Below are 72,089 nucleotides of genomic sequence, written 5' to 3'. Positions count from 1 at the left end.
GACTGCCGAGGGTACTTATTTTGTTTGTTACGACCGCGCATATACATGGCTGCCTCGTGACTTCTCAGGCACATGTTATATTGCGAATTTGTTGCCGCCGACCTTTACTGTTGGGTCGGATTATCACAAGACCAGAGTTGTGAGAGGGTTAATTAGCGAAGAGGACACTGCCGGTCAAGAGGCAGGAGACTTCTTTAAGGGTTTCTTGCCGTTTTGGGGGACGTATGATCAATAGCAGGAACCTGAGACAGTTGACTCGAGTGGTGGAATCGACCGCTAATATCATTGCGAGCGCCCTTGGCAATATCACAGCAGAGCTTCAGGCGGACAGGCTTATGACGTTACAAAATCGTATGGTTTTAGATGTTGTCCTTGCAGATAGAGGTGGAGTATGTAAGGTGATCCATTCGAGTTGCTGCATTTTCATTCCTGACAACGCTCCAACTGTCTATCAAGCCATATCGAAGTTGCATAAGATCTCCGAGTCCATACACGTGGACGTAGGGGATTGGACGCTACTAGGGTGGTTTTGGGGCTTGCTGTCGACATGGGGTTGGAAGATTCTGATGATCATTGGGGTTGTTGTAGCATTTCTGTTCACGTGTTGTCTTTGTGTGCAGTGTGGTCCTGCCTTATGTGGCCTCTGTGCTACGACCTGTATAAGACGGCCACCTGTTACCAAGGAAGCACTGATGGATAGAATAATGTTGCAGCAACATCTGGATGGTCTGATGAATATTGAGATCGATTCTGATTCTGACTAGTGCTTGCCTACATGAGGGCAAAAGGAGCGTCTGAGGTTCCGTGACAATTGTAAGTGGTGTTTTCGACTCGCCCGAATATGGTCGAGTCTGGTATCTACGAACCGCAAATGACGAGTTTAGTGGGTGTACGCGTTTTCGCTGTGCTAGCCTAAACCGTTCGTTTGTTTCGTGGGTTTCTTCATCTGAACCCACGGGTTCCATTTTAGATATGGCATCCATTTTGTTTCTTGCCCTCAAGTAGCCAGCGTACGGACACTGTCCGATTCGTGACCCTGGGATTCCCAAACTCTTGCGGAAGACACGTGTTCCTTTGAGGGTGTCTCTATGATGAGGGGGATGACACTGTAAGGCAGATGGCCCCGCTCGAGGCTCATCTTGCCGTGCTGGTCTATTGTCTCAGTTGCGCATTCATTAGGCACGTCTCCTTTGATCCCTGCAATCGTGTTTCCTGGTACCACCCCCTTTACACTCTTTTCGATCTGTTTGCTATCTTCGTCTTCCTCTGCACCTGTTTCTGACTCTTCCTTGATTCGTTTACAGCCGAACGGAATGCACTAATGGTGAGAAGATGTACTTTTACAGTTGGGAACCGACAAATGCTACTGTAATTATGTTCCGGGCCCTGAATACATGAAAGCGACCCCCTATGAAATTTACTGTGGGAACCGGGTTGTAACCTTTTGTCTGTCATGTTATCATATGTCGAAAAACTGTATAAAAGGAGCGATCCACAGATACAAGTCGAAGCAGTCTCCGTGAACCTACATGTTATGTACTTCTCATGACTTCTGTGTTCCCTGCAGTAAATAAACCTCGAATATTTGACGCCGAAGGAAGTGTCCCGTGTCTCTGTCATTTGTACGCCGGAACAGGTAACCCACGAAGGTTTCAGGTGTTGTCCCCTGGCACCGCTGGGTCTTAGAATAGCCCAGTCCTTCACTAGCACTATCGTGCCCAGTGTGTGCGCAAAGGGATTATGTTTTTTTGTGGCCACTAGATAGGGCGGGTGTAGTGGAGACTGAGCAAGAGCTTTCTTTAATAAGGCCAGAGTCGGGGTGGCAAAGGTGCTTGGTATCACGGTGAAGTCCTGCAGACGACGTTCTGGGTGAACCGACAGGGGTAGAGAGGAGGGGGGTGGGTGGGAAATAGGAATATTTTGTGGTAATAAGGCAAAGAGTGACGAGAATTGTCATCAAAGATGGTGAGGTGATGGTCTGCCACATGAATTATTATGTTCCCCGTTCTGAATATAGATATGCAGATCTCCCCTCTGAAGTTTTGGGAGGGGATAGTGGTGAGTTTAGTTCCATTGGGAATCTTGATTGTTTTTGTGACTTGCTGGTGGAGAAGGAAGATTTTTCTGAATTTTGCCAGGCGTTTTGTGTAGAAAATTAAGTCAATTTTCGTGTTGCCATTGCACATGCTGTAGTAGGTATCGACTATTAGTATTTCCGGTTGTTGTTTATGTTTTTTTAATGCTTTGTTTTTGCATTATGTGAGAGATGTTTGGGAAATTGTGTTCTATGAGTTGGGGCTGCATCTCTCTAGTGATAGGCTTTAGGGTAGAGGCAGGTCATCACGGTTGTTCCTTGCAAATGAGTCTCTGTTTGGAAGTGGCAGAGCGCAGTGTATTATATGTAAATGATTGTGTTAAGGTTTAGCGTTCTGGATGTCCTGGGTAAGCGGGTTAAGAGCAAATCAGTCGATGATTGTCCAGTTGGTAGTTTATATCTGGGGAGACTTATTTGTTTCCATTATCCATCCCAGGTTTTGTTTGGAGTGGGGCAGGATCAAGTTGTGTAGATTACAGCTGCTTGTTGGCAGTGTTGTCATCTGGATGTGATTGTGATAGTTAGCCAGTTAGAAAGAGTATAAAATCCTACCTAGGGAGAACAAACAGTTGACCCATGTAGACCCTCATGATCCTACGTTGGTTGCTATTATTGTAAGGTGGGAACCTTCACAATAAGATGGCTGCCCCTTGATTAGTCCTATTTTTATTTCACTCTGAATTTGATGTGTTAGCCTACAAGGTAGTCCTCTTTTTCTGTCAACGTATGCAAGTCCTCTTTTGTTCTCTAATCCTTAGCGTAGGAAGGGGGAAGTGCAAATCTCGATGTTTCAACATGTCTCCTGAGCCAAGATCTTGTCATTTCATTAATGTTCAGGGGGCTTCATCCTTAATTCTCAAAGTACTGTAGTGAAAGAGCGATCACCTGTCTCTCAGTCTCCATGGGTATAAAACCACATACAGGGGACTGGGACTGAGTGTTTGAGGGGTTCTGGGAAAGTGCTCTGTTGGAGGAGAGGGCTTTCACATTCAGACCCCAAGTGGTTATGCAGTGCTGCAGTTGTGCTCCTGTGCTCTAGTAGGGCTACCACTTTCGGGGACTGGGATTACAATGCAGCGCTGGAGAAGCTCTGTGAATTGCTGTATGGGGCAATTCGGGTGCCTCGCAGCCATTGACAAGGTCTAAGTATCTCTCTTCACTAGGCGGCCTTGGGTGCTTGGGACGGCATTGGCTGGAGTAGACAACAGCTGTTTCAACGCAGTGGCGTAACGAAACTTGAGGGGGGCCCCCACTCCACCGGTGGTCTGGTCCACCACCTACTACTTTGCCCTACCACCCAGAAATAATCTAGAATATTTTGATTTGAAGTCCCTGCACCATTTAATATAAAGAGCAGAGCCTCATAGGCTTTATATAGCGCCTACTTGACCCAAGAGGGTATCAGAGCGCTTTATATTTAGGATTGTTGCATTAAAAGTTACATCAGTTACAAGAGCATAGGAAGGTACAGTACACAAAAACAATGTTGCAAGAATTCGTAGGAGGGAGGGGAGGAAGGAGTCATAGCGGGGGACGAGGAAGAACTGTGCCCAATGTCTGGCTGGGTAGGTGACTGTCGTGTGTCCAGAAGAGGGTCTATGATATCCAGGTAAACACTACATAATCTATCCATGAGATCATGCAATGCAAAAACTTTATGGAAGGGAAGCAACTCATTTGAAACAATTTTAAACAGAAGCCAATTTCAGCTGTATTATCGATTCAAGTATCATCAAAAACCTGGGGATCTACTTAAACTACTATATGCTCTACTAAAAGTAAAAGGCTTGAACATGGATCAAGCCCCTCTGTATGCCAAGACATGTTGTTCTCCTCGCTGTTCCCATAGACATGATCACCAGTTTTGTTCCAGTGAGCTTGAGATTGTTTGCTGCCTTCCTTTGGGCAATTCCTTTATTTCTAGTTGGGGACACTTTGTCTTCACTTTAGTGACTGTAGCTTCAGCTTAAAAACTATTCACATCCTTTTAGTATAAATATACAACAATGTGCCAGAGCTAATCAATTCAAGCAAGGATAGCAGATATAGAGAACAAAATAATTGTATTGATTACTCTAGGGCCCAAAATTGAAAGGCAACACAGCAGGAGGTGAATAGAGGCATTCACGTCAGACTGACTCCATTTTACAAACACTGCTGAGTTTCAGGACACATGCTGCAGAGTACCAGATGTAAAAATCCAACCATGTCAGGGTAAAAGACATTGGGTGTCACATTCAAGGAACACACCTGTTTGCCTATAGAATACGGGTTTACAGAGACCATTGCTAAGGCAGTGGAGTGTCTGTCATATTTAACAATGTGTCACTGCTAAGGACACTTCACGTTTGAAACTTGGCCAGGACAGTCTATACTGGGTATCGTGTTTAACCCCTTCACTGCGGCGGCTATTCCGCCGCAGTGCTAAGGGGGCGGGGTACGCGCGGCGGGCGCATGCTGGTGATGGAACTGCTCCGTCACCAGCCGCAGTTGCGTTGTGCTCATGATGGAGCGGTTCCGTCACGGCCCCGCCCGCTCAATGGAACGTTCAGTGCAGGCGCGGAATCCGCGCCGCGCAGGCGTTCCGAGCGGACCGTGACGGAACCGCTCCGCCATCAGCACAGCGCGAGCGCGGCTGATGACGGAGTGGTTCCGTCATCAGCAGGGGAGGGGTTAAAGAAGCATTTATGTCAGAGAAAAGGATACTTACTGGCTGTCACATATCTACGTGGCTACTGTTTAATGTCGTGCTTGACGACCAGAGTTGTGAACTCAGTGTTTGTTGCTACACCTAGGAGAGAAGTTGCAAAAGAGGTGTGAGGGTAGGGATATGAATTTGAACAGGACTATTGATGGGGACAGTTAGTGAGAAAGAGAGCATATACGCGCAGGCTGTGGCTTGCGTGGTGTTTTTGCCACATGTGTGCATGGCAAAGAAAGCTCAACCTGTGTGGCCACTAGCGTGGAGCTGCGCATACACAATGTTTGAGAAACGTGTGACAATAGGCACAGTCACGCAACCCTAGTCAGGACGTATGATACTAACACATTAACCCTCTGCCAGTACAGAAATTTCAGATGTCACGTTTAGACGGCTAGTAGTGTTCAAAGCAATGGGTGTTTAACAGAGTTTTTATATAGCGCAAACTTGACCCGGTATAGGGTATCAGAGCTCTTTACATAGCACCAGTTGCGTTATATGAGGACATATTCATTTTTGTTAGACACGGGGAAATTAAGTGATTTGCCCAGAATCACAGGATGTTCAGCTTCATTGCTGAGACTCCAACCCGGTTCCCCAGATTCTACAACGTTAATGATAGTGCCAGCAAACAGGGCAATGACAAAGTGCATGGTGACTGGATCTCTGTTTCAAGCAATCTGAGAGCATTTGAGGAGGTTTTATTAGGGGTCCACACACAATCTAGGAACACTTTCCGCCCAGCATCCACCAAAGCAGTGCAAATGTGAAAGGCATACAAATGTCGCAACTGGAGCTGTTGCCAATCCACAGCGCTGAGATACGGGTAGCTCACTGTAGTTGTGTATGCCACGTTCCAGGTCCAGTGGCGTTAAACAAAATGATGGGGACCCCCTGCTGAATGTGATAAGTGACGCCTGAGTCACCCATATCTCACAGATATGCATTTGTCTTAGCTCAATTGGTGCGCCAAAATATGATTCCAAATGTGAGTGCAGAAATAGAAGGGCCATAAGATAATGGATTAAATAAATATGTATATCAGAAGAAATTTTAATTTCTCATCAGTAGCACACAGTGAACGACTTCCACCGCACTCAAGTCAAGTCACGTCAAGTCAGAATTTATATAGCGCACTACATACCCAGAGGGTCTCAAGGCACTTGAGGAAGGGGGGGAAGGTTTACTTATCGAATATCCAGGTTTTAAGCTGTTTTCTGAAGGCTAGGTGGTTTTGAGTAAGGTGGAGGTGGATGGGAAGGGAATTCCAGGTTTTGGCCGCTAAGTAGGAGAAGGATCTTCCCCCCATGGAGGCTTTGTGGATGCGCGGAACAGCGGCGAGGGCTTGGTTGGACGAACGCAGCTGGCGGGTGGGGGTGTAGAAGGATAGGCGTGTGTTGAGATAATCAGGTCCAAGTTCGTATAGGGCTTTGTGTGCGTGGGTGAGGAGGCGGAACGTTATCCTCTTGTTGACGGGGAGCCAGTGAAAGTCTTTCAGGTGAACGGAAATGTGGTCTGTGCGGGGGATGTCTAGTATGAGTCTGGCTGAAGCATTTTGGATGCGTCGGAGTTTTTTCTGCAGTTTTGCGGTGGTACCGGCGTAAAGGGTGTTTCCGTAGTCCAGACGGCTTGTAACCAGTGCGTGGGTGACCGTTTTTCTTGTGTCGGTGGGGATCCAGCGAAATGTTTTTTTGAGCATGCGTAGGATGTTGAAGCATGATGAAGAGACGGCTTTGACTTGTCTGGTCATCGAGAGTGAGGAGTCCAGGATGATGCCCAGGTTCCGTGCGTGGTCCGTCGGTATGGGAGCTTTTCCTAGGGCCGTTGGCCACCAAGAGTCGTCCCAGGCGGAAGGGGATGCACCTAGGATGAGGACTTCCGTTTTGTCCGAGTTCAGTTTCAGACGGCTGTGTTTCATCCACTCGGCTACTTCTTTCATCCCTTCATGTAGGTTGGTTTTGGCGATGATTGGGTCTTTGGTGAGTGAGAGGATCAGCTGAGTGTCATCGGCGTAGGAGATGATGTTGAGGTTGTGTTGACGTGCGATGGCTGTGAGGGGGCTCGTGTAGACGTTGAAGAGGGTGGGGCTGAGTGATGATCCTTGCGGGACGCCGCAGATAACTTCGGTGGCCTCTGACTTAAAAGGGGGGAGGCGGACTCTCTGAGTTCTTCCTGCGAGGAACGAGATGATCCATTCCAATGCTTTTCCTTGAATTCCGATGTTTCTGAGGCGTTGTATCAGGGTGCTATGACAGACTGTGTCGAAGGCTGCAGAGAGGTCAAGGAGGATGAGGGCGACTGTGTCTACGTTGTCCAGAAGTGTTCGAATGTCGTCTGTTGCTGCGATGAGGGCGGTTTCGGTGCTGTGTTTGGCTCGGAAGCCGGACTGTGAGGAGTCGAGGGATTTGTTGGTTTCGAGGAAGGCGGCGAGCTGATTGTTGACGGCTTTCTCAATGACTTTGGCCGGGAATGGGAGGAGCGAGATGGGGCGGTAGTTTTTGAGTTCGGTGGGGTCAGCTGTGGGTTTCTTCAGAAGGGCGCTGAGTTCGGTGTGTTTCCAGCTTTCTGGGAATGTGGCGGAGTTGAGGGAGCAGTTGATGACATCTCGGAGATGGGGTGCGATAATGGAGTCTGCTTTGTTGAAGATGTGATGGGGGCATGGGTCTGTAGGGGATCCAGAGTGGATGGAGTTCATCAGGCGAATGGTGTCTTCTGTGGAGATTGGGTTCCAGTCGAGAAGGTTATTCGAAGGAGGTACAGGTTCGGAAGTGAGTGGGGTGGACTGGTTTACGGGTTGGTTGTCAAAGCTGTTATGAATGTTGGCGATTTTGTCATGGAAGAATGAGGCGAGGGAGTCGCAGAGGACTTGAGAGGGGGTGATGTCGTTGTAGCTGGCGGTGGGGTTGGTGAATTCTTTGATGATGTTGAAAAGTTCCTTGCTGTTGTGGGCGTTGTTGTCTAGTCGGTCTTTGAGTGCTGATTTCTTGGCTGTTCGGATTAGTTGATGGTGTTTGCGGGTGGCGTTTTTGAAGGCTTGGGTGATAGTGTTTGGGTCTTTTTTCCAAGTTTTCTCAAGGGAACAACAGAGCTTCTAGGATTTCTTAAGGTCATTGTTGAACCAGGGGGCGTTCTTGCTTCCTTGCTTGATTTGATGTTTTTTCAAGGGTGCTAGTTTGTCGGCGCTTTGGGTTAACTATTGTGTGAGGTTGATGACGGCTTGGTTAGGGTTCGTTGAATAGGCAGGGGGTTTTTGAAGAAGCGATGTGGAGATCTGGTCGATGGTGATTTTGTTCCAATTTCTTCGCAGAGTTGGTTGAGGGTGGTTGTGGATTGTGGTCTTATTGTAAATGAAGTGGATGCAACTGTGGTCCGTCCAGTGGAGGGGTGTGGTGTGAGTGAAGGAGAAATGCTTGCTGGTGGTGAAGATAGGGTCGAGTGTGTGTCCTGCGTAGTGTGTGAGGGTGTTAACAAGTTGTTTGAGTCCGAGATTGGCGAGATTGTCCAGAAGGGTGGTAGTGTTACTGTCGTTGCTCTTTTCCAGATGGAAATTGAGGTCTCCCAGTAGAATGTATTCTTCCGAGGGGAGGGCGTGTGGGGTGATGAAGTCAGTGATGTCTTCGCTGAATTTAGTACGGGGTCCTGGTGGCCTGTAGAGGAGGGTGCCTCTGAGTGTGGTCTTGGGGTCGGTGTGGATTTGGAAGTGAAGGTGTACGGCGATAGCGAGGTTGTCTTCTGAGCTGGTTGAGACGCGGATGGTGTTCTTGTGGACGATGGCGATGCCTCCTCCCGTTTGGTTGGTGCGGTTCTTATGGATGATCTTGTAGCCGTCCGGGATGGCTATAGTGATGTCTGGAGCTGATGAGGCATTCATCCAGGTTTCTGTTAGGTCCAAGAGGCCCTGTCCTCAAGGAAAGTCCAAGTGGCCCTGTCCTCAAGGAAAGTGGGACGTGTGTGCCTCAAAGCCCATCAACAGGCAAAGCTGAACACAGAAACTGTTTGTTGAACCGGGGCTGAGGCAGTGCGCCCTATAAGGCCTCGGAAATAGAAATCCATTGTAAAGTCACAATGGAGGCCTGGTGAACATACCCCGCCTTGCGGGTACACTGTGCTCGTGGCCCGGGGCAGCAAGAAAGAGTGTGTTAAAACTCTCCTATACCACGTAACACGCGTGGTGACAGTGACATGTTTAACACACACTGCTTTACATGGCACACCTTCTACCCTGCCCATGCCTGCAACAAACCCACACAATACCTAATTAGGGATTATTATGTTAGCATCCATATTTTTACAAGAGTGTTAACGAAAATATTTCAAAAGAGCGTCATCGCCTCTTCACCCACCAGCCTTCACCATACTGTATTGAACCCTCGAGGTGAATCACATTGGCACACAGCCATTGTCTTCCAAAGTGGGTGTTATATTTAATATGGTCTTGAAGGCACAGGAAACTATGTCAAGCTGAACACCCCTCTTAGGTCCGAGATCATTTATTAGTCTTATCATACAAAAGGGCGCCGGGTTCTGCCTTTAACAGCCCTGTAGGGAAAGAAGACACCAAGGACCACATGTAACAGTCCTGCCAGGGAAGGAGTGGCTTGTGTCCACATTTCATAACGTCTGGATAGAAGAAAAAAATCTTTCTCCCTTTCCCGACTTGTCAGGTCACAGGATGACAGGCTAAAGTATTATAAAGTGCTGTAAGGAGGTGAAGCCAAGAGTGTTCCGGGGAAGCGGGTCGCAGACCTCACTTTTATTGGCACTTTACAGTCACCACGACTATCACTGCTCCCTTTCATTCTCGCTCCTTACCTGCCAACTGCCTCCGCAGCAGCAGTGCTGATTGAGGCTCGGTCATGCTTCACTTGGGAAAGGGGAAGCGAGCAGGCTTCGGTAGCGGGAACTCTGGGCAGCAAGTTCCCCAGATAACACCTCTAAGAGAGTGATATGAAGAAGAGGCTCAGAGGCCCAGCCGGGCCCGCACATGCGCAGTTGTGCACCATTCAAACAATGAAGAGCGGGCTACTGTAGCACTGGGCGGGCCAGCCGGGCGACGGAGCCTGCACACCATTTCATTAAAGACGAGCCTCTGAGTCCCGGCAGGGGCCCAGGCGTGCGTGCACCATTTAATTTATTAAGAGGGCGGGAGCGCTATTAAAATTCATGATGAAGGCAAGTGAGGGGGCCCCTGGAGTGTGGGGCCCCCCCCAAAACGCGTGGGCTGCGGGGGCCTGTGTTACGCCCCTGTTTCGACGCAAGCAATGCCGACGTGCTTAAGTCCAGAAATACAGGCATCCTTGTGTGACCCTGATTAGGGTGACCAGGTGTCCTGGATTTGCCAGGATGGTCCTCGTTTTTCACCAGCTGTCTGGGCAGATTTCGAGAAAGTTAGCTCATGTCCCGGGTTTTGGAAAGGGTCGACTAAAAACTGTGGTAGGTGTTTGTTTGAGTTTTACAAAGCGGGGATAGTTAGCAGTTGTTCCAAGAAAGCAATTTAATTCACAGGCAAGCTACTGGATTTAATAATAACAGCTTATGTATGTTCTTACTGCCTGTTTTGTAATTCTCTGCTGATGAGCTGTGCGCTCGCCTGACGTAAAATTATAATCCTTCTTCTATTTTTGTGAAATGTTCAGTTTTTTGCTTTAAAATTCTGTCACCCTATCCCTGATTCACATGAGGGTAGGAATTCTTATGTTTCAGTAATATTCAAAGGGACTAAAGTTTAAAAACAGAGGCGTCATCAGTGCCTCAGGTCCGACACTATGGAAGCGGTCGCTGCTGATGTGAGAGTGTCTCAACACAGGGTGTCTGACTTCGGGTGTATCTGGAGGTATCGGTGGCCCTATCCGTTCTCATGGCTTGGGTGAGATATAGCATTGGGTAATTCCGAATATCATGGGGACCACAATTGTTAGCAATTTATCATCCAGTCAGACTCTGATCTGATCACTGTTGTTGTGCAGGTCAGGAGCATAAGGTGTCGCTCACCTGTCTTGTATGGTCGGTTCCAGCTCCACCATCATTGGGAGCATGGTTTACATGGGCAATGGTGTCTGGGGTGTACCAGGGACTACCTTTTGGAGCAGTCAGGTGCAGATTGTGCAGTAACCTTAGATGGCCGAATCATCAGTTGTTTTTTTCAGATGGTAGTATCAGCGGTTAGCTTGTTCAATTTTGGTAGGTTATAGTTACCACCTATTTTTTCTGTGTTCTTTCCACAAAATGATGGCAGGACCCTACTGCGGATTTGCAAGTGATTTTGTTACCTGGCCAGAATCTTCTTCAGTGAGCTCCTCTCAGTCTTCCATCTTAACTATGTTCAAGATGGCAACTCTTATCAAACTGTTGAACTGTTAATGTTAAACTGTGTGGGTGGTTCATTGCACACATGTAGAAAATTCTCTAAGGTGAGTTCATAGACAAACTAATACAATTGAGTTGACTTTTCTATAACCTTCTCAGCTCAATTCACAATGAAAGTTTGACCTTCAGATTTTTTTTATACCTGTTGGACTTAGTCGTTTGTGCAGGGTAATTCCCAAACTTTTTCCTTTCACCCTCCTGTTTCAGAACCTGTTTTTATTGGCTTTTAGGACAATGTGCACTTTGCTACTGCTAACTAGTGCTAATGTGCTTCTACTCACTCCATAAAATATGGTAGAATTGGCTTGCACCCAATTGACCTATTTAATTTACTTGTACGTCCCTAGTAAAGTGGTACTATATGTGCCCAAGGCCTGTAAATTAAATGCTGCTAGTGGGGATGCAGCACTGATTGTGCCACCCACTTAGGTAGCCCTTTAAACGTATCTCAAGCCTGCCATTGCAGCCTGTTTGGGCAGTTGTAAACTGTCAGGTTGACCAGGCAAGGTAAGTCTCTTGCCAAGCCCAAACTTCCCTTTTCATATAAGTTACCCCTTTGGTAGGCCCGACACAGCTCAAAGGGCTGAATTCAGTGTATTTAAAAAGTAGGACATGTACCTTTAAGTTTTATATGTTCTTATAGTGAAAAAGGCTTAAATTAGTTGTTCACTACTGTGGGGCCTACCTATCCTACAGATAAACATTAGGTTAAATTATTACAATTATTAAGTGATAACTTTCAATTAGGTGCAGGTGGACTGATTGAGTTTGGTGTCGAAAAAGTGCAATTAAAAGCCCTCTTTAATGGTAAAGTCAGATTTGTTAATTTTGGAAAAGGTGATGGACAGAGTTTCTGAATGATGCAGAATACTCCTACCCAGTCAAAAGATCGGGGCTTGATCCATCACCGTTTTTTAGCTCACTGCACCATCCCAGCTCAGAACCTGGCTATATGCAAATTAGTCTGTTCCTGTCCCAGTGCATGATGGGAACAGGGCAAACCAAACTACCAAGCCAATTCTTTACTGGAAAGGAGACAAGCTTCCGGGGACCGGTTTCTGGCATTTCAGCCGTCGTCGGCCCGGCTTGCTTGAATCCTGATGGTGCAATGAGCAAGGGACTCACGTCTGAGTATACCCTCCCACACTTAGTGTGGATAAAATCAATTTTGGAAAAGGTGATGGACAGAGTTTCTGAATGATGCAGAATACTCCTACCCAGTCAAAAGATCGGGGCTTGATCCATCACCGTTTTTTAGCTCACTGCACCATCCCAGCTCAGAACCTGGCTATATGCAAATTCGTCTGTTCCTGTCCCAGTGCATGATGGGAACAGGGCAAACCAAACTACCAAGCCAATTCTTTACTGGAAAGGAGACAAGCTTCCGGGGACCGGTTTCTGGCATTTCAGCCGTCGTCGGCCCGGCTTGCTTGAATCCTGATGGTGCAATGAGCAAGGGACTCACGTCTGAGTATACCCTCCCACACTTAGTGTGGATAAAATCAATTTTGGAAAAGGTGATGGACAGAGTTTCTGAATGATGCAGAATACTCCTACCCAGTCAAAAGATCGGGGCTTGATCCATCACCGTTTTTTAGCTCACTGCACCATCCCAGCTCAGAACCTGGCTATATGCAAATTAGTCTGTTCCTGTCCCAGTGCATGATGGGAACAGGGCAAACCAAACTACCAAGCCAATTCTTTACTGGAAAGGAGACAAGCTTCCGGGGACCGGTTTCTGGCATTTCAGCCGTCGTCGGCCCGGCTTGCTTGAATCCTGATGGTGCAATGAGCAAGGGACTCACGTCTGAGTATACCCTCCCACACTTAGTGTGGATAAAATCAATTTTGGAAAAGGTGATGGACAGAGTTTCTGAATGATGCAGAATACTCCTACCCAGTCAAAACATCGGGGCTTGATCCATCACCGTTTTTTAGCTCACTGCACCATCCCAGCTCAGAACCTGGCTATATGCAAATTAGTCTGTTCCTGTCCCAGTGCATGATGGGAACAGGACAAACCAAACTACCAAGCCAATTCTTTACTGGAAAGGAGACAAGCTTCCGGGGACCGGTTTCTGGCATTTCAGCCGTCGTCGGCCCGGCTTGCTTGAATCCTGATGGTGCAATGAGCAAGGGACTCACGTCTGAGTATACCCTCCCACACTTAGTGTGGATAAAATCAATTTTGGAAAAGGTGATGGACAGAGTTTCTGAATGATGCAGAATACTCCTACCCAGTCAAAAGATCGGGGCTTGATCCATCACCGTTTTTTAGCTCACTGCACCATCCCAGCTCAGAACCTGGCTATATGCAAATTAGTCTGTTCCTGTCCCAGTGCATGATGGGAACAGGGCAAACCAAACTACCAAGCCAATTCTTTACTGGAAAGGAGACAAGCTTCCGGGGACCGGTTTCTGGCATTTCAGCCGTCGTCGGCCCGGCTTGCTTGAATCCTGATGGTGCAATGAGCAAGGGACTCACGTCTGAGTATAGTCAGATTTGTTGTCACAATTATGAAGATGCTACTTTTAGAAAGTTGGCATTTTCTTGTCCAAATCATTTAGTACCTGAAATGACTCCAAGTACAGTGGATTTGTAGATTCAAAATAGTAGTTTATTCACAGCAACAACCCCAGGGAGATCCAAGTACCAAGTCACTCAGGAACTGTTCATCTGTGTACTGCTCCGTTGTTTGGGTTTAGACCATTTAGAGGAACCAGGTCTCCGATTTCCCATTAATTGCGAACGTACCCAATCACCAGCCTTAAAAGTTCTACTACTGCAGTTGATTTTAGAATTATGACTATGAACATATTTGTTCTGATATTGTCGAACTTTACTTGCTACAATCTCACCATCCATTACTTTTGAACTATTTCTAGACATCCATGCAGGTTTGACTTTCGATCCAGCCGTACGCCCTTTTAATAAAGAAAATGGAGAGACTCCAGTAGCTGTATGGGGAGTATTCCTATAACACCACAACATTTCCTTAACAGCATCTTTACAATCATCGTTATTATTGCTGGCAAGTTGAATGCATTCTTTCAATACTCGGTTGAATCTTTCTATCAAACCATTCTCTCTTGGATTATACACAGAAGTAGTAATGTGTTTTATACCCACTTTGTTAAGGTACACTGAAAATTCCTCTGCTATAAATTGAGGACCATTATCAGATAAGATGGTACTGGGATAGCCCTCTCTGCGAAAAATACCTTCACAGAACTCAATAATATTGGAAGCCTTAATATCTCTAACAAAAGCCACTTCAGGCCATTTAGAATGAAAATCCATTAAAACAATTGCAAACTTGTCCTCAATACCCTTCACATGAAATGGACCACAGATATCAATAGCCACTTTGTCCCAAGGTTTGTCAGGAAAAGGAGTAGCAGAGATAGTAGTTTCTTGGGATTTATGAGATTTGTCACTAGACATACATGCCAGACAATTCCTAACACATCTGTCTATGTCTTTGTCCATTCCAATCCACCAAAAATCATTTCTAGCCCTCCTTTTCATGCTAGTCATTCCACTGTGTCCTTCATGTAGCAAATTCAATAATTTGTCACGCAAAACCGCAGGTACAACTAATCTGTCACCTCTCCTAAGAATGCCATCATGAAACGATAGTTCCGGCCAAATCATCTTATAATCAGCCAAAATGGACTTGTCCAGAGAAGACAGATCTACACCGACATGTAGGTTATTAATGATTTGTTGCAACAAAGTGTCATCGGTCACAGCCTGAACCCATTCCTGTTCACTAAATGCATTGTTGCAAGACTCTTCAATACTGGCAACTAACCACTCATCATTATCCCCAGTTGTATCGTTTTTGACACACGGCAAAGGAAGACGGGATAAGCAGTCTGCGCTTATATTTTTATGACCAGGAACATAGTTTATTTGAAAATTTTATCCCTGTAATCTGTACAACCACTTAGCTATTCTAGGTGTAGCTCTTGCAGCACCTTTAGTAGTAAAAATATTAATAAGAGGTCGATGGTCAGTTCTTAATTCAAATGGGGTCCCCCAAATAAACGTCTTGAAATGGTCTACACCCCACCAACATGCTAATGCCTCCTTTTTAATTACAGAATACGAAGGTTCAGCACCCTTAAGAGTACGAGACGCAAACGCAATGATTCGTTCAATTCCTTCGTGCTTCTGCATAAGAACAGCACCTAGACCATAAGCGCTGGAATCCACAACAATTATGGAAAGATGATTAGGATCATACGGTTTAAGAGCTACAGCTTTAGTGATGTCATTTTTGATATTCTCGAAGGCTTGTTGACACAAAGTTGACCACACAAAAGAAGTACCTTTTTTCATTAATAATCTTAAACTATACACTTTGTCAGCAAAGTTTGGTACAAATTTAGAGTAATACTCTGCAAGTCCCAAGAATGACCGTAGCTGATCCTTATTAATGGGGTGAGGTGCTTTCTCAATCGCATCCAATAATTTCATTTTCGGTTTAGCACCTTCATTAGCGATGGTATGACCAAGATAATCTATTTCTTTCGCTCCAAACTTGCATTTCTCACCACAAACAGTCAAACCAGCGTCTTGTAACTTCTGCAACACATTGTGTACAGCCTGATCATGAGAAATTAGATCTTTACCCCAAATAAGAACATCATCTTGAAATATCCTTACATACAATTCATCTTTCAAAATACTGCACATGACTCTCTGAAAAACTGAGGATGCAGATGCCAAACCGAATGGCATTCTGAGGTATTGAAAAGCGCCCTCAGGCGTAATGAAAGATGTTAGATGTCTAGAATCAGCATGTAGTTTGATTTGGTGGTACGCATTTGACAAATCAATAGATGAAAAATACATGGCATCTTTAATACTAGAAATCATTTCATTAATATGTGGAAGAGGATATCTATCCACCCAAATATTTTTATTTAGATCTCTTAGGTCCACACACATCCTAATTTTTCCATTGGGTTTGCGAGCCAAAACGATGGGACTAAGCCAATCTGAAGCTTCAATGGGTTCTATTACTTTGGCATCACATAATCTATTTAATTCTTCTTTCAGAGGATTCCGTAGAGCAAAAGATACATTCCTTACTTTATGAACAGATGGAGTGTTGTCGGCCTTTAATATAATTTTATGTTCAAATTTGACCAGACATCCTAAATCTTTGCTAAATAATTTGGGAAAGATAGCTTCCCATCTCGAAGATGAATCCTCATTGGTTAATAAAACTTGATCAAGATAGTCATTCGCTAAAACCACTTGATCAGGATGATTTGGGTTCAGTACTAACCCCATCTTTCTGAGATCCTTCCAACTCAATAAAGCTCGTCCCCGTTCAACAACATATACCTTTGTTGAACAAGATCTTCCTTTGAAAATTACCTTGGCATTAAAATAACCTATAACAGGTAACTTAATGCCACAATAGCCTTTAGGTCGTGCATCAGGAGTTACCAAGGTGTCTTTGTTCCCATTTTCCCACATGTTTCTATCAATGATGGTATATGGTGAACATGAATCCGCCCACAGCATCATGTGCACATCATTTATCAACACATCACATTTAGGCGGACAATAGTCATCATCATCAAAAATGTCATTAACAGAATCATCTTGCAGCATCATTACTTCAATATCATTATCATTGTTTTCAACTACTTCTTCATCACTCTCAACATAAGATTCCACACAGTTAACTGAACGCTTCCAATTACTATTATCACCTGTTCTACACCACTTAGCAAAATGACCAATCTTTTTGCATTTAATGCACGTGACCTTACTAGCAGGACATTTGGTGAAATCAGCAGTGTGTTTTTGACTACCACATCTGAAGCACACCCTTTTTGTGAAAAGTGGTTTGTTTTTAAAATTGGGTTTAATGTCTTTGCTGTCACTTCTAAAATCAGACTTTTTATGGCTGGAAGATAAGGCATTCACATTAGAGGATTCATCTTTAGAACCTAACTCTTTAACGTAATGAGAAGTATTCTCCATTTTTCTAGCTGTATCAAGGGTCTTTTGTAAAGATGGATTCTTGAGTTCAAGTAAGCGTTCTTGAATTTTAATGTTTTTAATTCTATTTATAAATTGATCTCTAATTATCTCTTCATGTAAGTCTTTAAACTTACATGTGATGGCTAAAGTTCTTAAGCATGCTACATATTGTTGCACATTTTCACTGGGCAACTGCGCTCTAGAGAAAAATTTGTGCCTTTCAACTACTATGCTAGTTTTTTTTCCGTAATTTTCTTCTAGGGCTTTTAATGCATCAGAATATACATCTATGGACGTATCATTTGCACTTGTTTCACTGGTTTCACTACTTTCATCATTGTCAACAACAGTTGAAACAACACGATTGATAGTAGGTAAAGTTTTTAAGACTTTCCTCCCCTCAACTCCTAAATTGTGTTTTAATAAGGCTAACTTCCTGGATGGCAAAAATACATCCCCACCAATTGCCTCTAAGTAAGTCTCGAAAGATTCAGACCAATCTTCCCAGTTCATTGATGGAGGACCAGGAGATTGCAAAAATTTAGGAGGAGCAATCACAGAAGATGAGACATCCATAATACTTACTAACGTTATAACAAACAAGTAATAATATCAAGAAGCAAATGGATAAAAAAAAATAACTAAAATAATTAAAGTAGTCACCGTTGTCACAGGAATGTAAAATAATAAATTAACACAAATAATGTAGTCACCGTTGTCTGCGAGGAAATATGTAGCTGAAGAGATTGTTGTCAATGTTGTTTTCGTTTTATATTGAGCGTACAGCAAAGCGTTAATAAAGTATAGATGCAGTGTATAAACGCGGCGTGTAAACACGCGTGTAAACGAAGAAATTGCAAACAAGTCGTGAAGCTGTAGAGATCGGTGGCATCAGGTTGTCAAGGAGACTGAAAATGGCCATCACGCATACGTCGTAGCGTAATGATACGCGATGACGCGGTGCATTGATGTTTACTGAAATAGACGCGTTGCGTTGCTGCGTGGAGATGCTTGTTGCGTTGCTGCGTGGAGACGCTTAGAGCTGAAACTGACGTGTCGCGTTGGTGCGTAGAGACGCTTGAAATCCAAACAATGGAGATGTCGGGTGCACGCGAGGAGTTGAAATTGAATCAACACAGCATTTTTCAAGTAAGAGACGTTGAAAGTTCACGAATGTATTTTAGGGCGAAAACACGCTTCAGTGAAAAGTAGAAATAGCGCGCCCAAATAGAAACATCCAAATTGCGCGAATACAACACTGGAGTAGTGATGATCACACGGTTATAGGTTTATCAACCAAGTTCAAATTCAAGCGCAAATTAGGAAGGTGTAAGTAAAAAAATCAGATACCTTGGAAATCCATCGAAATGTTCTGTTAATCTGGGGCTGTTGCATTCATCAAATTCATCAGTAATATATTTTTTCATAAGCTTTTAGTTCATCAGTTGATCATCAGTTGATTTCTTCATAGGATTTGTAGATTCAAAATAGTAGTTTATTCACAGCAACAACCCCAGGGAGATCCAAGTACCAAGTCACTCAGGAACTGTTCATCTGTGTACTGCTCCCTGGATTCCACACTCTGGAATCCAGTGAGCATAGAGACCATGGAACATTACATCATTGTAAGGATACAACAGTACCTACACCTGATTCTGGTGAATTAGTGTATCTGGCACTTTGGTTTTGTGTATTGCTTCCAGACAGAGAGACAAAGGGAAGCTGGATTCTAGCAGAATGGGACACTCTGAGTTGATGAGAGGGAGGAGCTGTCACCTACCACACTTGCCCCTCACAATGGCTCTGACTGAGCACTCTCACAAAGGGATTTGTCACTCTTTTGTCATCCAAGACACACTGGGGCCAGGACAAGGAGGAAGGGGATGCCTAAAATCTCAAGGGGATGAAAACCTCTAGATGCTTCCTCTACTTCAAAGAGCGTACCAGGTATAAATATTGCACCCTTAGACCCAACTTTTCAGTACACTTCTGGACCTGTGTGGACATTGTGCCAGGAAGAAGGAACACTGTGTTGCTGAAATGGCTGCAACTGTGCTGGACTGCTGCCTGGAAGGACTACTGGCCTACTGTGCTGGCCTGCTGACCTCTTTTCAGGGTGAGAAGGGCTGGGCCTGCAACTCTAAACCTAGGACTCCAGAGTGACTCCAAGGGCTAGTTGGCTGGCCTCCTGATCAGAAGTCTCGGAGACAGAACACATCTTCCAAGAACCTTGACCTAGCACCTGGACTTTGCCATCTGCTGGATCTGCCTTCCCAAGTGATGCTACCCTAGACCTGGACCCTTGGAAGTGGGCCTGTAGGGGCTCTGCCAGCTCATCTCTGGTCTCAGAAGAACTGATGCATCCCCTCTGCTGTGAAGTGCAGCTCCCACAGAACCAGGGCATTGCCTCTGCTGCCAGGCGATTCACCCTCGGAACTGACGCTTTGCCTCTCCGGTGCAGACTTCCCAGAAGCAAGGACTTTGCATTGCCTACCACAGCCCATTGGAACCGCCTCAGCGTGACACATCTCCACGCAATGACATTGCCTGGCCCAATGCAGTCCATCAGAACCGCTGCTGTGCAATGCATCTCCTCGCAGGAACATTGCTCTTCACAAAGCAGCCCTTGGGAACCACCGCAGCATGATGCATCACTTCATCAAGCGCAGCACATCGGAACCACCGTTGTGGGCCGCACCTCTCTGCAAGGGCATCGCCTCACCCAATGCAGCCTATTGGAACCATGACCAAGCGACGCATCTCCTCGCACGGACCTCACATCGCCTTTGATGCACGATACATACTCAACACTGGGCCCGCATCTCTTTTCAACCAGGATTTAAGCTACTCTTGTTCAGATGGCCCTCATAGCCAGCCGATGTTCCATCGAGTTTAGCCTAAACTTGTGACTTAGTCCCAGTCCAGCACGACCAGATATCCCCAGTGGGCAAATTGTGCTTCTTGGTGCTATTTTTACTGAAATGTTAAAATCCACATATCTCTGGTTTTACTGATTGGATTTTTGGTCTTGATTTATTTATAAAAAAAAATTGTCTATATTTCTAAATCTGGTGTGGGATCCTTTTGTAGTGTGTTTTCACTGTGGTGATGTTTGAAGAATTGCACAAATACTTTACACATTGCATCTGCGATAAGCCTGAGTGCTTTGTGCCAAACTACCGGAGGGTTGAGCGCAGTTTAATTTAGGGTCTGCTTGTGACTTCAACCTAACAAGGATTGTGGTTCTTGCTTCAGTTGGGTTTCACCCCACCCCCAACCAGTAAACCAATTTCTTGCAATGTCATTTAAAAAAATAGTCATGGAATTTCATTAAATTTTGCAAGAAAATATATGATTTCTACGAGCCCTATTTTTTTTTATCTTCCTACCAGTCTCACTCCATTCTGTCTGTCTGACAGTCAATTGTTTTGATCGATAACATTTGATATCTGTCTAAAGGCTGTTTTTAGGAATTGGCAATAATTAATAGGGTCAGTATGGTCATGCTCCTGTTTCTTTAGAATGGAGTTCATGTATGCTGTGCCCAGTTCATTTGAAAAGTCATTAGTTGATAGGGAAGTACTGATGATTCTCACCGGTGTGGAGGCAGAGCAGTCAAGAAGGGGTGATTCAAGGATGGTTGGTGGGAAAAGATTCACTAGTACCTTCCATATTTGTAGTTTTAATTAGGTCAGATGTTTATTTTTATGTTAGACGGTTGAATTAGCTTAGTATAGGTTAAGATCCTAGGGTGGCCTGATCTGGTGAGGACGTGATTGAGAGAGAAAGTAGGCTTTGATGTTGGTGTCATTCTTAATGTAGTAGTTGATAAGCTATCTCACACTTCCTGACACTGTTTAGTCTTTACTGAAGTGCTGGGAGGGTTGGAAAATTAATTCACAATGATGATGTTAGCTCCTTGGTTGTGCATGTAGCCTCTGAAATGTGTTGAGCAGAGTGGGGCATCGTGGGCCTTTCAAGGAAGACTATAAATTGCCTTTAAACATTCTTTTTATCGTAAGTGTTGCGTGGGGTGGTAAAAAGTAAAAATAAAAGATCACTTACCTGTGGCACCGCCGTCGCCTTTCCTCCGCCCTCTTCTGTTCTTGGCTCCCGGCAGCAAACAGGCTCCAAGTCTCCTCCAAGCCAATAACTACACTGTATATAGTATTACCAGCATGACAGCAGCGTTGTGATTGGTCTGAGTGGCCTGGTTTGCTGCTCAGCCAGTGCATGGGAGCCTGGGACTGTTCTCCACCTGCCTGTGCAACACAACCGGGTGGAGAAATGCTAAGTGTGTATGATAGTTTGGCCATCCTTCGTCCCACCACAGCATACAGCATGCAGCAGTGGATCAGCCTACTTCAGTCATTGGCTAACTTTATTGTGAATGACAGCACTCTGCATTTTTCATAGGGCACACTTAGACATGCAAAGTAGTTTCCTTATTTGCAAGGGACTACTACAGCAATGTGTGCTTCTTGAGACGCAATATTTGAGCTTTTACTAATTTTTTTATTGATGCAAAGCCTGGCAGCATGCCCAACTGTAACATTTTCAGATGTCATGACAGGAAAAACAAGTACTGACAAAGCCAACAGGCTGACAGCTACCGCCAGGCCTATTGTCTTTGCCAGTGCCTGTTTGTACAGCAGTCATGCTAGATTTGACTGCAGCTGTCCATTATTAGTATATAGTGTATCTGCTCAGAACTACTGCTACTGATCCTTACATGTATTACTGCCCTGTTAACAAATGTTGGTACTTCCTATTATGAGTATTGTAGCCCTGCTGAGTGGTGCTAGCACCTTAAAGTAATTTTAAAAACAATGCTTAATTTGAGCCAGTGATTTCTGATGCTCAGCACCGGCATTTAATTGTCAGCACTGTCACTTTTGACATGGTTATTATTTCAACATACATTACAAATGACTAATGCCTGCTACCGAAACCATTCTTATAGTTTTTAGGGTATTGAATGGCCTGAACTGTAACACTTGTAGGAGTGTGATGGTTAATAGTTATGTTGGCATGTTCAGTGGCAGCGCTGGCACAGGCAGTGCGCGGTACAAGCTACAGTGGCCTCCTGACTAGGGCCCTGCCACTTTTATTTTAACAAATGAAGCACTGAAAAAGTATGGCAAAAATTCAGAGATATTACTTTATTAATGTAGTGATGACATGATGGATTCCACAAGTACTTCTCACTTTGGCATACCACTAGCTACCTGTCAACATGGCATATTAGCAATGCCCCCTGTGCCCTTCCCTGTCTCTCAAAACATCAATACCGCTCCCCTCCCATCCCTCACGTGCAAGTGTGGGAATTCCCAGAATACATTTTTTCTTTTTCTAGCACTAAATAGACAAAGTATTTTGCCTTTTTAGAAAGGTGTTTTTCTTTTTTTTTTTTTACACAGGGAGCTATTACAGAAAGTTGTGATGTTTTATAATGTATTTGATCCTCAAAACACCGCAAAATATTATTTAAGTCCTGCAAGGCGGGGAAGTAGCAGAAAGGTGATGGCGGCAGATATGACGGAGCCCCCTGCTTCGATGCAGCCATAGGATGGTGAAAAAAGCCAGCGGCGCCTTCTACCGGGAAGCAGCAGTTTGGCAGGGAGGGGAGAAGAAGGGGTGTAGAGGTTTACATAAAAAATCTATATTAACTTAGCTACCAGCCGGCCCACTGGCTGGCTGCTACTGCCTCTCCTCCGTCTTCTCTTCCTGGCTTCTGTGCAAGCAGGAAGCACCTGGGCCCCCAAGCTCCGCATAACAAATTACAATGCTGCAATACACCATTGTGATTGGTCTGAGCATCAGGGTTCAGTGCTCAGGGGCCTGGGCATGTTGTCTACCCAAGCTGTATTCCAGCCTGGTAGGAGAACATGCAAAATGCGCATGACTGTTTGGCCGGCCCATGAGATCAGAGCATCCCCACCCTGCCTACAAAGCTGCCACGCAGAACGAACAAATAAAAATATAATAACTTCATGTTATTATGATTTTATTTGCCCTTCTTTGCACTGATAAAAGCAGTGGGGTGACGCTCCTCCGCCTTAGTGGAGGAGCCACCACTGCAATGTGTGAAGAGGGATTTTTTGAATTAGTCTAAATCCAATTTCTTCTATGGTCTAGTACCAAAGGTTGTATTTAAGCCTACCAAACGTTTGGTTGCAAAGGGGTGGATGTTTGGGGGAAGGTGAATAATGTGATGGTCACTCCATTCTGTAGGGGTCTTTCCAGTGACATAGATTAGTATTTTTGGGGCAAATATAGCATCAACAATGTGGCCAACTATGAGGGTTGGACTAGGGACCAATTCTGACAGATTGTAAAAAACAAGACCATCAGCGTTGGCAAGAAGGCAGGCTGTTTGGTTAGTGTTGGTTTGTTGAACCTGATGTTGAGGTACCTAAGCGTACACCTATGCTTGTGGTCCTTGACAACTGTGTAAATTTAGAGTCCAGATGGGTGTCTGTGAAAGCAGCATTGTGTGTGGTAGGTCAATAAACGAGTAGATGTGAGGCAGAGATGGTTTGAAAAGGGTATTATCAAACCAGCATTGATTTGCATTCCAAAAAAGTTTACTTTTTGAAGTCAGATATAGGTAGGGTCTTTTTGTGGACCGCTTTTCATACGGGGTAATTTTTTTTATATCTGAATGTCATTACATATCTATCATGTATTGCTTTGTTTAGTATAGCACCTTGAACTTTCGCAAGCAAGGTTTCAGTGATGAAGATATGGTCAAAATGTAGATCTACCATCTTGTGGTAGAGGGTAGAGTAAGAAAGAATAGCAGAGACAGGGTACATCACAAGGTGGTCCCCAAGGCAACAGCCAAAGTAAGAGTATTGACAGAGATTCCTAGGGTAAGTTAAAGAGACTGTCAACATGGGGAGGACATTTGCATTTCCACTGTGAAAATAAAGCCAGTGTGGGGGCAGTGAGCTGATAATGAATCCATCATGTGGAAAGGGACATGAAATACTCCATCCATAATCCACACTGCAATCCATAGGTTTTGCAGTCAAAACCTGCAAATCTTCTGTGCTCCTGCTTTACAGATCTAACTTCAGTCCATTTCTGCATCTCACTAATTAATTTGTGTGGTTATCGCAGGTAGTGGACACCATCACTCATTGTTAGGGATCTGGTGCTTATTTTTCATCATTAGACTTTGACCCAGAGCAAGAAAGCCAATGCCAGCAATGGAAGGAAGAAAAGATTAGCAAAACAGAATTGAATTGAATTGAAAAATAATTTGTATTGCGCAGAACAATAACCCGAAGGTATCAAGGCGCCTAGCAAAAGGTCAGGAAGGACCAGGAGAGGAGACATAGAATCTTAGACATAAGCTTGCTTGAAGAGAAAGGTCTTTAAGGCAGTGCGAAAAATCTGTAGGGATGGAAGGGATCTCAGATCCAAAGGAAGTTCATTCCACCACTTAGGAGCCAGAGTGGAAAAGGCTCTACCGCCCCACCTGGCTTTCCGTACACGGGGAGCTGCTAGAAGCAGTTTCCCAGAGGAACGCAGGTTTCTACGGGGAACATAGTGGGAGATAATGGATCCAATTCCAGTGTCGCTCTTTTTAGCGATGGCTCTGTAGGTCATACACAAGACCTTAAACCGAATACGCTGTTCTACCGGCAGCCAGTGCAGTGTTTTTCTGGCTGCAGTGGCTGAAGAGCGTCTGGGGATATCCAGGACAAATCTGGCTACGGCATTTTGGACCACCTGCAAGCGCTGCAGCTGTCCTTTATTGAGTCCTGCATACAGCGCATTGCAATAGTCCAAACGCGAGCCGATGAGAGCGACAGCTATTTGTTTTCTTGCCTGGAGGGAAAGAAATTTCCTGACCCTACGGAGAGTATGAATCAGGCCCCAGCAAGTGGAGACAGTTCTGCTCACCTGGCTGCCTAGGTCAAGGGCAGGATCTATTATCACCCCGAGATTTTTAGCAGAGGATGTGGGGGAGGGACAAGTACCAAGGGAGTCAGGCCACCAGTTGGCTGACCAGATGTTTTCTTTTCCCCCAAACACCATCACCTCCGTTTTCTCCCCATTCAGTTTCAGAGAGTTCAGAACCATCCACCTACCGACCGCCTCCATACAAGATCTAAATTTGGAGGCGATTAGTTCATCTGAATGGGGTAGAGAAACGAGGATTTGAGTGTCGTCTGCGTACGAGACTACCTCCATCCCGAAAGATCTTATTAGTTTGGCCAGTGGGGTAACATAGATATTAAAAAGGGCCGGGCTAAGGGCCGACCCTTGAGGAACCCCACATAGCACCGGACGGGATGGAGATAGAAACTCCCCAAGCTTGACTCTTTGTTCCCTCCCTGTGAGAAAGGAGGTCAAGAGATCAAGAGCTGCGTTCTTCACCCCCACCTCCCTCAGCCGAGATGTAAGTACCGAGGGGGAGAGGGTGTCGAAAGCCGCCGTTAGATCTAGCAGGACCAGGAGAGATGTCTGGCCCTCATCTACTGATGTACGGATCTTGTCAAGTACGATGGTGAGGGCTGACTCAGTACTAAATTCTTTCCTGAATCCATGCTGAGAGGAGTCTAAGCATCCAGAGCTTTCGACAAAGGCAGCGAGATGTTTGTTGAGATGAGTCTCAAGCATCTTGGCAGGAGCGGGGAGCAGGGAGATAGGCCGGAAGTTTTTTAGAACCCCCGGATCCAGGGAAGCCTTTTTCAGCAGGGGTTTCACTACCGCCTTCTTCCATTCTGTAGGGAAGATACCATCTCTAATGGCAAGATTCATTATCTCCACCAAAGGAGGTAAGAGGGTCTCCCTACATTGTTTAATGACCTTCAGAGGGCAGGAATCCAAAGGTGATCCGGACTTAGTCTTGGCTAACAGGAGCTCAAGATCTTGTACAGTCAGCGAGGGAAAGGTGTCCAGAGTGCAAGGAGTGGAGATTTCGGTGATGGTTAGACTCATCTCCACACCAGGTGTAGATGCACTGAGGGCAGCTCTTTGTTCCTCAAGGGCTAAGTAAATGTCCTGGATTTTGGAGTGAAAAAAGGAGGCGATTTTCTCACAAAGGTCCTGCGAAGGGATGACAGGGTCAGGGACTTGCAGTCTGACCAGGGAGTCAACAGTTTTAAAAAGTTCCTTCGGGGAAGAAAGCGAGGAAGTCACTGTCACGAAATATTGTTGTTTAGCCTGCAAGATTTCCGCCTTGTATTTTTTAACCAGAAGTCGATGCGCATCCTTGTTTTTAAAATCCCAACTGGCATGCCATAGTCTCTCCATTCTCCTCACTTCTTGCCTAAGAAGCCTAAGGGAGTTGGAGAACCAGGGGGCAGAGGGTCTCTTTCTAGCGCGGCGTCGGGATTGTTCTGGGGCCAGTTGATTCAAGGCCTCAGTCGTGACCTGTTCAAAATGGGCGACTGCAGTCTGAACGCTGCATGGGCCAGTGATGGGAGGGTGAAAACCCATACAAGGATGAGATAAAGAAACAATAAAAGAATAGTTTGCAGAAGAAGGAGGCATGAGGCATAATCTAAGCTAGGCAGCCCTGCAATTAGCAAACCTGGAATTTTGCAGCTATGGCAGCAAGAGCTTAACAAAAACTTTGTGCCTCTGCGCTTATCTTCTTTACAAACTACACTTTTACAATTTCAAGTCCATCAGAGGAGTGCCTGTTTCTGGGGACATGACATTTCAAGTCTTAGACTTTCATATAACAGCTTAATATATTCAGAGAGTTGAATTGTTTATTCTCCATGTGACAAAAGTAAGAAAAAATATCACAACCGAGTTTAAAAAGAAATCAATGACAGGAAAGCTTCATGTGCAAATGAGGTTTTTTGAAGGGACAATTTTTTGCCCTTTTCAAACTTTGCAATATTTCCCTGGTGTAAGTTTTCCTTCACTGAAGCAACATTTTTCAGCATATTTCAAGATACTTTTTGCTGCCTTAGGAGATCATTTTTACTTTAACCCAACCCAGTCAACTTATTTTTTTATGCAGACAATTTCTCTGCAATTTTAACTTGGCAGATTTCCTTGCACAGTTGGAAACTAATGTTTAATACTTCCATGCAAATTTGCATTTTACAACATGAATTGTCACAACAATCTTAATGTTCACCTAGATGGGAGGAGAATATGAAACTTTTCAACTTCCTGAAGTTACAACGTTTTTCTTAGAAAAAAAAATATTTGGAACGTCACACGTTCCTAGACTGCAGTCACTGTCTCATCTAAACATCACCTCGGTTCCTACTTTTTTTTGTCCTCTCTTCTCTACTGTATCTCTACGCTTAAAAGCCCATACACCAAGTCCTGAGTTAAAAATAATGTAAAACCTGCAAACTGTGAAACTAAACCGTTATTCTTCTGAAGGCAACATTTCTTTGCCAAGTCAACTTCTCTTAGAGAGTAGGAGCTTGCATTTTTTAGATGAGCATAGCCTCTCATCATTTCCGATTATTAGAAGAAACCTATTTCGTGTACTTTTAGGTTTGCTTATTTAAGCTTTATGTGTAATTTTGGCTCACATTAGCCTGAGTTGATGAACAATTGTCTCAAGGGAACCCTGAGACTGGATATTGCTCATGCCTGCACGGTCTGCCTTATCAATATTCGCTACATTATTTTTTTATAGTGTACCATATGCATTGAGATGACATCTTACATGACGTTTCTGCACTACTTAATACACTGTGCACAATTTCCACATGGACCCTGCACCAGCATAATTTATGTGATACCCATAATTTTAGGGAAAATTATGCACATTTTTCATTAGCAAATACGTATTTCTGACCATCACTATTATAACCCAATTTACTTTCCACACCGCTATGACTACCATTTGAACCTTTCCTCCGATTTGTGGCCCATGAAATCCCATGCACCATATATCCTATGCGCATACCCAGGGCTTTAAGTGGGGTGGTCCTGCCATTTCTCAGGTAGCAGTAATTAAAAACTAACCTCAAATGAGCCCTCCTTGCTGAGCACTATATTCATGCCCTTAGCTTTTCCGGCATTGATCCATTTCTTAACGAGGATGGTAAAAACTCTCTAGGTAAGCCATGTCAGTGATGCAGTCTGTTTGGATGGCTTATTTTACATCATCTTGTATTCTATGAGAAAATTCGCTTTTTCCAGATGTTGTGTTGTGGTATTTTATGCAGCCTGTTTGGATATCTTATTTTACTTCATCTTATATTCCATAAGAAAATTTGCTTTTTCCAGATGTGTTGTGGTATTTTTATTTTCCATGCAACATATGACTCCTGTAAAGTGCGTACCGTGAACTGAGTCACCCCTATGTGTCTGGGTGGTACAGGGCGTGGGTGGGTGTTCTTGGTGGGGTACAATTGAGAGCTCTGGCGTTGTCTGGGGACAGTGCGAGCTTCTTAGTGTATCTGTCAGAGGGTCATACAGGTGTTCAGAATGTAAGCCTAACCATTCCTTGGCCTCTTTGCAGAGCATAGAGAGCTAATGTCAGTATGCGCTAGATGTGATTACCATTGTACGCAAACCTTTGTGAAGGAGGTAGATACAACTTGTTTGTGAATGTGTTTGTGTATGTGTGAGAGAGAAAAAGGGCGTAGTGAAAGGTGTCGACAAAAGGTCGTGCGTGCAAAAGGAGAGAGTGAAAAGACAGCGATGAAGAGAAAGAGACGACATGTGAGAAATACAGACGGAAAATTTCCAAAAGATATAGGGAAAAAAATGGGACATAAGTGCCTAACATAGGGAGCGATCACAGAAGAAAGTTGTATGTATGGAAGGGGGAATGGGAGTGATTGTAACACTCTGAAGACCATGACCTCTTCCCCCACCTTAGGAATGGTTAATTCAGTCTCACTCGCAGAATTGAAATGTTTTCAATTCAAATTATTCACAGCACTATCATTTTTATTCATTTAGATGATACTTCTTAAAAACGTTGGTAAAGTTAAAAACTCTGGCTTGTTTTAGGCATGTGTTTGTTATTGTAAATGTAATTGTAAATGTAATTTATATTTATATAGCGCATTATCACCAACGGTCTCTAAGCGCTTGCTTTGGGAACCCGTCCTGGTTTTTCCCTGTGAGATAACCCGTACTGGGCACCCCCAAGGTGAAAGCCAGGCATCCTGCCGCGGGGGGCCATAGTGGAGATTAAGCAAGCTATTGCCCGGAGTTGCAGAGTGTGAACCCGTGATTAGGTCAGGCACCGAAGCGAGAATTATTGAGTCCGTGGACCTTTTTGGGCTCAAGACTGTAAAAAGATGGAAAGCACTTTATAAATGATGAACAACAGTAATATTACTGGCACTTGTGGTGCGGATCATGTATGGGCAGAGTTACTGCCTCATGTTGTTTACTACAACAGGAGACCTTGAATATGAATGAAACAAAGAAAATTATTGGCTACATGATTGGAGGGTGACTTTGTGAGCCATCAGGGGAGGGAAACAGAACTCACAAGTATGAGTTGCAATGATACATGACGGAGTGCACAAAAGGGACCTATGTGGAGGGCAATGAAGGCCACCGTTTGGAAGGGGATGAGCTGGAATGGTGCCTTCAAAACAGCCGCGTGCTGCTTGGTCCGCGAGCGAAGGCAGCTGTCAAGGGATCCATCTCTCCCCTAATAGGCGCCATTCTTTCCCATAACGCGCCCCCGTTACACTCTGTAATAAGGTGCCATTTCTTAATAAGGGATTATTATTTATTAAATGAAGCGGGTGCTCAAGCACACCAAGTAATAAGACGCGAGCTCATGCATTATGCATACTGGCTGCACAGCCCCACTGTGCACTTCCACCCCCGCCTTTCTCCTCTTCCCATAGGCCCCTTTTGTCTTGATCTGCTTGGTCAGTGCAGCCTCAAATAATGAAGCATAGCGCTCTGTACATTACTGTCGAGACTAAAGCACTGTGGCTATCAAAAGACACGCCATCACGGTCTAGAGTAGCTAATGTCGTAGGTTAATGCCCCAAACGCCAGCACGAAAAATGAGGCATGAACGTGTGATTGAGGAAAGCCATAAGAGATGTCTACAAGGTGGGGGCTTGGGAACCGCGCAACGAGTGGTAAGGCATGCTCTTAATTGGCACATAAACCATTGCAAGCACTATCCTGTAAGGGTGACACCTTAAAACTAACTAAACGTTTGTTTCATTTGGGATTTATCTTATCTGAGGACCTGGGTTTGGCTCAACTATGCTCCAATATCATTGGTACTAGCCAGGCAAATTTGCTCTATGAGCGGAGTGTGAGGGTGGGCCCATTGCACATCACTGCTGTTAGCCTTGCGCCCCAGGTGGAAACCCCCTTACCCCGGAATTCCTGCTGTTACAGGACTTCTGATTATCTTTTGTAGTGGCCAATCAATATGGTCAACATTGCCAATGCTGTGCTGTTTGTCAGGGCATGTACTTAACAGAAACCATAACATCCATGGTCAAAATGGAGCCAATGCCACGGATTAGCTAAATTGAGGAAAAAAAACACCAAAAAGAAGCCACGAAATACGAAATTTCATGCATGTTTTGAAAATTTGTGGAAACAACAAAACCTTCCCAAAGCAATCCCAATACAGTGAAACCACGCAATTCCTCTGCATTTTGCAGGCAGAATAGATTCATAAAACCCTCAATGAATCTGTTTCACACACCCAATCCCTCCGCTGGTAGATTATTCACGTTTTGGGTTTTGCAGTGGTTTGTTTTGGCCATCTGTTACTTGGATTTGCATACCTTTCGGCATTGAGTAACTTATTTTACCAATCCTAGTGTTGAGTAGAGCAAGGTGAATGCTGGGATGCCTAGAGAGAGGATTACTTAGAAGGCGCCATCATGTTGTATCAACTCTATCAGTCTTCCTCTAATATCATAATATCAAGGTCAATGGGGTCCTGGGGGGGCGGCCGACCGAAGGGAGGCCTGCCCCGCCCGGGGGAATTTGGGGGCCGGGGAAAGGGGGGGGGGGGTGGAGCTGGCGCCGACCGGGGACGGGTTGGGCGTTTCTGGTAGCTTTTGGGCTGGGGGGTGGGGCTTTGTTGGGCTGCTTTTTGGTTGGGGTTGGTATCCGGCCGGACACGCGGCAGAGACGCCATTACAAGTGTGGTGTCTCGGCCGCCGGGCGGGGGGTGGCGGATGGACAATTTTTCCCCTCCCTCCCTCCCTGGGGCATGTTACAGGGAGGGGGGGGGGCACAAGGGCGGGCATTTCTCTTTTTCGGGGGAGTTTCTTTTCGGGGGAGTGTGGGGGTGTCAGGGGATTTTGGGCGAGTTTTGTTGGAGGCTGGTGCAAGGGGGTTTTCGTGATGGGGTGGGGGGTTTTCGCATGTTGCTGGAGCAGGTGTGGGGTGCATTCTGCATGTAGGGGCGGTTCTTCCTAATATATGGGGGAAGAGTAGGAGAACTGTTTGGATTGTCGGGGGTAGGTCAAGCACAATAAAGTATTTAGCCAGGTGGAGAGGCAAATTGACGTTATGCAAATTGTTACTGTTTGTGGATTGTGGGAATCAGTTAGGGGAGGAGGTGGGGTGAGTCAGGAAAATACATATTTGTGAGGTTTAGATTGTGCGGCGCAGGCCAAGGATGTTATTGTGTAGGATGCACCTGCTTCCAATAAAGCGGCCTTTGTCACACCAACATTGAATCTCGGGTCGGTGCTTTCCTTCCCCCCCCCTCCCTTTCCTCAATGGGCCCCAAATTGGAGGTCGCTGAGGCGGGGTCTAACAAAATAGAGAATTGCAGCAACCATGCATCCTTTAAATAGAGGCATGCGAATTTAAATATTTATATACAAGGGAGAAAATGAGGCATTAGATAGGAACCAGATGGCCATGTTGTAGTGGCATTTAGAATATTAATTTAACAACATGTTTATTACATTGTTTTGCTTTAAAATATGATCGGAAGGTGCCTTTGAGCCCTCCGGCGCTTGCGAGCAGGCCATGTCTAAAGCAGAATGTGTATAAAGGGACATAAAAGACTAAATACAAAACACAGAAACAAGAAAGCACTGACGGTAGAAGAAAGCAAAAGGATTCATGCATTAAATACATGTATATACAAAGAGCACATACATTAGAAGATGTAAGCCTATTTCGTCAGACAACCCACCTTTAGAACTTCATATCTTGAAAGTGGAGGATGGAGGGTTAAGTGCTGCTTCAAAACGTTTTCAATTAAAAGCTGGTGAACGTTTGCTACTGCCACTGAGAAGAAGGGATTTTTTCATTTCAATATATATATATTTTTTTAGTTACTTAGAAAAACTTGTGCTGGGAAACTCTGCTTTAAGCAGTCTCTGATCTACATCGCGTGTGAGTTTTGGTGGAGAGGTATGCATTTCCTTTCAATTCTCACGCAGACTTGCAAATGCATTTTGCATTTCTACCCTGTTTTGCTTTTCTGAATGAGAAACTGATAATGATTAGTTTAAGCTTTTTGCTCCAACATTCCAATGTTTGTCTTACTGTTTCTCCTTTATTAAAATTTAGAACATTCCCTCAGTCGGTGGAATGTTCTTATACTCTTATAACCCTTCTCCCTCGAGCTATACAAGTTGCTAATGGCCCTCTCCCTTCTTATTGGTCCTCGCCTGCAACTCTGGCCTATAACTCGGGTTCAGGGCTACTGTAAAGATCTTGGAATGCCAGAAACAAATTATTTCAATCTCTTGAAGAGAGTTTTATCACTTTGGGGTTTTACAGTTACGAAATGTTACAGCTAGGCCATGAAAACGATCAGGTCTGGCTTTGAAAGTCAGATGCTGACTGTTGCCCTGACTTTGAATGATTGGCTGTTTCTTTCACTGTATTTTGTCTCAGTGTATTCCATTTATCTGTCTTATTAGAGCTGAGCAAGAATGTATGTGTGTGTTTTTTTCTTTTTTGCGTACATATGTAATAGTTCCACACACATGGCAGAAATGTAGTTTTCTAGTTCACAAAACATTTCTACTCAACCAACTCCCAAAGGAGGGAAAGGGAGGTGGTCTGCACAAGTGTAGGGAAACAGGAAATTTCTCATGTACTCAGTAACCGATATCTACACAAGATTGAGTTACTCAAAATGATGCAAATATCAACTTTTAATTTTGCTCATGAATAGACTCTACATCAGAAAAGATTTGGAATTTAACATGACCAGCAGGGGCCGCCAAAAAATAGCAGGCAGGCAGGAAGGGTGATGAGGTTTGGCCTTCAGACAGAGGAAGAATAGTGTCCACAATCGCATGGATTAAATAACCATCATCTATAGTCAGCAGCTGCTGTGATAGCCACAAATTTGGGCCACAATTGGCTGTGGAGTAAGGCGAAGTGAGAGTTTTAGCAGTATGCCCTGTGAACAGCTCAGGTGGTTATGAATTGAGAATCATACAGGAAGAAACTCAAAGGGTTGAGTTACCTAGGTGTGGCAGGAATGGCGCCAATAAAGTATGCGTTGGAGGGAAGTGTGATGCAAGTGGGGCCATGTAAACAGGTGAAGGAGAACCCTTAATACCTCCATAAGATAGACCCTGAGGTCAACATATTATTGCCGAAAGCTTGTGCTCACGTTTAAATTACAGTGCTTATTGCGACATAGTACGTAATCTTCACAGAATTCAAGAGTACATATATTATGAAAAGAAAGAAACAGTGCAGTTGTAATTGTACTGTTCTTCTTTAATCCGAACAGTTGCCCAGCCAACACGTGTTTCGTCTGGGGAAGTACAACCCGAATTCTTCAGGGCTTCCGGCAATACTGAAAAGATATTAATGGGCTCCTCTCTGCCGGTTGTAATTCCGTCCTTACTGGTTAGTAGATAATGATGATTATCTATAACGATATCCTAGTGATGGACACAGTATCTGACGTAAATAAACTCTTCTGCGTAATGCACAAATATACAATAAGTTTTCCAATCTGTACTCCTAGTACTGATCAGCGAGTATGCAGGTCATGGTACCGCCACTCAGAGGTTCCAAATTTTGGAAAACGTATTATATATTTAGACATTACGCAGAGGAGTTTGTTTACTTAAGATAATACTGTGTCCATCACTAGGATATCATTTAAGATGATCACCATTATCTACTTACCAGCCATCACGGTATTACAACCGGCGGAGAGGAGCCCATTAATATCTTTTCAGTATTGCCTGAAGCCCTGAAGAAGTCGTGGAGTACTTCCCAGACGAAACACGTGTTGGCTGGTCAACTGTTCCGATTAAAGAAGTACAACTGCACTGTTTCTTTCTTTGCATAATATATGTACTCTCGAATTCTATGAAGATTGCGTACTATGTCGCAATAAGCACTGTAATTATAACGTGTGCATAAGCTTGCGGTAATCATACGGGATCAGTTGTTTCATGGGCTAGGGAGGACAGTGAGTAGGCTGACATTTAAAGACTGGGGTTGCAAGAGATAATCATTGCATGATGTACCAGGCTCTCCACTTATGCATTCTGGCTGGTGAACCTCCAGATTTCTTTATGCTTTCCTCATACAGATTGGAGAGCAGGCCTCCTATTGTTCACCAGAATCTAAGTTCGCAATTATCTGTTGGTGTCATTTATGACATTTAATTAGGGGGGGGCAGTGGAAAAGGAGTAAAACCAGTTCACCTATGCCATATTCCTACATTCTACCCAGGGCATATTAAGAATGGCAATAGAATAGGAGGCCAACGTCTCCCTGACTCAAGCTCCCACATGTCTCAAAAGCACCGACCAACCTTATTCCCCTATAGCCATTTAAGTAGCTTTCTCCATGTGACGAATCATCTCAGAGATAGAATCATATCCAAGGGGCTCAGGGGAGATGTTATCTCTGTGAGCTCCACTCACCGCCTGCCTTTTTTGGGCAGGCAGGGGTTAATGGTTTTTGGCCCACCTGAAAGAGTGGTGGTGGCCTCTCTCCTGAGTCACATTAATCACCCCAGAAGCAGCCTTGAGCCTGTAAAGAAAATTCAAAATGGCAGCTACGTTATTTATTTTTAATTTATTTTAAGAGTTTTATATAGCGCTGGCTAGACCCGGAGGTATCAGAGCGCTTTACATGAGGTTCGACAAAATTACAAGATTACATCAGTTCCAATTTACATCCGTTGCTAGACAAACAATTACTAGAGCATAGAAAACGAGATAAGTGAAGTGTAGAGGGGAAGGGGGTAAGGGCAAAGGGGTGGGAGGAGATACAGCAGAAAGACGAAGGAAAGTCTGCCCAAAGTCCGGCTGGGTAGGTGACGGTCGAGGGGGAAGTCCCAAAACCCATCTCCTCTATAGCTATCAGGTAGCTCCACGGGCTTTGGCCAAATAGCTAGGTCTCAATGGGAAACATTTAAGGAACATGGAGGGCAAAATAAATGGAGTGTAGAGCGGAGGGGACAGGGAAGGTGAGAAAGGGAGGATAGGGGAAGAGACAACAAGGAGAGATGAAATGAAATCTGTCTAAAAGCCGACTGGGTAGGTGACGACCAAGGAGGGAGTCCACGGTTCATCTCCCCTATAGCTAAACCAGGTAGCTCCATCGGGCATCAGACAAAATAGTTCAATCTCAATACATTGAGAGAGGAGAGAAGGAGAGACATAAATAGAGGGAAGATGCGGGAAGAGACGACAGGAGAGATGATAGGAAGTCTGACTAAAGACCGACTGGATAGGTGACGTCCAAGGAGGGAATCCCCGACCTGTTTACTCTATAGCTAAACCAGGTAGCTCCATCGGGCATCAGACAAAATAGCTAGATCTCAAATGATGAGGGGAAATTCACAGGTAAACAGGGAGGGGACTAGGGCCAGGACAGGTGAGGGCAGAGGTCAGAAGCAGTAAAGTGGAGAGCCGTAGAGCGGGGAGGGGTAGGGTAGGTAGTTCGGCAAAAGTTCGCATGGATCTGCTTTGAGTCATTCAAAAAGCAGGTCCGTTCCTTCTCAGGCGCCATCTTGAGGTTAAAACGCCAGGTGAGATTTTCACCAGAAACCATGTGCTGCTACGTCCGGTTGGAACGGCGGCCACAGCGTCAGACACTTCCGACCATCCGATGTGTTGGTGACCACTGAGCTGCGACTTCATACCCAGGCGCCACAGCAGCCTGTGTACCGTGGGTAGTGAGTTCTCAGGCACAAAAGCTTCCAGGCACCAACATATGTGAGCAGTGAAAGGCCTTCTCCATCTTGATGAAGGGAAGGACATTCATCGATTGGCAGAATATGGTTAAGTGGAGGTAGCCCAGACAGGAGATGATGCAGTGTTAACCAGAGAAGACATGAAATTGCACCACCACCATCCTACAAAAGAATTATAATCTACACCCTCAACAAATCCACAAAATGCTGGTTTTAGGACCACTAGGGATACGCTGCCTGAAAAGCTGTCTTATTGTCAACCCGTGTCCGTCTGTCCCTAGTATCTGAAGAACCTGCAGGCGAAGGACAGATATCCCTCCGCCAAGGAGCCTGACCTCTTCCCCGGCTCTGCGGTGACCTGCTTGGGAGTCAGCCCACAGCAGCCCCTGGATTAACATTCCCCTCACAGGCCAACTCCATCACCAGTTCTATTAAACTCATTTGCTATCTAAAGGAATTCATTTTCCACTTTGTTTGCGCACAATAAAAAAGGGAGAAGACGCCGCGCTTCGCTCGGGGGAAAGGTACTGAGAGAGGAAGGTGGGGGGAGGAAGGGGCAGAGGGATGGAGGCGAGGATGCTCAGCAGCTAGCTTTTGCAGTGATGCAGGTGCAGAGAGCAGGGGTCCGCTCTAGCTTGCCATCATGTGCAGGGCGGTGTGTGGAACAGCTTTGGCGTTAGCATGAGCGAGGAAGAGCTGTGTGCCCCAAAGTACAGCTCTAGTGTCTGTGTCATGAAACTGCACTGTAAACTAAGCAATGGCCCAACTGCTGTCTACGGCCTGTGCCGGGGAGGAGCTGTAGAAACAAGGGCTACAGGGCAAATGAACAATGTTGCACGGGGGATAGCTCTGCTGTCTTCTGCCTGAGCCAAGCAGAGCCGTGCTGGATAGCTCTGCTTTCACCTTCGTAGCCCGAGCGTCTGTATACATGTAATGATAGCTCTGAAGTCTGTAGTTCGGTTCTGGAAGAGCTGTGCGCGTTGAATGATAGCTCTGCAGCCTAGGGGTTAGCCCAGCAGCCCGGGGGGGGGGGGGGGGGGGTAGCCTGTGACCGCAGGAGCAGAGCACCGCAGGGTAAAGCCCACTGGCTGCACCCTGATTGCAGAAGAGGGGGGCTATCTGAAGATCTGAGCCTTGAAGTGCTCTGCAACCACAGAGCTAAGTGGAGTCCGAGGAAGTCCGCACTTTAAGTGATGAACCTGCATTGATTGATTTATGTGACACACCACTACCCACGCTGCACAGGTCTGCGGGAGTTGTGCGCCCTAAGTATAGGTCTGCTGTCTACAACCTAGTTCTGGACACGCTGTGCAACCTGGTGCATGGCGCTCTGGCCTAATGCCTCGTGCTGATGAGCCGTGCACCCTGAGGAACAAGATGAGCTTCTCAACTTGAAATATAGCTCTGCTGTGTACAGAGGTAAGCCTAAAGGGCCCTGTAAAACGAGGATACCTTTTCAGTCTACCACCTGGGGATGGAGTGGGTGTGTAAAACGAGGGTTAGAACCACACCTGCAACACTTTGTAACTTATGTGCCAACTCTGTTTAGAGCCTGCCAGTGTGGGAACTGTGTAATATTAAGGTACCTCGCGTGTTATGCTGCACTGTTCCTTATAGCTTGGGAGGTAACTCTGATAGCTAATGCATCTAGTGTAAAATCTATGTAAATCTATGTAAGGAGCATGTCCACTAGAATTATGTGGCAGAACAGAGTCAAATTATGCGACAGACATGAGTAAATAATGCAGCAAGAAAAGGCAGATTATGGGGCACAATGCAGCACATTTTGGAATAGTATTACTTCATTTATTTGTCATTTTAAACGTTAGAACACTGTGGGCATTGGTTACACCTAATTAGTACCAATTTGACACCCAGATTTCGCAATAACCGATAGAAAATTGACCAAACAAGCTTTGCAAAGGGCCTTCCACCAAGCAGAAACACGTGCTGCTGCATTTGCAGTTACTTTTGAACCGTTTGAGCTAGAAACATTTACATTTGTTGTTAAAATGTGCACATTATGCAGCAGATGATGGATTATGTGGCTAATGCAGCAAATGTATAATTATGCAAAAATCGCAGCAGCCACACAGTCTCATAATTCCAGTAGCCCTGATAATGAGGGATGCTTCTCAGTGATGAAACTAGAGCTGTGCTTTGGGCAGCCTGCAGCCACATCAGCAGGGAATACGGACTTTTTTAGGCCTACAATAAAAAAAATAATGTGCGAGGTGGTACCTGCACAGGTATTGTGATTATTGTTAACTATGTCATGCAAAGTGCATTTTAGACTGTATTCTCACTTTTTTTAAGGTCTCAAAGTGCTTCTGGATAACTGGTGCCTTTTAGGGGTCTGAGATCGTCACTGACCATAATTAGAGTGGTAGTTAGAGTGGTTTATTGATACTGTGTGTGATACCAGTACCTGTATATCCACCCGTGCGATAAGCTGCGTTACATAAATACAGGAGTGTCACCCCACTGCCTGCAGAGCCGAACGAAAAATAAAATGTATCTGAATGCAGATCCTTTTATCTTCCATCCTGTGGCTCAGTCTTGGAGGCATGGCCACAGCACTGCAGCAGGGGGAGTGGTGGAACCTTTTGTCAGTGTTCATGGAGGTTTGGACAGACGTCTAAGGACGGCCAAACCGTCACGCGCACTGACATCTCTCCAAACAAGCTGCATTGCTGGCTGGAGAGATCAGCAGGCACAGGCTCCCAAATCCAGATGGAGCACAAAACAAGCCTGCTCCGCGCAATCCGGACAATGCTTTCATGGTGAGAGCAGCCTCGGGATTGGCTGCAGGGAAAGCTGGGAGCTTGAGCATGTGCCCAGAGGAGCAGACCGACAAGTACGTTTTTGTTTTTTAATTGTTTCAGCCCCCTCGCACTGCCCCTTCCCTACGCTGCCCCACCACTTTAGCCTTACACCAGCCACTACTGTATAAAAAGTGGTTGGGTAATAGACTGTTTTGTTGCATCATGTTCCATGTCCTTTGAGTCTTGTTTTGTTTTGTTTAAAGGTGAGGTACATTGGTTTGCATCCGAGCCAGGTCACAGTGCACCAGTGTCTCGTTTATAAATGGGGTGAGTTGTAGAGTGATTGGCTGGATCCTATTCTGTATCTGTGTGAAGGATTAGGTGAACAGAAAATGGTGATTGGCATTGCTATTTCTTTCATTCTGCTCGGGTGTCTGATGATCAATTGCTCAGCTTCACGTCCTTCCATTTTGTGACAACCTTTATTGTCTTGCTATTTGCATGTTGGTGTGTAGTGTTCAAGCTTAATTTCATAAAGATGATTGATGTGAATTGGAAAGAGGGAGGAGATATGTCATTCTGATTAGAATGGTTGTATCCTTGAGGTGGTAAATGCTTAGCCAAACATGGGCCTGGTTCTGTGTGATGTGTGTCTTCTTCAATGACATTCCTGCACCCACAGAGGTATCAGAACCTCAGATATATGAGCATATCAGCCATAAAAAGGTTTCAGTTTAGACAGTAAGGTTTTCGAAACATAAATGTAATAACACAAATTATAATTCACAATTCGGTCAGTTTTGTTTTAACCGAAATGTGAATTACAGGTCACTCATAATGAAGATCTAAATAGCTTGGGGGTGTGTTGTGCATGTGATGGTGCCAAGAATTGTGTTTTAACTGTGTTTTTGATGTTGAATAAGGTGTAAATATTACTTGATTTGTGTGGATGTAGTAAGAAATATCAAATCTTAAATATTGATGGGCCATATATCGTGATCACCATATCGAGGGACAAAATATTGAACAGGTTAAGCTAGATGGCAAAAATGTTTTTACAAAATATGTCATCTGCAAACTTTTTAAGAATGAGTTAAGCTGGGGATCTCTCAGATGACAGGAGTTTGTCGTGGGTTTGTGGATGGACTGGCCTCTCCTTCGAGACCTCTCTCTCAGTTGATGGGTGTGCATAGTAGGGTGTATGAGGAGCGACTGGCCTCTCTTTGAGACCTCTCTCTCAGATGACGTGAGTGTGTAGTAGTGAGTGAGGAGGGACAGGCCTCGCTCTTGATACCTCTGTCTCAAATGACAGGTTTGCCGAGTCGGGTGTGTGGATGGGCTAACCTATGCTTTGAAACCTCTAATTTAGATGATGGATGTGCATATATTAGGGTGTGTGGGCAGCAATTGGCCTCTGCATTGAGACCTCTCTCTCAGATAACGGGTGTGTGTATTAGAGTGTGTGAATGGACTGTTCTCTCCTTTGAGACCTTTCTTTCAGATGTCGAGTTTGCATAGCAGGGTGTGTGGATGGACTGGCCTCTCCTTTGATACTTTTCTTTCAGATGATGGGTGTGCGTAGTAGGGTGTGCGAAGTGACTGGCCTCATCTTTGAGACCCCTCTCTCAAATGACAGGGGTGTGCATACTGTGTGTAATTATCATTATAATCATCACAGTTCTTATATCTCGCACACTTTTTCTCAATAATAAGGTGCATAATATTCATTCCTCCTTGTAAAGTGCATTTGGAACTGACCTGTTCCTCTTTACTAAATACACTCCTGCTCCTACAAGAGTCCCAAGAGATAATACATTTTTTTTAAAAAACAATGTAGATTAACTTTCAACGCAGGACATATACCTTACATGCCTCCTCTCAATATCTAGGAGTACAGTATGCCTTTCTGCTACCCCCTTATACAGCTTTTTATCACTTAATTTCCCCAACACCTGCAATGTTTCACAGTAAACAGTGATGGAGGCCATTTTATTTATAAAACTTTAACAGCCAGCCATTTGGAGCGCTCTCTCTGCGAGACTCACTGGAACCTCTCACTTTTGTGAGTCTCTCAGGAGCCTCTCACTCCCACAAGAATGTGAAGGCTCAGGTGAAAAATGGGCCACTCACCCAATCGTGGGGCTCCATTTCTTAGTTCCGCTCTTGCGGGACACTGGTGAGACTCTCACCAGCCCAACCATCCAAATATCTATATTTTGTACCCTTATTATCTCACAACCTGCTAAATAGATTTACACCAAATTACAAAACACACAATCTGCGGATCAAGATCTTCCTGCCAAATTTGGTGTAATTCCGTTCAACAGTTTCTGCTGTAGCCTTGTCTAAAGAAGTCTACAAAAAATGCATGGGAATGTTTGGTTTTGGAAACAACCTTTTTTCTCAGCCCCCACTAGATGAATCACTCTGAAACTTTTTCAAACGGCCAACGTTATTAGCAAATCAAAAAAGCTCTGTCTATGGAAAAGCAGACTTAACTATCCTTTTAATAAGACCCCCCAGGATTTTGCAGCTTCGGGTGGCAAATTTTGCTGCCAGAAAAAAGCAAACATTTGCAGCCCAAAACCTCAAACTTCATGGTATTTTTGAGGTGGGCAAAAATGTGCCTGCCACACAAATACTGAAGACCTGTGCTTTGTTACTGCTAGAGACTGTGCTCTGTCACAGGCGATAACGTTGCAGAGTCTCCAACAGCACAGTGCCTGGAACTGGAGGGTGTCTGATGCCAAAGACAGTAGCTTACAACATGGAACCAGCTCTTCTGGTATCAGGCAACCTGTGTGTGCAAAGCAGCAGGGGCTGGAATGAGGCAGCAGTGAGGGATGAGGGTATATAAAAAAATCAACAAAAACAGAGGAGACATGGGGGTATGTTAGGGGTTAGCAGGAGACAAAAGGGGGTCGAGGGAGAGGAGTACAGCGGAGGGCGGGGCAGTAGAGCCTTTCAACAGTATACAGAGTCCATTGAAAGGCACACTGGGGCACACAGAAATGTGTGAGGTAGACTGCAGGCTAATCACATAGGAGGGATCTCTGTGCAATTCAAAGGCAGGCGACAAAGGAAGTTAACACCTCTGCTGCCTGCTGGCTTGTTGCTCACCCTCCCTTTACTGGTTCAGGAGCAGCACAGATCCAGTAGAGAGGGTGAACTCCATGGCCCCCCTCCACCCGCTCCTACCTGAGGCCATCGCGTCCGCATGAAACGCCAGCAAACTCCGCCCACCTCCCGGTCTTTGCTCAGGCCGCTGCCAGCGGCCAACGCAGGGGCCACCAAGTGCGGGCTAAGGCCTAGCTACGCCACTGTTACAATGTATGATAAAGTTGACCAAATTATGTAGCAAGAAAAGGCAAACTATGAGCCATAATGCTGAATGTTTTGTGACATTATTAGTTCAATTTACGTCATGTGTACAGATGTAAACACTGCCTGGGCAAAGGTTTCACCTTACTAATATCGATGTAGTTGCTAATACAGCAATCAGAAAATGAAATGGGAGCAGTTAAGGTTAGCATAACGCCTCTCGCTACACAGCAACATATGTGGCAGAGTTTTTAGTAGCTTTTGATCACGTTAACCTAAAGCAAAACCTTTTTGTTAAAATCTGAAAATTATGAGAGGTTAATATATTATGTGGAAACTGTGGCAAATTTACAATTTTGCAGCAAGCGATGTGGCAGCAGAATCGCATAAATCTGATGGCCCTGGCATAAAGTACCAAACATTAATTTCTCCTTTTTAGGTGGAAGCCTTTCAGACCGCTCCACTGACTGATTTGCTAAAGACATTTTGGGGACATTCAGAAAGCTTTCCTGGGAATGCACTCTGCCTATTGCTTACCATTGGCTATGTGGAGTGTAACTCACATTTGTTTGCTTTCAGTTTGATGGCTCTCTTTTTGTTAGACTGTCCAGCTTGAGTCCTTCCCTTCCCTTGCCCAAACCCTATTTACTGTATTCTACCACTATTTACTGCATTCTACCACCAGTACTGGATTTCTATAAACAGGCCTAAATCTATCTTGGTCTTATGTTGTCATATTTGCTGTGCATTCAAAGACAGAGGTCTAATGTCAGGCTCTGTCTTTCAGGGACCTGGGTGTTTACTTTTCTTTCTCTGCTTCAAAGTGAGAGGATTTATGTGACAACCATGCTGGCTATTGGGGGGGTGCTTGAGGAAGGATTCACGGTTATTCTTTTTTTTTTCTAGCACACAATAAAATGTAAATGACTGTAAATGAACTGTGAAGATATTTTAGATCACAAATGAATCACATCTTAAGGTAATTCTGTAGTGCGATAGGAAAAAGTATTTTAATACGATCAAAACAATCAATATATTAGGTGATAATATTTCAACACATTATCGTTATTGCGCTGCATACTTTTATCAGTAAAACTGGATGTCTGTGTAAATGTAATGGTGCTACCACACCAAGCATATTCTAGTCTGCACCACTCCACTCTACTGTGCACCACACTACACCACTCCACTTCACTCTGCGTTACTGCGCTCTATTCTGTACCACTCTACTCTACGTAACTTCACTCTATGCCTCTCTACTCTACACCACTCTACTCTATGCCAATGCACTGTACCCCACACTACTCTACTATGCACCACTGCACTCTTCACCACTCCACTCTGTCACTCCACTCTATGCCACTCTACTCTGCAACACTACACTCTTTGCCACTGCACTCTACTTTGTACCACTCCACACTAAGCAAGATCCCTCTATGCCAATCCACTCCTTTCTAATCTACTCAGCACTCTCTCACTGTGCTCCACCATGCATTGCTTCACTACTTTATGCCACTGCACTCAGCGCCATTGCATTCAGTACCACTCCACTCAGCGTCACTCCACTCAATTCAGTGCCACTCTACTCTACCCTGAACCACTCCATTTTATGCCACTTCACTCTACTCTGAAACAATCTACTTTATGCCACTGTAAGCTACTCTGCATCACTCTACTCCTTGTGACTGCGATCTACACCACTCTATGTCACTGCACTCTATGCCAATGCACTCTATACCACTTTACTCAAATCCAATGCACTCTACACCACTGCACTTTAAGCCAGTCTGCTCTGCACCACTGTACTTTATGCCACTTCACTTTAAGACACTCTAGTATACTACACTATACGATACTCCACTCTATGACACTCAACTCCATTAAACTCCACTCCACTCTATGCCACTCCACTTCAAACTATGCCATTCTACAACACTACTCCACTCTATAAAGCTATGCATAACTCCCCATGCCACTCCATCACACACTATGGTAATCCACTCCACTCTATGCCACTCCACTCTGACACTCTGTGTCACTTCACTCTACGCCATTCGACTCTACAACACTACTCCATTCTGTGCCATTTCACTTTCTTATACTACTCCACTCGATTCCACTCTGCTCTAACACATTCTACTCCACTCTTCACCACTCTACTCTACAACACTCCACTCCACTCTATACCACTTAACTTTAACACTACTCCACTCTTTGCGCCCCCATGACACTCCACAACACTCTATACCATTCCACTTCATGGCACTCAACTCGACTCTGTGTCACTGCACTCTACAACACTCTATTCTGCAAGACAGCATTCTCCGCCATTGAACTCAATGGCACTCTACTCTGCACCACTGCCCTCTATGCCACTCTACACCAGGTGAATGTATGACATTGTTCTGCATTCTGTCCATCAACTGTGGTTTTTGCATTTGTCACCCTGAGTGGGATGGGTATGCTCAGACGTGAGTCCCATGCTCTCCACACAACTGGAGTCAAGCTATACTGGCTGAAGACGGCTGATAGCCAGAAACCGGTCCTAGGATGCTTGATTCCGGTCCAGGAAATACATGGCTTGGCAGTTTGGGCTGGACTGTTCCCATGAGGCACAGGGTCAACGCTGATTTGCATATGGCCATGCCTGAAACTGGGGTGGTGTGGAGTGCATAAAAACGATGGATTTAGGCTCAGATCTCTGTACTGGGGTAAATGTATGACATTGTTCTGCATTCTGTCCATCAACTGTGGTTTGTGCTCCACATCACAGCACTCTACACCACTCAATTCTACTCCGTACTACTGTACTCTTTGCCACTGCTCTCTGCACTACTCTATGCCACTGCACTCTACTCTGCAACACTCAACTCTACGCCACTCTACTCTACGCCACTCTACTCTACTCTAGTGGCATGGGGCCACTGCCCCATGCTATGCCAAAGCACTATGCCACTACACTTTGCATCGCTCCAGGCTACTCTGATCTATTCTGCACTCCACTCTGCTCTACACCACTCTGCGATACTGTATGGCACTCAACTCTACTACACTCTACGCCCTTCCACTCTACTCCCTCCATGACATTCCATACCACTCCACGACACTCAACTCTACTCTACACCACTCTACTCCACTCCATAACACTCCATCCTACTCCACTTTATGACACTCGACTCCACGTCATTCTCTCTTACCCCACTAACCTTTAGACATGCTGAACAGTAGCCAACCTGGTGTATAACATGCTAAATCATATTGGCACAGTCAATAGCTCTTGCATAGGCGAAACCTATTGACTTTGCCAATACCTGCTATAAATGATATTTGTTATGCATATTTAAGTTAGTAATGGCAAGTTAAAAAACCACAAAATGCATAATCTCATGTTTTTTTTTTCCTGAACAGGGGCACCAGCACAGACACTGCCAGCTGTACAGCTTCGTATCAATAATTCAAACGTTCAGGTGAGTTTTCTTGGCTGTTTTGTTAGTCTGGCCGGAGGAGTGCGAGGCAGAGCACGTGCTCTAAACAGGGCTTTCCAGTAGTTTTTGATGAACAGCACAGTCCCCTCCTAACCTAAGGGAACGGAGAAATAAGAATGATAACAATGTTGTACCTGAAAAATGCATTGTAAAAAAACCAGAATGTTCAACACGGGTGTATTTCTGTGCAAAACTGTGTTTTTCCTTCAATGATATTCAATGAAAAACTACAAAATAGGGTAAAAGTCGATCAGAACTGTTTTAAACATACATCTAAATACCATCAAAAAAATCGGCCCTGATTATAAACTGTACTCAGTCATAAAATAAAGAAACTCTTTCATGGTAATGAGGTTTACAGAGGTGCAAAGTTGGAAAAACTCAAAGTGTATGAAAAGTATGAATGTGGCAGAATATAGTATCGCAAATATTCGACTAGCGTCTAAACCTAGATCAAATGATTAATTGCAATGGCTGTAATAGTACAAATCAACAAAAATTGAGGTAAATCATATTTATGACTGACCCTAATGAGGCCCACATCCTGTTAGGTAAATATATGTATCTGTACATTCTAATCTGTACATAAGTGTGCTGTCTAAGATTCAGCCTCTATTAATTATGTTTACTGGGCGTCGCTCTTCTGTCTAGATCCTGATGTTGAGAACTCAGTATACAGTGAAATTATGTTATGTTATGTCATGTATATTAGTAGAGCGTGCATATCACTCGGGTGGATGTCCTAATGTTTATGAGCCGAGGGTGGAGCCTCAGCTAGGCCCCTTTGCCTAGCAAGAGGGGGGCCTTCTGCCCCGGGCGATGTGAGTTTAGGAGGCTGCAGCCTCCCTCCCTTGTACCTGCGGCGTCGCTGGAATCGCCAGCACTCCCCCTAACATGCGGGCCACCGTGGGGCGGCAAACACATGAGGCCACCATGCGAAGCCAAAGGTCTAGCTACAATTCTGGCCAGGTTTTCGGTTTATTCAGGAATTCTATGTCTGAGCTGTTGGCTCTAATGTGGAAGGCGAGTTTGTTGCAAGCTTTAGGAGCCAGGTACGAGAAGATGTGTGTCTGACTCTTCGCATATGCGAGAGGTACATGGCGGAGGGAAGGAGTCTGGTAGGAGTGTGGAAGCTGATGGGTTGGTCAGGTAAGTGGTACCTAGGTTGTGCACTGCTTTGTATGTGGTTGTGAGTAGATAGAAAAGGTTGCACTTGTGGATGTGGAGCCATTGGAGGTCTTTGATTACAGTGGATATTTGGGTGCGTGGTGGGAAGTTGGAGTGTAAGTCTGGGAGCTGCGTTCTGGATTTTCTGGATCCTCTTAGTGAGATGGGTGGTGATTTCCAGCTACTGAGGATGTTGAGGGTGTTAAAGTGAGAGGAGACAATCAGGTTAACCTGGCTGGACATAGATATATGATTGTCAATCATGATCCTTAGGCTTTTGGCTTGGTTGGACAGGTGGGTGTTAGTCTCAGTTCAGATGGCCATCAGGCCGAGAGTCTCTGTGGTGTCTCTTTCAAAGAGTTTCACTTCTGTCTTGTCTGAGCTGAGCTACAGGCAGGTTGATTTCATCCAGAGGGTGACTTCTGACGTATAGTCATTAACTTTGCTTGGGCACTGGTGGTTCCAAGGAGAGGGAGAGGATGAGCTGTGTGTCATTGGCATTAGAGATGTTTTTGACACCATGTTGTGGTGCCTGGGACCATGGAAAAGTATGTCATAATGATGCTGTAGAGCCATGTTAGGATGGGATGTTCTGCATGAGAATGTTTGGATTTGAATACGAGTGAAGGTTGGAGCAGCTGGGGACAGATGGCTGGGATGTTTCCCCAGAGACTCTTTAATCCAATACATTGTTGCGAATTCACAGGACAGGAGCCTCCACTTTATTTGAATGAAACAAGAATCTTACACATGTGTTCAGACAATGTTGGTGAGAAGAGTCATGTAGATGTTGTTGAGCCTTGGGTTCAGAGAAGATCAGATTGGAAAGTTTGGAAGTTTAAGGTGCTATGCTGACCTTCTGCATGCGGACTGTGAGGATAGAGCTGTTCCATGAATTCACAGCTTGTGGAGGCGTTAGATAAGGATCGGTTGGTAGATAGTGTTGAAGCACTGCGAAAAGGAGGATGAGGACTGCAGTGCCGCCTTGGTCTCTGATAAGGTGAATGTCATCAGTGATTGAAATGAGGGCAATCTCAGTGCTGTAGTTAGGTCTGAATCCCGACTGGATGGGGCTAGAAGATTGTTATTAGTGAAGTGTTTTGCCAATCATTTGTTGACAAATTTCTCCAAGACTTTAGTAGGGCAGCGGCGAGAGGGATCTGTAGTTTGCTGGTGTAGTTGGGTCTGCTGTAGATTTTACAGTAACGGCAGGATTGTGGTATGTTTCCAGTTCCCAGGAAGGTAGCCGTGATGAGTGAGTCATTGAGGGTTGGGTAAGGGTTGTGCACATTAGTTCAAGTCTTTTGGAGGTGAAGTGCAAATAGCGTTATGAAGGGGCTACCCAGTGGATAGAGCGCATGATGGTAGTGGTTTTGATAAGGGTGGTGATGGTGCATCATGTTAGGAAGGTTTCTGATGTGTTTTTCTCATTATGTTAGAGCACTGCCAGGGTGGAAAGGTCCGGCTGGGGTGCAAAGATGTCATAGATTGTGCTTATCTTGTTGTGAAAGTAACAAGCAAATTGGGAGCAGAACTTCTGAGAGCGGGTGGTGATTGTTTAGCTGGCAGATGGGCAGGTGAATACCTCCCCTATGAAGAAGATATCCTAAGTGTTATTGGTACTATTGTTAATACATTCAGTCAAGATGGCATGCTTGGTGTCTCTGAGTAGCTGGTTGTAGTGTTGGAGGGATGTTTTGTAGGTCTGTCTGTTACTGTCATTGTGGTGAGTCTCCCATGATGCTCTTGCTGCTTCCAATGGTGCTTAGTGAGTCGTAGGTCATCGTTGTACCAGTTTTTTTGGGTCCTTCAGGTGGTTGTGGTTTTGAGTGAGGCGAGGGCGTCTGCGCTTGAGGTGATCCAGTTGTTGAAGCTGTCAATTAATCAGATAAGGTGTTATAGATGCATTGGGCTGTGGCTAAGTAGTTCTGTGGTCCAGATTTCCTCAGAAAGAGAGTGTGTTTTCAGTTGCAACAGGTGGTTTTGCAGTGCAGTTCTTCGTTGGTGATTAAGGTGTAGGTTAAAACAGAGCAGAGAGTGGTCTGTCCAGGTGAGGGGTGGTGGGCTGTTTACCGTGATAGAGAACAACAAGAGCTTAAACTTAAGCAACCTCAGCTCATGAACTAGATCAGTAATTATGTGCTCTTCTGTTGGTAATTTGACCATCCATTATACAGTTTCTAGTCTGTTTGCGGTATTCGCTGGAACAAATTAAACTTCGCTAGAAAATTACAAGGTGCTGGATACAGCACTTTATTATGAATGACCCATTATTTACACTATTTTATTGCTAGATTCATGCTTTGTCGTTCTCTCTACCCCTGTCCTCAGTGTCACATTAAGGTCAAAGGTAATCGGAAATTGAACTGTTTACTTCCTCTTTACACCTCTGTAGGTAAGATTGCTTGTATCCAAGAGGAAGTGAGCTCAGATGTAATGCAGGCAGTTTCCACCTCCGCTCATAAGTAGCCTCATTTTACTCTCCTGTATCTGACCTTATCATACATATCATGCTGTGGCTCATGGGACAAGGTGGGTAGCACAAAGCACTGTACACGAACCCCAGAATATTGAGCATTACCTGACCGCCTGCCCGCACAATTGACATCTGGCATGCGGTCAACAAAAAATTGGTCTGGCACAATAAAATTACACGTGCAACTCCTCTCTGGGAGCCCGAACAGTTGGGCCATCTGAGTACTTGCCCCGGGTTCGATAAATGGGAACTGCTTGGTATAAAAACGGTAGGAGACATGTTGAATACCAAAGGATTGTACACGTTTGCAAATCTGCAAAAGGACTATGACCTCGAACAAGCCGATACATTTAGATATCTGCAGATCAGCCATGCTCTTAAAACAGCAATACCGGGGTGGCCTACTTCCTGAAGCTTCCCTGATAGAAGACAGGCTAATACTTGACCCCATGACCATGAAGGCCATATCCCTAACATACAAAAAAATAATTAATAACCTACCTGACCTGATAACGCTCTTGCAACTGCACTGGGAGATGGACCTGGGTGAGCTAGAGGAAGATGATTGGCGAGACGCTCTGACCTCCCCCAGGAAAATAGCCATTCCCATGAGACTGTGGCTTGTCCAACTCAAAATTCTGCACCGCGTCTCTCTTGCCGCAGGGGTCTGGTCAAGATGGGTTGGAGGGCCGATACTTAATGCTTCAGGCAGTGCCACCGGGAGGAAACATTCTTTCACACAGTGTGGGAATGTCCAGTTGCCCAAACATACTGGAAAGCAGTCAAAGAACAAATGGAGAGAGCAGAGGTAAAAAACGAATTGCCACTCTGAAACTATGCTTACTGAACATATGGAAGGCCACGGATCTAACTCAAACTGAGAAATCATGGGTGTCATTGGGATGGGCCCTCGCAAAGCGAAACATTACACAAAAATGGGGTGTTGGGGAATTACCAACTATCAGATAATGGGTTGCAGATATGGATAGAACCATGATTGCGGAGAAGGATGTTTTCAAACACAGAGGATGCCCCAAAAAATGGGATCGTAAGTGGGCTGGTTGGAATATGCACAGGGGTGAAATATACTTGTCCCCTGCTGTGGAGTTACGACACCGTGAAACAAGATTGCAAGACCTATTAAGTATGGAATTGGAGATTCTGGGATGAAAAATTATTTCTGGAATAATACATTAAGAGTAATCTGTACATTTTCAGTACCTGCATTTATTCAATTGATGATCTGCATTGCTGTGCTTTTTGTTGTCCTGTTTAATAAAAAGAGTTTAAACAAAAACATATCTGGCACGCAAAGTATCATCTTAAATGGGCACAGGTGCAATTTTTGTTAAACCGTTGTAATCTAGTGTAATTTCCAGAATTTTGTGTGACGTCACTAATGCACAGTTCCTAAAAAGATGACGACACCACATTGCGTGACTTCAAATCCATTTGGGCAAAAAATCAAATAGCTGAAGCATGAAAAAAACATGAATGAAGAGTAGGGGAGAGGCACTTGTTTTCAGCACTTGTGTTTTTTGCACTATTAGTTACCACGAAATGCATCACTGCATCCAAAATAAACAGAAGGATGCATTTCATGATAAAATTTAGTGCTGAACGCAAGATTTTCATTTCATGTAATTTTTGCTTAATTCTTTCAGAATTTTAGGTAATTATGCAAAAGGAAATGGATCAAATTTCACTCCTCCCTAAACTTAGCTGCTAATTCTGTTACTATGACTTTGGTACAGAAACTCCTCTATTCCCATATTTGTCTGTTTCTTACTTCACAGGGATTGTTCATGTGACTACCCTGTAGAACAGTATTAAGGGCCTGATATAGATCTTGGCAGATGGGTAACTGCTTCACAATGGTGATGGATATACCGCCCTCTGAAATATAAATCCCATAGGATATAATGGATTTAATGATGGATATACCGCCCTCTGAAATATAAATCCCATAGGATATAATGGATTTAAATCTCGGTGGATGGGATATCCGTCACCGTTGTGATGGAGTAACCCATCGGCCATAATCTTAATCAAACCCTGCAATGGGTAACCTTTTTTCCAGTTCTCCCTTCCCCCTGAAGACATTGGAGGAAGTCTGTTTGCATAACTGAATGGCAAAGGTCACAGACTTGACGTGTGTGTGGATGAGCTTCCACAAGTCTCAGAGAGTCTAACTGGAATATCTTAGCTCACCTTTTGTAGCTTTGCATGGCGCAGCAGCCAGAGCGGCTGACTCCGGAGTGTGGGGTTCACGGACCGATCCCCGGCAGCAGCTCAGCATCATGTGACTCTGGGCAAAAGCTCACTTAATCTGCCCTATGGCTCCCAGCACCTTGAAACCTTAGGGGGCGATATGTTTGTGCTTTACAAATATGGAATATTTTTATGGATCATTTATTTTGCCTAAGTTGCAATATATTCATCTAAGAAAAAGTACTTAGTGAGTGCATAACAGCAAATGTAAGAATCATATAGCTAAGAATGTATAAAGCTAAGAATTTAAATGTATCAACCACGTTATTTCCAAGATAACAATGTAATAACAGTAAACTTGTCACACTAGGAAAACTAGTTAAAAAGATAAGTAATGGGCTAAACATACCAAAAATTAAGAAAGGCATTATATAAAGACGTTCAGAGTGTGGGGTTATTGAGAGCCCGCTGACGGGCTCAATGATGAAGAAGGCATGTGTTGAAACTGTTGCTAGTGAAAGGTGACTATCATAATGGGAACTTGATGCAGAGTTTTGCTCTCAGTGATGGACACTTTTGACTGAGGGTGTCTAATTGAAGATTTGCGGTGCCAAGTCCCTTGTTGGTAAACCAGGGACTGCTTTGCATGGAGTATCTGGCTCCTTAGGGACATGCAATGGTTCCGTGAGGTGGTGTTAAGCAGCCCTCTTCTGAACTATGAAGTGCTGAGGGGATGAGCCCTGTTATGACCATCTTGAAGGACCGCAAAGTCTTCTGATGCTGTGCGGAAGTCTCCAACTACGTGCATGTACCTTCTGTAGTTAATGGAGGTTCAAAGTGTGTGGATGAAACCTCCAGACGAGTGCTATTCATGATTCTAATAAGGGATAAATTCAATTGTTCAAATCCCAACTAAGTGCAAGTGCTCTAAAGCTGCTTTACCTGCAGACAGCCTCCTTTTTATCAGTTTCTCTGGTCTGAAGATCTTCTCAGCTCCATAGAACTCAGACTACCTGGAGATTTCCCCTGCTCCAAGCAGATGATTCACTGCAGAATTGTTGGGCTTAAAATGAGGATTTATTTGAGCAATCGGATTTAGAATTACCCACTACCTGAGTAATTCCGCATCTGCCGGTGAGTCCTTACGGTAATTAGTAATTACACAACCTCTCCCCCGGAGTTACTGGTCGGCTCCAGGGTGGTATTACCGCTGCATTATTGGCGCCCTCCGAATGAGGCTCGGTAGGCAGATAAATGCCGAAGAAGACATTTGTGTCATTGCGGGAGGTAATTGCACAGCGTGCTCACATCCCATCAAAACGTTATACATTTGGAAAATATTGGCATAACAAGAAAACTGAAAGGAGGCACAGCTTAGCGACACAATCAGGTATTAGCGCCGGCAAACTGTTATTGTATCTGATGAGGTCTTTTGTTGCGGGATGAGAGCTCGGAAAAAAGAAGCTATTTTTTTGCCATGCGGTGTTCGAATTCAATGCCACATAATACAAGCTGAATTCTAAAGCATCTGCGAGGTCTCCAAAGAATTGGAACCAAGCCCTAGCTGGACTGTGCGATTTTCGCATACTATTTAAAGCACATTTCGCAGGTGAACAACCATCATATTTGCAGGTTTCCCTGTGTAGCAACACCCATCATTAGAGCGCTTCATAACATGTAATAATACTTTGCCTACCCATTCGGGATAATGGCTGCCGGTACACCTGCTGTGACTAGCGCAATCTCGCGCAACAGAGATCTGGAATCAGGAATCAGAGGTGCAGACAGGGCTCGGTGAGGGGGTGTGATAGTTTGCAAGTCATCACTGCTTTGGGTGTTATTACGAGAGCCCCTTTTAATCCATGTAGGGCTGGTAAAAGGAGCTTTCTGCCCCATGGACATTAAGAGATAGGGGAGCATATTCGCAAGCCCCTATCGCCACCACAACGTCACTGTGGCGTTAGGGGCCTCGCCTCATTCACTCATGCTTTGTTTAGCGTGAAAGGGGTATGCAGTGGGTGTTGTGGTGGGCGTTCCACCCCAACACCCATTGATGTTGACGCTGCCTCCTATTCACAAGGGCAGCATAAATAGGAGGTAGTGCCACAATTAAGACCAGGAAAACCCTGGTCTTAAGTAGGCGAAACGAGGAGAAATGCTTTATTTCTCCTCGTTTTTGCTTTTTCCATGTGTGTAGAACACATGGAAAAAACAAAATGCCATGGTATGTTTAAACAAACCATTTTTTTAAAGTTCCGTTTTGCAACTTGCATGTGTGCTGCATGTAGCAGCACACATTTAAGTTACAAACTGGCATGTTCGGTTTGTTTATGTGCAGGAATGACACCTTCCTGTACATAAGCAAACCTCCCTACTTGCAGACACTGTTGCACTCTGGTGCAAGGGTGCCTGCGTTGGCGCTAAGTTGTGAAACTTAGCGTCATCGCACGGGGAAACGCAAGGCTGCACGATATGCTTGTGAATATGGCGCAGCCTTGTGTTCCGGAAGTGGCCGAGAGAGGCTTTAAGCCAAGAAGGCTAACGCCTCTCTCCACCACTTCCTTGTGAATTTCCCCCATGATATTTTATGTCAATTCAATGACTAATGGAACCAGCCACAATCTCTAGGGTAAACACTGGAGAAATCATGGTGCGATCAAAGTGGAAAGACCAATTTCCACATATTTTTCCCCAAAATCTATTAATGCTGAGTATTTCTATCCCTCTGGAGCTGCTGATGTCCCTGGTATTGCTAGTTTCAGTGGAGGAGTGAGGCTAGGCAATTACCTAAAATCCTCCTAACTTGGAATTTTTGCGTTGATGACCAGGGCCTGGGTTTTCCCAATGTACTGTGGCGCATTAGTATATTCCTACGGTACTATGTTTTGTATGCTTTCTGCTATTAGAATTTCCCATTTTCTACTGTAAATGTATTTACATATCTTAAGAGACTGTTAAAATGCTTTATACTTTCAATCTACACACATCTTTGTAGTTCTTGATAACAAACCGCTGTGCCAGCAAACCAGCATTAGCCTCTGAAACCTATTTACTGTGCAGCATGACTAAACAGGAAAAAATGGCTGTGAAGTAGCACTATTTTTTGTTTTATCTTTATTTGCCGATGCAAGCTGGATCAGCAAATGAAATGAAAAAAATGCTCAAAGTGTTTTTTTAAGCACAGGTGGGGAAAGCAACATGGAGGGTGCAGGTAGGGAGGACCACATGGAAGGCACAAGTAGATGGAAGAACATGGAAGGTGTGGAAGGGGCAACACGAAGGGTGCAGGTGGGGTGTGGAGGAAAAGCAACACGTGACAGAGAAGGAGGGTGCTAGTGGGGGAAAGCAACACATAGGGTAGAGAAGTGGTAGCAACTTGGATGGTGAGGAGAAGTAATGGTTAACAAAGAAGTAAGATGTGGGTGGGGCAATGCTTAATTTGAGCTGGTGTTTTCCGGTGCCCAGCACTTAATCATCAACACCAGCGCTTTTCAGGAACACCAGTTAAGGACACATTAATTTATGGTATGCATGGGGAGATTAAGTGATGTGCCCAGGATCAGAGGATGTTGAGTCGACACGAAGACTCAAACCTGGTTGCCTAGCTCCAAAAGCAGCACTGGCCATTACATCACATTTCCCCCCCACATTGTTAGTAGTTGGTTCTGTTTTAGGCGGCGCTGACAAGAGAAATGGGCTGGTCCAAGCTGCCTCCTGATGAGAGCCCCGCATCGTATTTTTGTACAAATTAACCACTGGTTTGGAGAAGCAACATGGAGTGGTGGGAGGGACATAAGCAACACTGAGGATAATGATGGACCGGAGTAGCAACGTTTAAGAGAGCAATGTGGCGCAGGCAAGGGTGAAACACACTGGTAAGAAAGCAACAAGAGGAAAAACTGAGAGCCAGCACATCATAGAGGGGGCGTGGAAAAACACACATGTGAAAGAGAGCAACACAGAGTGTGGGGGGATAGAAGTACACGAGGGAGACAGCTTGAAAACCCATGCACTCTTGTGGCGGGCTTAATAAAAAAGAAAAAAATAGTGTTTGAAAAGCAAGGTGCGGAAGCATAAAAGCCAGCTAATCAGAAGAGATGGTACAGAGGCTATGGGCCATCAGAGGGACAATCAGACAATCAGAGGGACAATGTTGACAATCTGGGACACAAATAAGAAGGTAAGAGTACCTTATTAACGCTAAGAGAGACTGGAATCCTAAAAAAATGGGTTTCAGCCTAGGGTTCCATATGCTTCAGAATGTCTCATGTCCACGGATCATTTGTACAGGATGATTATCTCTTACTCTTGTTGAAATCACAGCCTTTAGCTAAATCAAACATGAGGAAATGGTCAACAAATCTCGATGGTCGGATTCATAAAGACACTATATTGCAGCTATGACAGGTGTACTTACCTGCAATCCACATTACAATGAGTCCATGTGAGTGTCCTTATTCACAGAGGATTAGCCTCAATCTAGTGTCAGCAAAACATACTTTATTTCCTCATCCCAAGTATATTAAATACACAAACACTATGCAAACGGATTCACAGTCCCTGAGGCAATGGGGAAAAGTGATTCTGCAGTGGCTTAGCAGGGGGCCAGTACGCCCTGCAGCTGTTGCGGCAAATGCAGCAGGGATTGCCAGAAACCCCCCCGCTCCCCGCTCCTACCTGCAGCCGTCGCGAGGAATTGCCAGCACCCCCCTTACCTGAGCCCATCGTGGGGCAACAAGCACAGGTACCGCCACGGGCAGCCAAAGGTCTAGCTACACCACTTTGACAGCGGGCATAAATGAAGGTACAATGAACATTAGAATCCAGGGCGATGATTAGAAGCCGTCAACCATATTCTTTAAGTGTGATCCTAAGAGAGGATTCAGGCAAATGCTTTGTTGAAAAGTTTGGATTTAAGTTGTTTCCTGAAACAGAGGTCATTTGGTTCAGCTCTTAATTGGAAGCCTGAGTAGTTCCACGGTCGGTGCCTAATACTCCCAGAGCTCAAGTGCCATGATTTAGACACTTGGATGGGTGTTGCAGGATCAGAAATTTTAAGACAGAATTACGATGTAATTGTAGTGTGGGGTTATTTATTGGTATGTAGGTCTGTTTTTGTGCCAGGATGCCTTTTGACGAAGGCAGAGTGTCTTGAATGTGATCCAGGTATACAATGGGAGTCAGTGGAGTACTTTCATACTCAAACATTTGCAGATTCTGGCACAGCTGGGCAGCATGGAGTGTTTGGAGATTGGTGCTCACATGACTATAGTCCATGATTCCCACACATACATCAGCATGGCTGCTATTCTTTTACTGAGAGAGTAAAAGGCCTGCTGTGCTCAGCAGTTATACATGAATTGAGCAACCATTGCTCAGCTGGCTTGATACTAATGGTGGGTGAAACTGCAAGAAAGATCATGATTTCTGAAAACGTATGCAAAATTAAGCATTATATTTATTAAACATACTTTATGGTATCTCAAGTGAAAATTGAACTTCAAGGTATACCTCGCATTTAAAAGTTAGATGAGATGTCTGCAAGGGGTCTGGCTCGAGGAGAAAATGTCTCACACAAGACAGTATCTGGTAAAACCAGTGCCCAGCGAGATATTAACTGCTCCAAGCAGTCCTGTGAAATTCTTGAAGTTGCCCATTGAGCAAAATTCCTTACATTTTGTACATTTCACCAGCTTAATATATCATTTTATAAGCCACATTGTAATATATATGATAGGCATTAGTTGCACTCCTTAACAGGGCTTTGCTGTGTGGCACGCAACTTCCCACCTCACAAACGGATGCAACTGTCCTGAGTGTGGTGGCTGTGGCTGTGTGGGACGTTTTGGACATATATATCTGTCCGAAATAAAACGTACTTGCTGCAACTGCTGTGGGCTCGCCTGAAATCCTTTCCAGTGGAATCCTTGGATCGCAATATATATTATATATATATATATATATATATATATATATATATATATCTATATATATATATATATATATATAGATATATATATATATATATATATATATATATATATATATATATATATACATCACAAAACCTCACAGCATGGGAGTGAGTTGTGGAATAAAGTACACCCCTTTTTGCATTATAAAAATATTGCAAGTCACCAAGTGGTTTTGAGATCGTATTAGGTGACAAAAGCCTAAGGCCAAATTCCCTAATACGCCATGGAACTCTGAGGTGACAAGCAATTTTCTTTTTAACATGCAGAAGTACATATATTATATATACTTCTGATAATGCATGTCCTTCCCCAACATACTCTGTTGCTCTTTCCTATGAAAGAGATAAAATGGTGCAAATATGTAGAATAACTGTGCAATATGTTGTGTGAAATTAAACACATCAATATGCAGCTTGCAGCAAACAAGTAATGTAACCAGTTTAATGTAAGCCGCTGCTAAAATGGCTGTATTCCAACATATGTGGTAACATGCATAGATATTCCTGTTTCAAAGTAATGATCTCTAGCCATGCAAAAAAAATAAACACACTGCCATAAATGCTTCCTATCTCCTCATGACAGTTAATTTCAGGGAAACATAATCCAGAAGACCAGAAAAGCAATTCTCCTCTGTGACCATCCTTTCAGACGGTGTACTGTCACTGGCGTAGGCGTTGTGAAATTATAACCCAACTGTAATAATTTTTTTACAATACAGTAGCGACCTCATTTACAGCTCGACTGTAAGAAAAATCGAGACAGGTTTCCTATAATGGACATTATGAGCCCTTTCTGGCTGGGCTGCTATATATCTTTCTATTGGACATTACCAACAAGCCTTATTAGTGCTGCTTTAGTTTTAAGGACACAGTGCCAGAAAATTTCACATAGAAACAGAGGTTTGTCAAGAAGGATTTTCATGTGTATCCTATGGTTAAACCTTGGGATGATCAAACATACACACATATACATCATTTAAGTCCTTTTCAGTCAATCTCTAAAACAGCAATTCTTCGTCTATTGCCACTTTTTCAGTTTGTACAGAGAATAGACAAACCGCAGGAGAGGACATAATCCAATATCAGGATTTTACGAAGAGACCTCCATATTTGTGTCTCTCTTACTTGAAAGATACGAAATAAAATCTGTGACCCTCTTCCACCTCTCATTTCACACTCATTTTAAGTAAACCACTTGGAAAATGAACTCTCCTCAAAACACTCAATTTAATAAAGTGCCTCAAAGTCTCCTCTGCAGGATTCCCTACACTGCAGATTCAGAGATGCACACAATCTCACGTATGTGGAAACAATCATGACTGGTATTTCTCCATAAGGAAGTCACTAGGAGCTTGACATTGACTCACGGCCACTCAACCCACTGTCAGACTTTGCCTCAAGATGCTCTCTTTTTTCAGGTGAACCTCAAGTCTTTGCAGACACCACAGCCTTCCTACATTCTCCCATCTCTATATTGTTTACTTTATTTGCTGAGAAATTATTGTGACATTTCGTAGAGATTAGGCATGTCAGCTAGGATTTCTGTTCAAGACAAATTATTACTGACAAATGTCAGTCCAAAGCATTCCACCCTAAAGATGGCACTGTTAATTAAAAAACATGTTCATAACTCACTCCAGTTCCTTCTCCATCACCTGTTGTTTAACAAGCATGTTATATAGGCCTAAGCCTAGCAAGTAGGAGGATCAGATCTCGGTATGTGGTGAGTGATATCTTGAATGATACACTACCTACCGTCTTGTTTATCTTCTATTTCAGAGTCCTTACTGTCTGAAACAAAGCATGCCTGGGATCATTAACCCCAAAAAATAGACCCACTGAAAGAAAATGCGTACAAATCATCGACAAAAACATGATTCACAGGGTCAAGTTATTACTACATTGAGAACAGCATCACCAAAGGGCTAACAATAAGTAGTGAAGCGGAATAAAAGTGTACCAGAGGTTCATTCAATTCCCTTACAGATCTCACTCGTGGAATCTCACTTGTGATTTAATACACAAGGCAGAGATTTTTCAGAGTGGGATTGTTTTGGGACTCTTGGCCTGCCAATTTTTATGATTTTGCATTTACAGTTTTATTACCTCTGCCCATTGTAGAACATGATCTCTTATACCTGTGGCCATGTCATGGTGTGTTCAACAATCTGAAATGCCTTGATCTGTTTAGACAAATCAGCGATTTCCACCTAACATCCATAATATTTAGATCGTCTTCACAATCTGACATACGTAAATGAAAAAAGTGGGGGTTATTTCTTGTTTGGAACCTGGACCCCATTGTGAGCCTTTGTTCAGGACTATGTTCACGGCAACCAGTCCAGGAAGACTTTGAGGCAGGCTTGTATTATGGCCAAAGCTGCCATATCTCTCAGCCACCTTGTGGAATGTCAGCCACCAAGTAGGCCCTTTTAGTGTATGGGCAAGCTCGGAATACAATTTGAAGTAGCTCATAGGCCCTTACTGTCAACCTTCTAGTATGAGGGAAACCCAGGGTCAGCAAATGAATGGAAAAGCAGCTTGTGGTTATGCCAGGGACCCTTGCAGCTATAGTATCAATGTCTGACAAAGGCTTTTGTTAGGACAGGAATGTTCCCTGCATGGTGTACAGTCATGCCCCTTTGCCTTAAGTGCCAAACTACATGTATATAGTATTCTGTTTTTTTACTTTGACCCTGGTATCATGTCACTATAAGCGTGTGAGCAGAGGTGTGGGTCTGTTCCTTGACATGAGTAAGGGCCTGTAGGGACGATGATATAGATTCCTGAATCAGTGCCTTAGAGCAGACGGTAAGGCGGAAGGGTGTGAATGCAGACTCTGTTGTGAGAAGCAAAGGGAATCCTGTAGGTGAGGTCCACCCTTTTGTCCTTTCCTGATCACTCGTCCAATTTGGCCTAATTCAGTCAGGTGAACAAAGCGCACAAATCCTTTTGCCTTTGTTGTGGGTGATCCAAGCGTGAAGCACCCCTAGTGTGCAACGCCTCTATCTACATCAAGGCTGTTTCTAAAGAGAAACCTTGAGAGGACACATAAACGGTGAACCACCGCAAACTGGTTCCGAAAGTGCAGACAGTGGATGCACATCTCCTGCGTGCTGTTGATGTAGAAAAGTGGGACCCCGATATCCACTGTTTGTTCCGGTTCCAGGTTCTCTATGGCCAAAGAAGAGAGTGCCCCCAAAGAACTACGTAAGCATAGCTGGTGTCTGCTGACAGCCAACTTCCTAGAAGTGGGAGTCTTCCCCTTGCCGGAAGAGCTGTTTTCCTGACCTGAACCACCTAGTAGCCTGCCTGCCAGCTGAGAGGCAGAAGTAGCCTGCCAGCACTGCAAGAGGAATGACTGTCTATGAGGAGAAAACTGCAGTGTGACCCCAGTACTGGTAGGGTCTACCAGAAGGAGATGACTGCAGAGAGCATTGATGTACTACGGTGTTGGTGGGTAACTGATAACAGATCTTGTGGGAACTGTGACATTGCAACCCGAAGACCACTGAATTTCAGTCATAGCTGTGACCCAAATCAACGTGGCTTGTATTGACATTGTGCAATGACAACAGTGTTGTGTACCTGGTCACTGTGCTCAGAACAAGTCGCAGCTTCATCTCAGCCACCAAACCTGAAGAAACCACACCTCAACCTCAGCAGCTGTGCCAGAGGGAATCATGGCCTGAACCGAATCATCTTCTCTGAGAGAAGTGAAGCGAGTGAGGGGCCTTGTTTCCCAGCTAAGGTCAGCCTGTGTGGTTAATAGGAGATTGGCCAGAGGAGGAACACACCTGTTCCATGTGATATCCGGATTTTTGCACGAATCATCATCCCTGTTTGCAAGATTGCTGCCTCCACGCATCAGAGATGTGAAGAAGCAAGCTTGACAAAAATGAATGTGCTGAGCAGGCACCTGCAGCCAGAGGAGAGGCCCTGCTGGAGCTGCGGGTTCATGCACTCTTCCATAAGCGTAGAGAGGATGTACAGAAAAGAAGACCAGCCGCTGTCCAATTGCATGGACTGAGCAACCATCACTCACCCAGTGAACACTGTAAACGTGACCTTTGAAAGACTACTTCAGCGCTCAGGACACTAAATTGCATTTTGCCTATAATGTGTGTGTATTCATTTGTTCTGTGGTGCATTAAAGTACTGTTCAACTTGAAAGTAAAACAGAGGGTTGGCCAGTTATTGAGTGGCTGTGATTTATTTGAGTACTGGGCACGAGCACCCACTGCACTACTTCCCTGAGAAGCCTGCAACTGCTTGCCATCACTACCACTGAGAGGCAAGTACTGAAGGGTTGTATTTGGCCTAGGTTGTAGAACCATAGTAGGATGGACCCCAGTACATCAATAGCAAATTACTTCAAACCTCCTGCCCCCTTTTAGCATCTTCTTGCCATGTGACACCACCCCAAACAGGGTCTGACAGATGCCAAGGTGAGCTAAGTGCTTCAATGGCCACCATCTGATATCTCAGGGAGGAAACTACAAGCACCTTTTCAAAGTCTACCTACAGAACTATGAGTAACTTGAGAGGGTCTCATTGCAAATCAAGGATACCTCTATGGGTGGACCAAGAGGACCTGTTACCCAATAAGTTTAAAGTGGTACTTATCAGCATGACCTTGAGCCCTGTATGAACATTGCTTATGGCCTAGAATAACACTTTATATATGGGTCAGGTGGTTAGTTGGATGGCGGCAAGCCACTTAAAGTTGAATAGTGACAAAACTGAGGTGTTCATTGTGGGCAATTATTCCTCGTTCTGGGACCAATTTATTTGGCTCCCGTGTTTGGGAGAGGCCCACATCCCGAAATCTGAGGTTAAGAGGCTTGCTGTCAGGCTAGTCAAGGGTCTGATCATGGCTTCCCAAGCTAAGAAGGTGTCTGGCACATGCTTTGGATTATTAGGATCCCTTAGAAAAACACTTATAAGGCTTCCTCTGGCATGTTGGAGGACGGTGGTACAAGGCCTAATTCTCTCTCATTTCGATTATGGGAACTTCTTATATTAGGGCAATCTAGCATACGTCATTAAAAAATGCAGGTTATCGAAAACGCAGCAGCACAAGCTTTACTAAGCTTGCCTAAAAAGGCCTTCGCACATTCAGCACTTGCGGAACTTCATTGGCTGCCAGCATTGATTTTAAAGCCCTATGTACCGCTCTTAGGCAAAATTATTCTCCACAGCCACATATCCTCCAGGACCTCATTACTCCACACACAACTCCTAGAGCGTTGAGGTCAAAGAACCTCACTGTTCTTGATGTTGCGAGAATTAAGAGAACAAGAGGTGGGGGACGCTTATTTGCCTAACTTGGTGTCAAATTGTGGAACTGTCTTCCTGCTTAACTCAGGCTGGTCAACAATCAGTTGAGTTTTAGGATATAACTTAAGATTCATGTTTTCACATATAGATTTGCCCGGTAGTTGATTCTGTTTCTCAGTTGGTCCTGTCTACCAGCACCGGGAGGCCAGCTTTTGGTTAGCTGTCGCGCTCTATAAGATTGGCTAACATAGCATAACAACACATTCCCATTTTCCAGTCTTTAGTCCATTAGTCAGAGAGGGCTGAAGGCTGGCTTGGAATGAGGCAGGTTCTTAAGTCAAGAAAGAACAGTGATTTTTTTTATTTGATCTGTTTATTGTCATTTTTTTTCCTTAAGAGAATTATGTAATACAGCAGTAATTTTTGCCATATACAATGAACAATTATCAAAGATAATAGCAGTTAATAACAATTATATAATACAGTCCGGCAGTTGGTACATTAGAATAAAGAATGGACGAATTAACAAATCTTTCCACAATACGCCAAGTCTTCGATGTCCTCTGCTCTTTTTGCAGTTTACCACTGTGTGTTCACATATCCTCAAATATATTTCTTATATCAATATATGCATTTAATCAACAACGTAAACTTTCTCAGGTTGCAACAGAGCTCATGGGTGCCCCCCATATGTACTCATTATGTAAACACATAATATCATGCACATTATACCTCCCTGGTCAGCGCCTTATCACATTCCAGTGAACTGTCACTAGTTCCATAGTAGCCATCCCAGCAAAGCATTGAATACCCCCTATCCCTAAATCTGTCCAGCCTATGGCTCTTCTTGTTGTGAGGATGATATGTCTAATTTGAGATGTAACTTGAGCCGCAACTATCCGAATGCAGGAACTTCCGTAAACCCAGTGTGTCCTCTCTCCTGAGGGATACACCCTTGGCCGATGCCCAGGTCAAGGAAGAACAGTGATGACACTGATATTCTTAGGAGAAATATGAAATGGTGGCATGGCAAGGATCATATTCACTTGACCTCCATGATTTCTGCAGCAACCTTAATAAAACTGGAACAGGGGAAAAGCATAGAGAAGGAAAACGGTCACGGGGAACGTTTTTGCATCTACTCCCCATTACTCCATTAGTGGTACCTAAAACACTAATTGAGTAAGAGCATTATCTTTTGGTATGTAGAACATTTGACCGGAGCTCCTGAAGCATTACTCTGATGACTTGTGCAATATGAAACTGAAGATGGCAAAATCTGATCTGAGTTGATCTACCATCACGTTCCCTTCCCTGGTGTATAAGTTGCAGAAAGTGAAAGAAGATTGGCTTTTGCCAAGGGTCTGAGCTGTTACTTTCTGTTAAAAAACCTACATGCTTCCTTCGCTGTTTCAAGCAGCCTTTGCTACTTAATTATGTATGTGTACAAGTAACAGTTTTTACTTCAGAAGTGAGTGAAAGGCTTGATGAATCTGTCAGATGGCTGACAGGTCCCCCAGCTTGAGTCACAGCTCACGTTGGGGATTCCAACACCTATGATGTCCTTCCGGGGGATCCTACTCAGGAATATACCAATTACTTGACTCTCATCATTAATAGGGCCTTTGAAAACGGCACTATCAACGATAGAACTAAGAGATATCTCACACCCAACAATCCGAGATCTCCGGTACTGTATATGCTACCGAAACTGCATAAACACCCGACAAATCCACCCTTCCGGCCCATTGTGTCGACGAGAGGTAGCATCCATGAGAACGTGGGAAAATTCTTGGATAAATATCTCCAACCATTTGTCATAACATCTGATTCATTTGTAAAGGACACCACCGATTTTTTACTTAAATTGGAACCGGTCATGAACCAACTGAAAGACTCCAATTTGATCATGTGTACAGTGGATGTTTGCTCCCTATACACCTCGATCCCCCACGACGGAGGGATCGAAGCCATCGAACAAGTTCTGGCCCAATCTGATCTCGACCATGACCTCAAAGTGTTCTTGATGGAACTTACCATGTTCACATTATACCACAGTTATTTCTCCATCTTCGACAAATGGTACCTACAACTCAACGGCACGTCCATGGGTAATTCGGCTGCTCCTTGCTACGCCAATGTATACATGAGAATTTTTGAGGAATCCTACATCTTGTGTCAAAACATCTGGCGAGAACATGGCCGGTTATATCTACGTTACATAGACAACATCTTCCTCCTATGGGCAGGCACGACTGAATCTCTTGTTACCTTTCTTACCACTTGGAACAACATCACCCAACGGATACAATTCACCTGGGATTACAGTGAACATTGCGTCCATTACTTGGATGTGAAAATACTGAGAGAACCGGGAGAATGGTCAACCACCATCTTTCGAAAAACTACGGACAGAAACTCAACCCTTCATTATCAGAGCTTTCACCGCATGGGATTAAAAAATAACTTACCATATGCTCAGATACTACGGGTAAAAAGAATTGTTTCCAAACAAGATGAAAGCAAAATGCAAACTAAGACTGTTTTGGAACGTCTACAAGCACGTGGATATCCCACCCCTATATTAGATGTGGCAATTCAGAGGAGTGAAAAATGCACCAGAGCCTCTTTACTACAACCCAAATTGAAGACACCCTCCGATCGCCTGGTGGTCGTTTCCAAATTCTCCAAAGCTTCTAATCGTTTCCAGAAAATCATCCGAAAACATTGGCCTATTCTAACTTTGGAACCTGATTTTAAGGGATTGTTCAACCAGCCCCCTATCTTCGCATTTACCAGGGGAAAGAACCTCAAGGAAATCTTGAGTCAAACCAGTGGACCCAACACCAATGTCACCTACACGGGTCTCAAACCCTGTTACAACTGCAGCAATTGCAACAATTGTATCCTTGGTAACTCCATCAACCACCCCATGAAAGGCAACACCATAAAACTCAAAGTGAACGCTACATGTAACAGCAAGAACGTTATTTATGTCTTAAAATGCCCATGTGGCAAATGTTACGTCGGCCACACCGAAAGAAAGATCCGAGTAAGGATCCTAGAACACAAGAGTAATATTCGCACTCAGAATTTAAAATCTACGGTTGCTACCCACTTCTTGGAAAATAGACACACAGTGGCTCAACTAAAATACCAAATATTGGAACAAGTCCCGATCACCTTAAACAACAAGAACCATCTGTTAAAACGCGAGAACTTTTGGATCCGCTATTTGTCCACGATGGTCCCCCTGGGGCTCAACGACCGCATTGAATTTCTTTGTTACCTATGATCTGTTTCTTTGTGAATATCATGTTATAATCTTTGATTTTTCTATTTTTTCACTTATCTTGTTAGCATGCATTGATCTTTTGCACCTTCTAATATGGCGCCCATACTTTCCTCCGAGTTTCTATACTGTCCTTTTGGGCCGTTTAGTCCTTCTTTTATGTTTAGCACTCGGCTTCCGCTTTCTTAACCCGATTCCCCACCTCTCGGCTGTTGATCACAACGGAACTCCGCGGAGTCCTTGCGTAGTTGTCACACCCGTAAGTACCCCATTCGGGACCGCTATATCTTGTTTACCTGCATGTGCTCCTGGGCTCTAATTTCGGCACTCACCGCGTTGCACACACCGTCCCTTTATCCTAATGCATGTCCACGAGTGAATCTTTTTAAACACAGATTTAGTTGTCTATCCGTTTCCGCATTTCTCCTTTTGGGAACCTTGCTCAGTTTCATCACCACGTGGCATCTTTAATCTTCCCCGCCCTGGGGTCCCACCTCGTTTTTTCATTTACCCTCTCTTCATTTCCTGCCTTACTGCACTGCTCACTTTACATGCAATTTTTTCTGTTCGCTGTATTACTGTATACATAAGCCATTACAGCTTGGTCTTTTGCTTTTTGTTGTAGAGTAATCCCCTGATGATGGGCTCCGCCCGAAATGCATTGGGATGTGTGATAATAAATACATCTTAATTCATGAACTTTATATGGATTACAATCACTGTCTGATGTTGAAAACAGTGATACACCTTTAACATGTTCAAATAAATACGGAAAGCTGGACATTTCCAATCTGAAAATGAACTATTGATTTCTTGATGCTTATTTAATTAGACCTTTTGGTCCCATCCACGTTGTGCAAAGGGGCGTTCTCTCCCTAGGCGGGGGAGCTATTCTCTAATTTTTCACTCCACACTGCCTGGCCAGACAGTGTTTTCCCCGTGTAGCACACCACAATCCATCACAAGCCTACAACTTGGACTATATTAGCTGTGCGAGTTCCTCATCCTTTGTAATTTTGTAACCTCCCATGGCGACCCCCACTGTTACATGTGTTGTTGCTCGGTAGGCTTTATATACAGCCTCCGATCACTATTTTAATAAATGATTTTCACCTGCCTGCAAAGTGACCCACTCTCTTGTAAGGCTTTATTAATTTTTTCCATGGCACGGTATGCCACAGTGGCGGCCGCGCCTTTAGTTAATATGCCAGGCCGAACGCGGCCGCAATTTTTTGTAAACTTTCGTTTGTAAAAGCGCCCCAAGCCTTGTTATTACATTAATGGTGGCCAGGCTCCTTTCTTTAGATGAGCCACGTCTAAGGTAAGAGGCACGGCAGCCATTAAAGCGAAAGCGTGGCATGGGGCGTTTTACAAACAACCATTTGCAATGCAGTAGGTCTTGCATTTGCGAGAGTTTAGCAGATGCAAGACCTATTCAATTGCATATCCTTGTGTTTTAGAGTTGCATGTAAATTGTCCTCTGATGTATGCGCTTGGAATGTACCCCCATCCCGATATAGTATTGCAGCCAATAGATAGGTCGGCATTCTGGTTCTCTGTTAAAACGTACAGTTGTCTTTACCACCCGCCTGCCATCCTACTGAACTTGGGCAGTCTTGCAGACACATCTGGCCCCTCAAAACTAGCTCGCATTCCTGTCCACATGTTTTTGATTCCTGACTGATACATCACCCCATATAAAATCCTACTTCTGTTTAACTTCGCGGTTTAATCTTTACACCCTGTTGGTACTCCAGGGTTTAAGTACAAGAGAAGGCAGAATAATATCTAATTTAGTCAAAATTGACGGGCCCATTACCAGGCAGTCGGGCGCAGTAGGTTCCAGCGGTGGTTTGTCAATCAATCCAAAATGTGTTCCGTGTTCTTTCGGTATTTATGAGTCAGTAAATTAGAGTTACCTACATCTAGCCCCTAGTGCCTGCAGAAAGCCATCTCTGGGGCTAACACCTGCCCCCACCGTTATAACGTACTTTGTCTTGCTAAACTGAGAGTACTTCATGTAAATGAAAGTCCCTCTCGGTCATTATCTGTTTGACTCTGTTGAGACAAAGAGCATTTTTCCTCCTTAGCCAAACATATGCATATTCATCCAGGCCTGTAGACTTTGCTTGCAAGACTATGTATTTTCTCATTTGTGGTCAACGTGGGCTTTGTTTTGGTGCATGTGGAATTGCTGGTAGTTGGGTGTTTGAGCTTCGCCTGTAGTTTTTAGACCCCGGCCCGTAGACAAATGTATCTGTCTGCATTTAAAGACCTTTTGTTTGCTATACAGTGCATTGAGAGGGCTTTGAATCAGGGCATTGCTTCTGATTGGATGGATTTCTTATTTCTCGGAGTCCCCCCTGCCCTCAGATGGCTTTCATCCCTATTCTTATGTCCCAGGAGCATTTCAGCTTTATATACCTACTGAATGTGTTGACTTCTGGCCTTGCACTGCTGTTGACTGGCAGGGCGAGACTATATTTTTGTATATCCCTGCAGCTCTCTGTGAGGGTGCATTACTTTTCTCGCTCTTGTACTTGCCTTTCTGCCACTGGCTGTTTGCTTTTGGTCCCGTGCTCTAGATGCCCGACTTTTCGATTTTTCAAATTACTTCTCTTTAAAAAAATAAATAGTTATTCTTTGCAGAGGCCCTGCAGCTTCGCACTGCTACAGTAGGCCCTCTTTTGGGACACCACCCCTTGCAAGGTTATCTTCTCCCCTCTTCGACTTACTCACTGCCTGCATTTATTTATTCTGCCCAACTTTAGGGCGCATGAACGTTCCGTAACAGCGATTTTCATCAAAAAAACTCCAAGTGTAGTTTATTTCACATCCCGTAGCGAAGGAACACTTTAAAAGTTCTTAAAGCGGTTGTTTTATGCATTATGTGTTTCACTTATGGCTGTTGCTTACCTGTTTATCATGGGCGCTCTGTATACTTTCGTAATGTGCAGGGCTGAAGTCTGGGTACCCAATTTTTTTTCCCGGGAGCTCGATAACGAGCTAATGGAGCCACACATTCACTCTTTGGCCTCTCTGGGGCGAGATCGGAGCTCTTTCAGAATGCTGCTCACGCGCTGGCTTCTCTGATGCAATCGCATCTAAGTGGTGAGCAAGGGGAGGCGATGAGTCTGATGGTGCAACAGGGCCGGCGCTAGGCATGGGCAGCTGCCCAGGGCCCCCCTTCCCAGCGACCAACATGGGGCCCGCACCTCTAAGCCCCCCCTGCCTTGGGCCTCACACCTGTGATGTAGCACTGCAAAGCCCAAGGCCTCTCAATCATCTGTAGGTAGCTCTGGAAATATTAAGTGAAGGGGTCCACATCCCTGGGCCTTGCGCCCTGTGCCATGACTGCCAGGCACTGGGAAGGGGTGCCTCATCCCTGGGCCTTGCAGCTCAACACCATTAGTGCGATGCTCGGGAACAAAGGACCTCTCCCAGGCTAATCACGGCCTGTAATTGACAGTCCTGCACTGCTCACACAAAGGCACTCCAGGACACCCACTGACCTGTACTTTTAACCCTTTCAACCCTCTTTCAACCCTTGATGAGCTGTGAAGAGATGCTTGTGGGCGGCAGACAGGGACCCAGTGCAGCACACGAGGTGTCAGGGACCAAGCAGCTTCAGTAGAGCCTGTAGCTGCTGGGATAAACAACCTTAAATGAATGAATGAAACCTATACTCAGGAACTGTACTGAGAGTGTGCCCTGTAAGGTTATTTTAAAGTGCTGTCACAAATCACTAAACGAGGCACAGCACAGGGAGATTATTATTTGCCCAGGAACAAACAGTTGATTAAATTAGTAGATTCAAGAAAGTACTTGGTTCAAAGGGCCACTGTAATTATGCAGAAGAGGACGGGCAGATTGTGCGGCAGAGGTCACTAGATTATGTGGTAAAAAACAAATTATGCAGTGTAATGCAGTACATTTTGTCATAGTATTACTTCATTATTTTCTCATTTTATACTTGGTAACACGGTCTGTAGGTAGGCTTACCATCTTTAGTTTCAGTTTAACCCCCAAATATAGTAATAAGCAACAAATAGGTAACCAGTGAACCTTTGAAACTGGCCTTTAATTGCATGGCAACACATGTTGCTGGGTCTTAGTCATTTTTTAACCGGTTGAGCAAGAAATATTTTTTGGGCTAAAATTTGTAGATTATGTAGCAGATGTTGGATTATGTGCCAAATGTTGCGAATCCATAATTATGGGAAAACCACCATGGCCACACAATTGCATAGTTTCAGTGACCCTGGCTATACATTTACCACTGTGTTGCATTAAGGTGAATATACCATGTGACTGGGTACTTCTCTCCCAGGTAATAAGGGCCTGATTTTGATTTAGGCGGTATTCCCTTGGAGCGCCACACCAGCGCTCCGCCGTAGGACTGCCAAAGCCATCCTCACACCGCCTGCCGTATTACAACTGTAATCCTTGGCAGGCGAATGTGCTGCAGCAGCCCGACTGCGGGGCCTTTCTAAGGCTCATAGGAGAGCCATAGAAAGGCACCTCTGTGGGATCACTGCAATATGTTCCTGCATGGGAAGGAATGCGCCTTGTTATGCATTCCTTCCGGTCCATGAACTGGGGTTGCAAAAAATACAGGGGGGCACATCATGTGCCCCACTGCATGCACCCCCATGCACAGAGGCACAAGGGGCCCTTTTAGTGCCCCCTCTGTTGTCTCACCATCACCCTCTTTATGGCAGTCTCACCTCCATGTAAAGGATGGTGGTGAGGCAACTCTTAATATGCTTGGTGGGGCTGCAGCCGCACTGCCAGCATATTGCAGCCTCTGAACACTGTGCAACTGCTGCGGGATCACGGCTCCCCAGCAGTTGCAGCTGTTCTGTGGCAGTCCACCCGCCAAAGTTGTGGACCGCCACCGTGACTACGGCGTTGCAATGGACCACCATAGTCATAATCAAGCCCTTAGTTCATGTTGTAATCCTATGCTTTTAAGCAATTTTAAAATAAAATCAAAATACTCCCAATCTTGTCAAAAAGGGAGCACAGCAATAAGTTCAGAAAAGTGATTGGCCAAGAGCCCACAATTTGTCCAAGTGGGAGGCCAGTGCAAAAAAAAAAAAATGATATTATCAAGACGGTATTATCATTTTATCTTTTTATGTGGTTCTCCTAGCTAGGTCGGGTGGTGCTGAGCTCACCAGAGCAAAGTGAGGAGAGGTTTGCACTCCCTAAGTGCGCATGACTGTTTGGCCGGCCCTCTTGGGCCAGCCAAAGAGTCATGTGCAACTGGCTGTGTCACACAGCTCGGTGGAGAACATGCACAGGCTCCCAGGCACTGCCTGAGCGGCCAAACAGGCCACTCTGACCAATCACGAAGCTGCTCATGCAGAGTCATGATTGGCTGGGAGAGTCTGGGAGCCTGAGTGCTTCCGATGCTGAGAGATGAGGACGGAGGATAGACGTGCTGCGGCAGCAGGGAAGGTACAATTATTTTACTAATTTTTTCACCCCACCAGCCCTGTTCCGAGGCAGCTTCCACTGCACTTCCTATGATGTCATTTTCTGTGATTGCACACTGTATGCAAATTAGGGGGGCCTCAAACATTTCTTTTCTGTCCGGGGCCCCAAATGTCCTAGGACCGGCCCTGGGTGCAAGCAACCTTTCTTGATTTGTGCGTCCCCCCACTTCTTTTTTTAGTACTTGTGCCCTGGTAATGTGTCCACTTTCTAGAATGAGGACTGCCGACTTTGGTGCTGGAAACCAAGGTATGCGCCTCGGGGTTGCGTCCACATACGGTGATTCTGGCCTAATCTCTTAATCTCCCTGTGCCTGAATGTGTACTTGTGTAACGTAACCAGTGCTCATATAAAGCGCTCCAA

The sequence above is a fragment of the Lissotriton vulgaris genome, chromosome 2_2 (genome assembly GCF_964263255.1).
Source record: "Lissotriton vulgaris chromosome 2_2, aLisVul1.2, whole genome shotgun sequence".
Lineage (NCBI taxonomy): Eukaryota > Metazoa > Chordata > Amphibia > Caudata > Salamandridae > Lissotriton > Lissotriton vulgaris.
The sequence above is the reverse complement of the archived record's forward strand: the minus strand, read 5'-3'. Positions refer to the sequence as shown.